Source organism: Nicotiana tomentosiformis, chromosome 5 (assembly GCF_000390325.3).
Source record: "Nicotiana tomentosiformis chromosome 5, ASM39032v3, whole genome shotgun sequence".
Classification (NCBI taxonomy): Eukaryota; Viridiplantae; Streptophyta; class Magnoliopsida; order Solanales; family Solanaceae; genus Nicotiana; species Nicotiana tomentosiformis.
In genome coordinates, this window is record NC_090816.1 from 119681603 (window position 1) to 119753691 (window position 72089).

The 72089-nt window shown below is 35.3% G+C and overlaps 6 protein-coding genes across 7 annotated transcripts; 3 read left to right on the forward strand and 3 right to left on the reverse strand.

The window, feature by feature from the left end:
* Positions 1 to 7023: 7023 nt before the first annotated feature.
* Positions 7024 to 7476, reverse strand: LOC104105516 (ferredoxin, root R-B2-like). Its single transcript, XM_009613842.4, has one exon. The coding sequence runs from the start codon at positions 7474 to 7476 to the stop codon at positions 7024 to 7026; it is 453 nt and encodes a 150-aa protein (XP_009612137.1).
* Positions 7477 to 16713: 9237 nt separating this feature from the next.
* Positions 16714 to 19912, forward strand: LOC104105515 (iron-sulfur assembly protein IscA-like 3, mitochondrial). Its single transcript, XM_009613840.4, has 3 exons — positions 16714 to 16930; positions 17975 to 18092; positions 19585 to 19912. Exons 1-3 carry the CDS (start codon positions 16789 to 16791, stop codon positions 19694 to 19696), a joined length of 372 nt encoding a protein of 123 aa, XP_009612135.1. The 5' UTR covers positions 16714 to 16788; the 3' UTR covers positions 19697 to 19912.
* Positions 19913 to 30185: 10273 nt separating this feature from the next.
* Positions 30186 to 36613, forward strand: LOC104120944 (uncharacterized). 2 transcript variants are annotated; one of them, XM_009632823.4, is made up of 5 exons: positions 30186 to 30457; positions 31287 to 31419; positions 32130 to 32374; positions 35364 to 35535; positions 35943 to 36613. In XM_009632823.4, exons 1-5 carry the CDS (start codon positions 30336 to 30338, stop codon positions 36153 to 36155), a joined length of 885 nt encoding a protein of 294 aa, XP_009631118.1. In that variant the 5' UTR covers positions 30186 to 30335; the 3' UTR covers positions 36156 to 36613. The 2 variants fall into 2 exon arrangements, with proteins under 2 accessions (XP_009631118.1, XP_009631119.1); XM_009632824.4 differs by having other exon boundaries at positions 30187 to 30457; positions 31304 to 31419.
* Positions 36614 to 44994: 8381 nt separating this feature from the next.
* LOC104120943 (ACT domain-containing protein ACR12) lies at positions 44995 to 51965 on the reverse strand. The gene is made up of 10 exons (XM_009632822.4): positions 51748 to 51965; positions 51142 to 51199; positions 49942 to 50064; positions 49158 to 49252; positions 48354 to 48438; positions 48133 to 48192; positions 46066 to 46121; positions 45832 to 45937; positions 45622 to 45690; positions 44995 to 45202 (listed from the first exon to the last, which is right to left on the reverse strand). The coding sequence occupies exons 1-10, from the start codon at positions 51879 to 51881 to the stop codon at positions 45140 to 45142; spliced, it is 849 nt and encodes a 282-aa protein (XP_009631117.1). The 5' UTR covers positions 51882 to 51965; the 3' UTR covers positions 44995 to 45139.
* A 3067-nt stretch (positions 51966 to 55032) lies between these two features.
* LOC138893064 (uncharacterized) lies at positions 55033 to 56583 on the reverse strand. Its single transcript, XM_070176833.1, has 3 exons — positions 56233 to 56583; positions 55784 to 56148; positions 55033 to 55588 (listed from the first exon to the last, which is right to left on the reverse strand). The coding sequence occupies exons 1-3, from the start codon at positions 56581 to 56583 to the stop codon at positions 55033 to 55035; spliced, it is 1272 nt and encodes a 423-aa protein (XP_070032934.1).
* A 6888-nt stretch (positions 56584 to 63471) lies between these two features.
* Positions 63472 to 64569, forward strand: LOC138893065 (uncharacterized). The gene is made up of 2 exons (XM_070176834.1): positions 63472 to 64089; positions 64210 to 64569. Exons 1-2 carry the CDS (start codon positions 63472 to 63474, stop codon positions 64567 to 64569), a joined length of 978 nt encoding a protein of 325 aa, XP_070032935.1.
* The last annotated feature ends 7520 nt before the right edge of the window (positions 64570 to 72089 follow it).

The following is a 72089-nucleotide window of genomic DNA, read 5'->3' on the forward strand; positions in this document are numbered from 1 at the left end:
GGAGGCTCACAGTTCACGGTACTCCATTCATCCGGGTGCTGCAAAAATGTATCAGGACTTAAGGCAACATTACTGGTGGAGGAGGACGAAGAAAGACATAGTGGAATATGTAGCTCGGTGCCTAAATTATCAGCAGGTGAAGTATGAGCCTCAACGGCCAGGTGGGTTGCTTCAGAAGTTAGAGATTCCGGAGTGGAAATGTGAGCGAATCACTATGGACTTCATTATTGGACTTTCACGGACTCGGCGGAAGTTTGATGCAGTTTGGCTGATTGTGGATAGGCTGACCAAGTCAGCTCATTTCGTTCCTATGATGACTACCTACTCTTCCGAAGAGTTGGCTCGAATCTATATTCGTGAGATTGTCAGACTTCACGGCGTACCAGTATCTATCATCTCTGACCGGGGTACGCAATTTACATCGCGGTTCTAGAGGGCAGTTCTGCGTGAGTTGGGTACTCGGGTAGAGTTGAGTATAGCATTTCACCCTCACACGGACGGGCAGACCAAACGCACTATTCAGATACTGGAGGATATGTTTTGTGCGTGTGTGATAGATTTTGGGGTACTTGGGATCAGTTCTTACCACTTGCGGAGTTTTCTTACAATAACAGTTATCAGTCAAGTATTCAGATGGCTCTGTATGAGGCGTTGTACGGTAGGCGGTGCCGATCTCCAGTGGGTTGGTTCGAACCGGGCGAGTCTAGACTATTGGGTACAGACTTGGTTCAGGATGTCTTGGAAAAGGTTAAGTTGATTCAGGATCGACTTCGTACAACCCAATATAGACAGAAGAGTTATGCAGATCGGAAGGTTCGTGATGTTTCATTCATGGTTGGTGAGCGGGTCCTGCTCCGGGTTTCGCCTAAGAAGGGGGTGATGAGGTTCAGGAATAAAGGAAAGTTGAGCCCTAGGTATATTGGACCTTTTGAGATTCTTGAGAGAGTTGGAGAGGTGGCTTACAGACTTGCACTATACCACCTAGTCTCTCTGCAGTTCATCCAGTATTCCATGTTTCTATGCTTCGGAAATATCACGGCGATCCATCTCATGTGTTAGATTTCGATTCAATTGGACAAGAATCTATCTTATGTTGAGGAACCAGTGGCTATTGTAGATAGGCAGGTTCGAAAGCTGAGGTCAAAGAACATTGCTTTCGTGAAGGTTCAGTGGAGGGGCCAACCGGTAGAGGCAACTTGGGAGACCGAGCATGATATGCGCAGCTGTTATCCACACTTATTCACCAACTCAGGTACTTTTTCTAACTCCGTTCGAGAAAGAACGTTTGTTTTAGAGGTGGAGAATGTGATGACCCAAAATGTCATCTTTAAATTCAATAATTAATTCTATGTTCTAAGAACTCGAAAAACACTATTTATCATTCCTCGACTTGCGTGTGCAGTCCCTAAAATTTTCCGGAAAGTTTTTATGTGAAAAATGGATTAAAATGTGAATTAGAGTTTTAAAACTCAATTGAGTTGACTTTGGTCAACATTTTGAGCAAACGGACTCGGATCAGTATTTTGACAGTTTCGGTAGGTCCGTATCGTGATTTGAGACTTGGGAGTATGCCCGAAATCAAATTCCGAGGTTCCTAGTCCGAGATATGGAATTTTGATGAAAAATTAAAAATTTAAGTTTAAATAGTGACCGGATGTCGAATTATGTACAAACAACCCCGGAATAGAATTTTGATGATTCTAACAACTCCGTATGATGATTTTGGACTTAGGAGCGTGATCAAAATTTTATTTGGAAGTCCGTAGTGAAATTAGGCTTGAAATGGCTAAAATAGGAATCTAAGCTTGGAAGTTTGACCGGGGAGTTGACTTTTTGATATCGGGGTCGGAATCCAGTTCTGAAACTTTTTATAGCTCTGTTACGTCATTTATGACTTGTGTGCAAAATTTGAGGTCAATCGGACTTGATTTGATAGGTTTCGACATCGAATGTAGAAGTTGGAAATTCTAAGTTTCATTAAGCTTGAATTGGAGCATGATTCGTGATTTTAACGTCGTTTTATGTGATTTGAGGTTTCAAATAAATACGTATGATATTTTAGGACTTATTGGTATATTTAGTTGAAGTCCCGAGGGCCTCGGGTGAGTTTCGGATAGTTAACGGATCAGAAATTAGACTTAAAAAGCTGCTGCAATTTTTCTCTTATGCTGGATATTCTGGGTTGTGATCGAGCCCAGATATCGAGCCCAGGGTCGACGGCCAGGGTCGAAGCTAGAGACGAGGCTCAGAATCGATGCCATGATCGAAGGCCCAGCCTCAATGCCATGATCGAGGCCATGATCGAAGGACCATGCTCGAGGCCATGATCGAAGGACCATGCTCGATGCCATAATCGAGGCCATGACCGAGGTCCAGGCTCGAGCCTGTGATCGAAGCCACGATAGAGGCCTAGGCTCGAGGGCCATGATCGAAGTCACGATCGAGGCCCAGTTCCGAAGGCTGCCTGGCAAATTTATAAAAGAGGGCATTCGTCTTATTCGCCATTTTTTACGAACTTGAGCTTTAGCAGAAGCGATTTTTGACAGATTTTCAAGGAAAGTCATTGGGGTAAGTGATTCTAACTCGGATTTGGTCTATATACACGAATATATCATTATTTTTACCATTTATTTAGTGTATTGAAATGGAAATTTGGAAAAAAATTAGAAATCTCATAAAAATAAATTTTTGAGATTTCGGTATCGATTTAGAGTCGGATTTGAGTGAAACTAGCATGGTTGAACTCGTAATTGAATGGGTTGTCGGATTTTGTAAGTTTCGTCAGATTCCGGGACGTGGGTCCCACGGGTGATTTTTGAGCTAATTTCGGATTTTATTGAAAAATGTAGTATTTTCTTATGAAATTGATTCATTTAATTTTTGTTGACTGTATCGAATTAATTATGACTAGATACGAGTCGATCGGAGTCAGAAAATCGAGAAAAATCATAATACTTGGTTAAATTGGAGCAAATCGATGTAAGTGACTTGTCTAACCTTGTGTGGGGGAAATCTCCCCTAGGATTGGTATTGAAGTGATAAATTGTAATGTGTTGAAAGTCGTGTACACGAGGTGACAAGTGTGTACACGAGCTAAATGTGAAAGATTATATTTTTAAATTGTGTAGATCACTATTGTGCATTAATTAAACTATTTTATTCTCATATATTCTTCATCATTGATTTAATGTTTATATTTTAAAGTTGCTTGACCTTTTTCCTGCTAATTGTTTTACCTGTTTAGTTAAAACTTGGTTTCCTTTATTCTGTGCATTATTTGAAGTTGATTTTCTTTAAATTAAATATTATTAATATGAAGTATTTGACATTTTAAAATTTAATATTGAAGCAACGTATTAAAGATTTTAAATATTATTTTCCTGAATTATTTATTCCTGAAAATTTTTGTAAAATTTCCGTACTCATTGTGATGGAGTCGTGAGCTCTTTATTGTGAAAAAATATTATTGATGATTTATTTTGGCATGAGCCGTGAACTCTTTATTGTGGAAAAAATATTGTTGTTGAATTATTTTGGCAAGTTAAATTATTTGAGCACTTGAAGTGCAAATTGTGATATTGATACGCATGCGGTGGTATAAGGTCTGGGTATTAAAACGCATGCGGTGAGATAAGGATGTCTTGATACGCGTGGCTAGTAGGGGGAACTACTAGAAGTCATGTGGTGTGATAAGGATGGCTAAAATGCGGGATACTATTTCGGAAAAAATATTTTCATTAAAATAAATTGTGAATCTTCCCGCGGTGAGATAAGAAAATGAGATATTGTGAATTTATTTATGATTTGGGACTACGAGGCGGTACCTCGTGAGTGCCCTTGTTGATATTGATTTATGGCCACAGTTGCCTTTGATTATTTGTTGTGATTTTCTTAAAGTTGAAAGGAAATTCTGTTTTGATTCCACAAAATATTATTTGCTATTATTTGTGTAATTAAATGGTAACATGCTACTTGATTCATTTTCATTGTCATTTTATTTTATTATATTGTTAAACATTTTGTCATGCAATTATTATTTTCCAGTAGGGCCTGACCTGACCTCGTCACTACTCTACCGAGGTTAGGCTTGGCACTTACTGGGTACCGTTGTGGTGTACTCATAATACGCTTCTGCACATCCAGGTACTCCTTACCAGCCTCGACATCAGTGAGTTACCTGTACACGGAGACTTCGAGGTATATCTGTCAGCGTCCGCAGACTCCGGAGTCCCCTTCTATCATTATTATGTTATTTTCTTATTTTCTTTAGACCTTGATATATATAGAGACATTGAGGATAAAGTTCTTAGAAACTTGTGACTTATTTCTACCAGGTTTTGGGAGTTGTAATTATGTAAAGTTTCAGATTTCTATTTTTATTCCGCATTGATAGGCTTACCTAGTCTTAGAGATTAGGTGCCATCACGACATCCTACGGAGGGAATTTGGGGTCGTGACACACCTTCCTTTCTTTTTACTATTATTTTACTTTTCATTCAAATAGTGATGTAGTAGATACTTTAGCTTACTCTGCAGAGTTTATGACTCATTTCCACCGGTCTTACGGAGTGTATTGTTGTTGATTCTGTTTTCGGAAGTTTACATCAGTTATTCAGCTTGTTTTAGTATTTTGTTAATTATTTCTGTCAAATTATTATTAACTGTTAGGCTTACCTAGTTGTAGCGACTATGTGCCAACATGACATTCTACGGAGGAAAAATTGGGGTTGTGACATTAAAAAAGAATTTTTTTTCTTCTAAAGAATGGGGGAAAAGGAGTCTACATTAGTTAAAATGACGGATCGTCAAATCTTGTATTGTTACATCAAAGTTCAATTTATCTGAATCTTCGTGGAAGAAGGAGAAGAAGAATCAATTCACCAGTCATTACATTTGTAAATTTTACCAAATCATTAAATCAATAAGGGTACTTAGTCTTTGATTTTTGATTTATCGGCTACTAAGTCAATAAAGAATTTTGTTCAAAATTTGCTCTTTATTTAATAATTCACCGGTCACTAAATTCAGAGATCTCGCATTATTCTCAAACGGAGTAAATATATAACAATATGTTTTTTTCACTAAAATCGCACAACTTTGAGTCGTAACACTTTGTGACCATCTGGTTATTAATGTGATAGTGTTGTGATTTTTAAGTTAGAAAATAAAGTTGTGTGGCTTTGATGGAAAAACTTTAAAGTTATGGGAACATTTGTAAAATTTACGTGGCTCGACAGATAGGCAGCCAGCTGGATTAATTATAAATAGTAATTGCGCCCTTGTTCTTGATTTTTTGGTAGATTGAAAATGTGATTGTCAATAGCATGCATCCTCAAGTCAAGAGATTTGAGAAACAAGCTACCAACATTATTAAAAGCAGCACATCCCATTTTCAACTTTCAACTTTCAACTCCGTTTTGAATGCATAACGACTAATAGCGTGTTTGGCCAAATTGGAAAAATCAGCTTATTTTGAGAAGTGTTTTTTTTTAAAAGTGTTTTTCAAAAAAGTATTTTTGGAGAAAAACAGTTTGTGTTTGGCTAATCAATTTGAAAAACACTTTTGAACAATAATTTATATTTAGCCAAGCTTTTCAAAAAGTGCTTTTATGTGTCAAATTACAAATAAGGACATGAAGAGATTTGCATAATAGTTAATATTATATAAGTAGATAAATAATTATAAACTTTTATTATTAAAGATGATAATTAAGTTTTTTATTTTATTTAAGTAAAATATAAAAATAAAATTAAAAAGTACTTTATTCTTTCAAGATAATTTAAATATATCAAAAATCATCCAATAAATATGAAAGTCCATCCCAAAAGTCATTTTATATTAATTAATAGTTTAAACTAAGTAAGGTTATTTTGGTATATATAATATTTTGCAAAGGGTATTTTTGGTAGGAAAAAAAGTCAAAACTACTTCTGCTTCTGGAGAGAAGTTGTTTTTTTCTGTTTCTTCAAAATTGCTTCTGCTTCTAGCCAAAAATACTTTTTTTTCAAAAAAAATTTGGTCAAGCACCTCAAATTGAGAAAAAAAATACTTTTTTGAAAGAAAAAAAAAAGTATTTTTGACGTACCGAGAATCTTGGCCAAACACGCTATAACTCACCCTTTGATTAGAGAATGTGCCTTGACAGCCAAAAGGGTCAGAACTAAGACTGATCCAATGTTAACTTAAAAGCAAGGACAAAATTTCTTAATATTATCGTGAGAAATCAAGCTCAAAATCCTGACTTTTCTTCTCTTTTTCCAGCTTGCTTTTTATAGAGCAAAATGTTATCCCATATAGAGCCCAAAAATTCTTCTTTGGTTTCACATCTCCATTTCTTGAAGTTTATGTCACATTATAACATTTGGATTTTTGGTAATGTTGAACAGTAATTTGGGCATTAACTTTTCAACCACCATTTTGACAAGTTATAAATTAATTTTGAGTTGGAATATCCCACAAATAAAGTTGCAATCAAGTGGTGAATTTTCAATTTAATCGACACATTTTCAAGAATCTTAGCAGGCGTTTGTACATAAAAATTGTAATTTTCAAAAAAAATAGTATTTGGAATAAAGTTGAAAATGATATTTAAATTTGAAATTATATTTGGACATGCATAGAAAAAATATTACAGTTTTCTGAATGAAAAAAAAAAACCTCTGAAAAAATGGTCAAAATCAGTTTTTGGTTTTTGAAAAATTTCCAAGAACTTACAAAATTTTATGGACAAATACGGTTTTTTTTAAAAATTCGAAAAAAAAAAATGTATGGACAAACGGGTCCTTAATTCACGATCAAAATGGTGTTCAATTAAGAAAGCAATACAAGTGGAAGTACCACATATCAACATACAAACATAACTACATAAATTATGCCATAAACCAGACACAAACATTACTATCTGGATACAGAATACCTCTATTTCTTTATGGTTTCTTATTTTCCTATTTTCCTTTTCCAGAACAAGCTTTCTACTAAAACTCTGCAATTGCCTTAAAACAGAATGAGCACATTAACAATATTCAATGAACTTCTTCCTCCTTGTTTGTGTAAATAACACAGTCAGATCTCGGGTATGAAATGCAAGTCAACAAATAACCCTTCTCCATTTGATCATCGTCGAGAAATGCACCTTCGGATTGGTCTACTGATCCCGAAACCAACTGTCCTGCACAAGTACAACAAGAACCAGCCCTGCATGAGTAAGGCAGCTCCAAACCAGCATCCTCTGCTGCATCAAGGATGTATTGATCGTCGGACACTTCAATTTCACTCTCGTTACCATCAGGGCCTATTAGTTTCACTTTGTATGCTGCCATTGCAGAGACTTTGAACGAGGACGAAGACTTTAAGCCAAATGCCTTTGAAATACTCTTTATAGAACCTAAAGAGTATTGAGGTTTAGTAAAGACGGAGGATCTTATCGATGGTGCAACTTTGAGCAAGGAAGACGAAGGGATGCTTATACTCGACATATTACACCTGGGAGACACACAACTTGATCAATTTAGCTAACTCGCGCTAAAAATCACAACCAGATGAAATATATTTCCAGCAAATAAAGAAAGACGCTGTCTTGTATGCAAGAAAAGAAAGCCAAAATGATGGACTCTAACCTCCTGTTTCCTAAGCGACTAGCAGAAAATGTCCAATTAAAAGAGAAAGTAAACCATGAAGCTGCTATTTAATTTCCAGTATTACTATTAATTATAAGTTTATTAGTAGTCATTAGCATCCAGTAATTTAATGGATACGTTAACCAATTAACAAACTCAATCAGCAATTCTATATCCTCAAATGGTTAGTGATATCCCATTACAAAACCAGTCAAATGTGCTATCAGGTTTCTAAAACAATTGCTCTCCCTACAGAAATGTATCAGTATCATATACATACAGTTAAATGCATAAGAGAAGAAACTAGTCTCTCGTCTTCAGTTTAAGGAAAGCCGGAAATTATTCCTATACTGTGTCTTATTCTATTTTCAGGATTCATAAACTTCAAATCAAGGACCTAAGTTTTAGAGTCGTAAAATCATGCCATCAACTTGTGCATTGGAAAGTATAATAGACTATTATGCAAAAGTAAATTTGCTGTACATACTCACATCGACACACAATGAAACATTCCACTGTGCCATTGTTCTTTTCACCTTTGTTGCGTGGACACTCCAAAATGTTGCCGCACCCGTGTAGCATCCTCCAAAAATACACTACTTTTGCAGGATCCAATACACATCCAGCGACATTTTTGGAGAGTCCGAGCCATTTTTTGCTTGGTTCTTTTTCCGAGAGTCTGGCACACATGCCAATTGATTTGAACTCTTGATTTTATCAAAAATTACAAAATCATAATGCCATGACGAGAGAGTTGCATATGTTTTTCTAGACTCACCAAACTCGTGCTGTAATAACTTGTACTGAACAGAAATACTACTTAGAGCTACTTTTGCAAAGGTGGACTCTGGCTCCTAACTTATCAGTCCACACACTTGACAAAAGGCTAATAAGTTTTGTCAAACTTTCCCAAATGACCACTAATGCCAGAATTCACTACAAAAACTTCTGAATTCTTCAATGACAATTAACAAACAAGGGACAAGAAGACATCAAAGAAAGATAAAGGGAACGTAAAGAAGAACAATCACAACCCATAAATGTTCAAAGAACAAAACTTTGCTAGCAGGAATCCGACCACTTTCAATTGAATGAGTATTCTATTAATTACAATAAATGATCCAATTTCCAAATGAGTTTAACTTCTTTGAACCGACAAAAGTTTTTTCACACTATCAAGTTAAGGCTGTTGTAATAAGTAAAAATGTGCTGCTAATACAAAAATAATTTATATAGTTGGTGTATATAAGTTAATGGTAGTGTTTGTTACTTTATTTTCATTGTTACTTGAACCGATGGTCTATCGGAAATAGCATTACTACCTTCGCAATTGGTGTATATAAGTTAAATTCAGAGTTTAATTTCTGCTCATTTATAGTAAACTTTTTGAACACAGCCAAGTTAAAATAACATGCAACTCTGTACAAAAAAACCAAATTTGATAATCTGGAAAATAAACGAATCTATCACTTGTCAGAGGTTTCAATAGTTCAAACTCACAGCCAGTTAACCAGAACTTAAAAGATCAATCTATTACCAGATCAAACAATAACTCAAAATAATCATTTAGCATCTCTTAAACAAATAACTCCAAATCCAGTAATCAAGAAAAACACATAATGATTCCACAAACAAAACTCTTAAGTAATCAGAAGATAACAGTATAGAGAAGGGAACTTACTGAAGCAGAAGAATCTGAGCTTGTAAAAAATCACAATAATCAATAATCAAAGAAATACGTAGCTGTACACTGTGCCCCAAATATTTCCCTTTGTATTGCTTTATATAAGAGAATTTCGAGAGAGCTTAACCGACTATTGAAGTGAGCTAAGAAACAGATGAAAAAACAAATAAGGGTACGTGCCCTTGACTTTACTTGTCCTTTCGATCCTTGATAAGGACGTAATTAGTTGTTTACTACCCTTTAACCAGTAGCAATTCTGACGAAGTGCTACACCTTAGATTTGAATCTGCAGTACTCTTATAGGGATTAAAATATAATTTATTTTTATTTTATTTACACGGTATAATTTTCCAATCATTTATGTGTGGGACCGCCGGGTGCGATCCAGAAGTATAGCTATAGGTTCAGCTGAGCCGATAACTTTTAGCCTAGAGCTAAACATAGTACTTATCTATTGAAATTATTGAAAATGTTGAATTTTGAACCCCGAATTCAAATAAGTTGATCGATTCAATAGTTTAAATCTAAATCATTATTTCCTTCAGTTCACAATAAGTAACTATTTTATTTTTGGCACATCCATTAAGGAAATACAAACTCTTAAAGAGAAAAAAATGTATTCACTAAATTAACCTTAATTAATTGTTATATTGACATATTGGAATATGTAAATAAGGGGAAATTTTGAAAAAATAAAATTAATTTCTTCTTGATTATGTAAATTGACACTTATTTTGAATCAAAATAAAAGGTAAAATAGTCACTTATCGTGGACAGGACATACTAACTCATAGAATTAAACTCATGAATCCGCCACTACCTATAAACTAAGTTGCCTTTGCATTTTCTTTTTCTTAGGTGGTGGGGATCAAGCAATAATTCATTGAGAATTAAATGTAGTAACCAACCAACTACTATTCAGTTTTAAAATATAATTTTGTATGTTTTTAGTATAAAAAATTGTACTTTATAGTAGTACTTTTTTACTAACTTTTGAAATATAAACATTTAAACTTAAGTAAAATTTTATTTTGTTATACCTTTTGTGATGGTGAAAGCATTACTAAAATATTGAGATACTTATTAAAGAAGCAGAAATCATTTTGGGCAGATCAGGGGACGTAACTATACTATAATAATTTGGAATATAATAATTAATAAGAGGTGGAAGGAGCCAAGTTGGTAACTCCATGTTGAAGAGAGTCAACTGGTAGTGATACATTGTATGCAGACAGAGACTGGAGCCAGATGTTGTGGAATATGATATAGTGATAGTTTCCACACTAAGCATCACGAATGTTCTTTATCTTTCTTTATAAAGAAATTAACTTTGTATTTCGTTCATAAAGAAACAATTTGATTAATACCAAAAATACATAATATTGTCCCGTTTCCTACACCCTTCCAGATACAATTAAAGGTCAAATTATACCATTTGACCATAGATTTTGGCTCAAGGATTCGAAATAACATTTGAAGATTATTTTAATAAGTGTTTGCTTATCAAATTGTGTGAAATTAAGCCATACATATGAGAATCAAACCTAATTTCTTACGGAAGAAGGAAGAAGAGAAAAGGGAAATTTTGTTATTCAGCTTCTAAGAAATGAGATGATGCAGCTATAGAAGTGTTTAGTGTCTCACTTCTCACACGTGCACCTCACGTGTTCCTAACTGATTTGTAACTAATTTTCTAACAGCTCACTAATTGTGCTTAACAGCTAATTGCTTTTAATAGCTTCACTCCAGCTGCTATGTTGCTTCTTCCATTACTCCCCCTCAAGCCAGAGGGTAAAAGACATCGAGCACTCCTAGCTTGGACAGAAGGAGATGATGCTGACTGACTCCCAAACCTTTAGTTAGGAGGTCTTCAATCTGAGATTGTGTAGCAACATACTTGGTTTCAATAAGCCCTCCTTTCACTTTTTCTAGGACAAAATGACAATCAATGTCTATATGCTTGGTGCGCTCATGAAACATGGTATTTGCTGCAATTTGGATAGCTGCTTTGCTATCACAATGAAGTTGGATTGGTCTGGAGATAGGTACACCTAAGTCTTGTAGCAATCCAACTAACCACACAATTTCTGCCACACTAGCTGACATGCTGCGATATTCAGCTTCTGCTGAGCTTCGACTGGATGTGTGTTGTTTCTTCGACTTCCATGAGATCAGAGAATCACCAAGCTTAATGCCATATCCTATGACTGAGCGCCTAGTGTTAGGACAAGCAGCCTAATCAGAGTCGCAATATGCTGTTAATTGAGTGGTTGAGGTCTGACTTAGAAAAAACCCTAAACCAGGACTACTCTTGATGTATCTCACCACCCTCAATGTTGCTTCCCAGTGTGACCTCTTTGGATGCTGCATGAATTGACTGAGTACCTGAACTGTGAAGCAAATATCTGGGCGTGTGATGATAAGATAGATCAGCTTCCCAACCAATTTTTGATAACTGCATATGTCTTCAAGCAAAGGATCATCAGTTGTGTAAGGTCTGTTTAGCTTCTTCAATGGGGTCCTTATCACTCCCAGTAATAAGCAGATCATCAACATAGATTACAATGATCACAATACACCCTTCTCTCTGTTTAGTGAACAGAGAATGATCATGAGGACTATGTCAATATCCTGCTTCTAACAGAACAATAGTTAGCTTGATATTCCATTGCCTCGACGCTTGTTTGAGTCCATACAAAGATTTCAAGAGTTTGCATACCCTATACTCCCCATGTCTATGAAAACCTTGAGGTAAGTCCATATAGACTTTTTCATATAAATCTCCTTGAAAAAAGCATTGTTGACATCCATTTGGTATAAAAACCAGTTCTTTGAAGCTGCCACACTGATGACTGTTCTAATTGTGACTATTTTTGTGACTGGAGAGAAGGTTTCATGATAGTCTAGTCCTTCCCTTTGTGTGTACCCCTTTTGCCACCAAGCGAGCTTTGTACTTATCTATCTCCCAATTGTCCTTGTACTTGATTTTATATACCCACTTTGAGCTTATTGCCCTCTTGCCAGCAGGTAGTGGAACTAACTCCCAGGTTTTGTTCCCTTCTAATGCATCAATCTCCTGCTGCATTGCTTGAATCCAATTATGATTTTTAGAAGCCTCATTGAATGATCTAGGTTCTGTTGGCACAGAGAAAGAACCCAAATAGGCTTGGTAGGTGGGAGTGAGATGAGTGTAGGTCACATATTGGGATATAGGATAGGAGCAATGTGCATTTGGCTTGATAGTAATGATGCAGTCACTAAGCCAAATTGGAGGCCTGATTGTTCTGCTTGGTCTCCCTTGTGTGTGTGCTTGAACAGAATCATGTTGCTCATGGTGTTGATCTGCTTCTGTTGTCAACTCAACTGGTTGTGTCTCAGCTTGATCAAATACTGCAGCTATAGGGGTTTCATGTGTCTGTGGTTGATCCACTGCATCTTCTATTTCAGGTACTGCATCAGAGAGATTAGGTGAATCAATTGCTGAACTTTCCACTCCTGGCATTGCTTCTCCTTGTTCAGGTATTAGTTCTGCACTTGTAGGATGTTGAGCATGAGAATCTCTTGCATGTGTCTGGCTTATACCTGTATTTATTGTCTCTTTAAACAGAAACATGTCACATGGTTCCTCTTGAGTTTCAGTTTTAAAAGGAAATAGTGATTTCTTGAACTGAACATCCCTACTAACAAAAAATTGATGATCTTCAAGATCATACAACTTGTAACCTTTCTGTGTTTCTGAATATCCCACAAATACAGTCTCCATAGCTCTTGATGTGAATTTGTCACCTCTAGGCAATCTGCTCACATAGCAAAGACAACCAAACACTTTTAGATGAGATAGTTGAGGTAGCTTACCATGCAGTAACTCAAATGGTGTTTTCTCTTGCAGCACTGTTGATGGCAATCTGTTGATCAAGTACACAACAGTTCTAACACAATCTCCTCAAAATTTTATAAGCATTGAGCTTTGAAATATTAATCCTCGTGCCACTTCTAGTATCTGTCTATGCTTTCTCTCCACAACTCCATTTTGTTATGGAGTGTATGGACAACTTCTTTGATGAATCACACCATAGGAAGCTAGGAGTTCATTACATTTTGAGTTAAAAAAACTCACAACCATTGTCAGATCTAAGAATTTTGATATTCTTGTCAAACTGATTCTTTATTAGAGCAAAGAAATTCTTTAGTACTACAAATACTTCACATTTGGATTGAATTAGACATATTCAAGTACACCTACTGTAATCATCCACTATTGTAACAAAGTAGTGAATTTTATCATACGTAGGTTTGCTGTATGGACCTCATACATCTAGGTGCATCAACTGAAAAAGACTACTCGATCTACTGTTGCTAGTAGAAAACTTTAGTCTGCTCTGTTTTGCCAAAAGACAAATTTCACAACATTTTAATAGTTCAACATCTACTTTATTCGTGACATCTGCAATGTGTTGCATTGCTCCAATAGAAGGATGCCCCGATCTCCAATGCCATAGCTATCCACCATTGTCCTTCTTATGAACTGTTGCTCCTACTGCAGATTTTATTGCTTCTTGTAGTATATACAATCCTTCATTTTCCTTACCAATCCCCAGAACCTTCCCATTGAAGAGTCCCTAGAACACACAAAAATCAGGAAAAAATAAAGCCACACAAGAAAATTGTTTGGTTATCTTGGACACTGAAAGAAGATTAAACTTGAAATTTGGGACATGCAGAATATTCTCAAGCTTATAGCTTCCTACAATCACTGCATCTCCTATACTTGTGATCTCTGCTCTACCACCAGTAGGTACTTGAACTCTACTGCTATTTTGATCTCTCAATGTTCTAAAAGTAGTCAGTAACTTTTTATATGGTGTGATATGATGTGATGCCCCTGTATCTATTATCCATTCACAAGCAAAATTATTGGATAACAATGAGGTAATACCTGCCATGTTACCTGTTATGTTGTCTGAACTGTCACTTGATGTTGGCTTATTCAGCATATTCAGAATCTGCTTGTATTGTTGTTCAGTGAAGAAATGACCTTGTCCCTCTGATGAATTCACATTTTCTCCTGCTACTTTAGAATTGGCAAAAGGTTTGAATCCACCAGATTGTGTGCTCTTCTTCTTGCTCTTAAAATCTTGTGGGTAGCCAACAATTTTATAACAATTTTCCTTCAAGTGTCCTTTGTATCCACAATGCTCACAGATTACACGAGGCTTCTTAGGCTTAAAACCTTGGTGTGTTCTTCCTGCTAACTTTGTTAGTGGATCCTTGTTCATTTCTACCACACCTAGGGATCTTTGCCTTTCCTCCTGAGATATTATTGCATAAGCTTCATTTACTGACACTATAGGTCTCTTTGCTAGCAGATTACTTCTTAGATTACTGTAGGACTTATTAAGTCCCATAAAAAACTGCAGCAACTTCTGTGATCTTAAATGCACAACATAAGGTAAAGACTCCTCACAATCACAAGAAGGCATGATAGCTAAAACATCTAATTCATCCCAAAAATCCTTCATCTTAGAGTAATATGAAGTGACAGTAGCAATTTCAATCCACAAATGAAATATCCTAGTCAATTTTGATCTATCAAAACGCTCCTCAAACTCACTCCATACCTTCTTAGCATTAGACGCATATACGATACTGGCCATCAATTCAGTCGTGACTGTGCTTCCTATCCATGACAGAACAATAGTGTTACACTTCTCCCATTGTTCTGCTAATTCTCCTCTATATATGCTTTTGACATAAGTTCCATCCACAAAACCTAATTTGCCTTTGCCTCGAAGAGCCAATTTCATCGCTCTACTCCACAACGCGTAATTATCTCGCCCTATGAGTTTGAGCGGAACTATGACTAGTCCAGGCGCATCTCCAGCTTGAAGATACATTGGATGATTGTGGTCAAGTGAAGTAACCTCATTTCCTGCCATTTTTACATAAATTTGAGCTTCGTGTTCTTCTGCGACTCACAAAATTACACAGATATGTGCTTCGTGTCCTTCTGTGAATCTCGAAATGACGGGCATGAATCGTCGTCAAGCAACCCGCTCTGATACCATGTGAAATTAAGCCATGCAGATGAGAATCGAACCTAATTTCTTAGGGAAGAAGGAAGAAGAGAAAGGGAAATTCTGTTATTCATCTTCTAAGAAATGAACTGATGCTCAGCTATATACAAGTGTTTAGTGTCTCACTTCTCACACATGCACCTCACGTGTTCCTAACTGATTTGTAACTAATTTTCTAGCAACTCACTAATTGTGCTTAGCAGCTAATTGATCTTAATAGCTTCACTCCAGCTGCTCTGTTGCTTCTTCCATTAAATTGACCCATTTTTTCAATTTCAAACTTGAAATATATGATCAGCAGTGGCGGAGCCTCATTTAGCCAAGGGGTGTTAATCGACACTCATTCGTCAGAAAATTATATTGTATTGCTACATAAATTTTTCTGTTTAATGTATATTTACTATATGTTGACTCCCCTAAATTTTTCTATGTATCTATTTTTTATATTTTGACACCATTTGGTGAAGATTCTGGCTCGCCACTGATGATAAGTTTAAACAACAAATTTTAAGAGTTTTTTTTAAGTTTTCGCTCACAAGACTTTAACTTCGTAAACCCCTTTTCAACTTCAACTTCAAATCTGCTACTTTTTTTCGAATCTCAACCAACTCATGTCCATCAGCCTAGTAATGTCTCATTTGTTTCTCCGTGACTTTTGGAATACTAAGTACAAACTTGAGTGGTATTTTGCTATAAAAAATAATTTACTGAATTTCTTACTATTTAGAAAAAGTTGAGTGAACTTTTTAGTTATAAAAAATAGTTAGTATTATAATAAGTGTAATATAAATGACTATCCATTGAAATTAACATGTTATTTGATAAGGACCTGTTTTTTTTAAGCCGGGAAAAACTAAAAATAACCTGATTTATAACTGATAACTGAAAATTGGCAACGGTTTCAAAAGTAATCAAAATTAGCCATTTTTTCAAGTAAAATTAAAATCTAAACAAAAATACTCTTAAAATACAGAAAATTCCAGCATAATATGCTAGAGTGCAAATTTTTTACGTATGAAATTCCATCATAATGTGCTGGAATTTGATAATGTGCTAGAGTTTCAACATAATATGGTAGAGTTTATAAGCAGGAATTCCACAACCTAGCATATTATGCTAGAACTCTCCGTATTTCAGCTTGTGTATTTTTGTCCAGATTTTATCTTTGCATAAAATAGTGGCTAAATTTTAATTATCAATCCGAAAACTGACTAACCCATATTAGCTTTACGTTTAAACCCAATTCAACCAAGCCCAAAAGGCCGAACCAATGATTATGAAGGCCCAGCGATCCATTTCATAACAACCCATGGACTCCCAGTCGGGTCAAACCGAATCAATTACAGTAAATTGCAAATGAAGGCCACCTTCTCTTCTTATACTGTAAGCCGGTGGAGCTGAGAAATAGCAAAAATGAGAAAGCAAGTGTTAACTTTGACAGAAGCTGCGGCGTTGAGAATACGGCAGCTGTTAGAGCAGCGTCAGCGTTCTTTCCTTAAGCTTGGCGTCAAATCTCGCGGCTGTAACGGCTTATCTTATACCCTCAATTATGCAGGTTTCCCCCCTCTATCAAATTGGTTAACGATCTTCTTTTTAAGCTAATGTCAATTATAATTTCCTGTTTGAGGTTTGAAGAGTATAATTGATCTTAAACCCAGATTAATGGAGGACATTTGCAATAGATTATATATTACATCCAGGTTAAAAATAATTTAATTATAATGACCCGTGATCAGTTTAAATATAGGAAAGATTTGTATGCTGTTACTTATATTGGAAAAAAATTGCTTACTGTCACCAATTTTCTGTGTATATCCTCACTGCTGCTCATTTGTATAATCTAAGACTTCTGCCCCAAACTTGCCTAACATTTTTGAACTGATGATTTTGGTTTTGGAAAATGAATTTCGATGCCAAAAAAAAATAGGTTTTGAAAAATGAATACCATATTTCTAACTCTTTTGCCATCCTCAGAGGCGTTCTTTTGCAGTGTACTCACTGTTAATTATCTGAATCTGCTGAATAAGAAATGTCTCGCATCACTTTCCGTCTTAATTTGAGCTGCGTTTAGTGTATAATTGGTCTACTGATACTTTAAAGTTTGTCAAACTGAGTTAAATCAGTAGAATATATCACTCATCAAATTTGTGCGTGCAACAACAACAACATACCCACTGTAACCCTACAAGTGGGGTCTAGGAAGAGTAGAGAGTGCGCAGCCTTACCCCTACCTTGTGCAGGTAGAGAAGTTGTTTCCGATAGACCCTCGGCTCAATGCAAGCAAATCAAATGTGTGTGTGCAAGCACACAGAAAGTTTGCTGGAGTTCATAACAGTAGTCTTCATTTATTTTGCGCTTGAAGTTTCAATGTTATGCTAGCAACATTTGTGTAGAGCTAGTTCCAGCTATTTGTGCAAGCATGTACCTACAGATTATTCTGCCGTTTTGACTAATCATAATTAATTTTCTTTAGAGCTTGCCTATTATAAAGATTAATAACTGATGTACCATATGTAAATTTGTTAAAGAAAAAAAAAAATCTATGAAATTTCTTCTCTCACGTTTTTATTGATTTCTAAAATGACCTCTGATTGTACAGATGACAAAGGAAAATTTGATGAGTTAGTTGAGGACAAGGGCGTGAAGATACTGATTGATCCCAAGGCTCTTATGCACGTCCTAGGTACAGAGATGGATTTTGTTGATGATAAGCTCAGGTATGAGATGGTATTTCATTTTATATCCTACTAGTATTGCCATATTATGCCTTCTATCATGGCTACTACCATTGCATTTGTAACCTCTTTCTTATGATCGATCTTTTAAGCTTAATTATTCTCCGAGCTGTCAAGTCATAGCATTAAGTATCACTATAAGACAACAAGCTAAGATTAAAGCAAGTTTAATTTTCCATTTTTTCTTGTACCGTCTCACATCACGACATTAAGTATCTATATGAGCCAAGATTAAAGCAAGTTAATTTTGTTAGTTTTCCAGTACAGTTGTGACATAACTGTGATGTTTAAAAGGCTGAAGTCAACTGCTGCCTTTTTTCTTTTCCCCTGCAGAGACAACCCTCCTTTAGTTTTTCTTCAGAAGCTTTCAGATGCTTTTTTTATTGAAGTTGACTTAGTTTTTTTAGGGACTTTGCTTCAAGGAATAAGAAGGTGTAATGAAATAGCAATTACGTGATTTGATCTCTTTCGTTTGTGGTTTCTAGCTTTTGTTCAATCTTTTCTTTGCCATTTGAAGCCTCATTCTCTTAATACAGATATAATCTTTACATTCTCTTATCTATCTTAATACCTGTGATTCCCATGGAGGAAGATAAGAAAATACGCTTCAAATGATAAAGACTTCACTCTCGACCTTTTCATTCAAAAAAATGATTGAGACTTCACTAGAACTCATTCCTTTCCTTTTTACCCAGTAAAGTAATGCCCTTGTTTCCCTCAAATAAACTTCGGTGATGGTTTGCTTAGTGGATGGACACATTTTGGCCTCCATGTGTCTATCCCATCTTGAAACCCCTAGCCTAACAACATATGTTTTCTCTCTTATTGCCATGCCAGATCAAACACCCTCAATCCAATTGCTTCTTTTCCATGCAATTTAGAACTCTAGGAATATGACATTTATATTTTGATTAGGAAAATTGAACATATAACAAGCTTCTAATACTGTTCCGAGTTCTGACAGTGATGAACTGGCTAATCTGAAGGTCGACTTTGAAATATGGTTAATCTTAGGTTGGCTGTTGTCCTGTTGTGATGGTCAGTTCATATCTTGGTCATATGATTCAGTTTCTAGTTTGTTAAAGATGGCATTTTGGCTAATGATGAAGGTGGTTTTTGAGGTGGATTAGGATGAATTTCATAACTTTTACAAGGAGAACATTCTGTCTTTTGCAGTTCAAATATATCATCTGAGGCCCAGACCAAAAGATCTTATTTCTATTCTAAAGAAAAATCCCAAAATCAAACCTGGGATAAGCACAAAACATTCATTTAGTTCTTGTTCGATTCCTACTAGTATTTTTGCCCTTTCGAAACCTTTCCACTGTACTTTACTGCTTAAATTCTAGTGGCACTAAGTTGCAGCACCCATTTACATTCCAATGTTGCTGTTCCCGAACCTGGTTAATCCTTATATGTGTCTCATAAACATTATTAAATCCTATAATCTGACATCTTTTTTTATCATAAGCAGATCTGAGTTTATATTTATCAATCCAAATGCAACTGGACAATGCGGTTGTGGAGAATCTTTCATGACAACAACTAGCTCAGAAGCTGCTAAGTTGCGTGGCAAATCAAGCTGATAGCTTGTTTTATAATCAGTATGATGTACGTTATATATACACTTAGAAGTGTGAGTATATAGCCTGGAATGACAAATAAACGAGTTAATGGTCTGAAACAAAGGGTTTTGTTATTTTTTATTCCACCTTTTTTAAAATCTTCTTTTCTTCTGTACATATTGTAACGCTATTTCTTCACCCCAATAATATGAGTTGATGAATGTATTAGTTGCTGCAGTAGATGTTGTAAATAATCAAATTTTCTTTTTTCATTAGTTATTATTTGGGAATTAAAATTGGTTCCTCTTTGCAATCATTGTGAAGGATTTCGGTTCGAACAATTGTTGCATGTAAGAGTCATTAGACCAAACAAAAAGAACAAATCAACGACAAACAATAACTCGATGTTTGTTTGAAGCTTTATGGACGCATCAATTTTGAATTAGTAATCTTTTTCATAATTTTTAAATTCTACTACGTACAAGAGAGGATGGAAGAAAGAAAACGGTGAGAATCAAATCAACTTCGACCTGTTGCGTTGAAAACTCTCACTGCTTAGACTATAAATTTTGGTATTTGAATGAGTAACTTAAAAGTTTCAACTCTTTTATATGCACAACTGAATATGGATAAAGCATACATTACACTGTAATAAAGTATGCGGCCAATATAAATAAATATATATCAAATCACAGATTAAATTTTTAGATGAAACGATCACATGATTCAACATTTATTAACTAGAGTTATCCGCTCTCCGTGGATTTTCACCTTGAGATTTCTTCGACTCGAATTTTAAAATCACCTTTTGCATGGCTGCTTTGAATCTTTTCACCTTCTGCTTATCATCTGCTAACTCATTCTTGTCAATACTTGACGACGACTCGTCTTCTTGGCTTCCATGGAACTTGTAAAGCTTCACGTACTTCATTATGTTTTCCACAAAGTTTTAATGAATTTACAATCGAAAAGGGGGTTATTTATGGTATGCGAAGATTCAAAATTAAGCTATTAAAGACATAAGAAACGACAAGAGTTTCTGCTAAAAGAAAAGATCGATAGATTTTGTTGGTAGTTATTAGTTGTACCTTTCGTAACTATTGATAGATGGATCCAAACTAAGATGTCATTTTGCCGTGTTGGAAAAAATGCTGGTTTGTTCAACAATATAAAAAGTCACGACAGAATTGTTAGCTACCTAGCTACTTCTACATTCTCGTGGCCTATGGGGCAAAATACAAAATTGAATGGCTGGTTGATCGAAATTAATTATATTCATTACTCAAAATATGTATAAAATATATATATATGGCTATTAATTTTGAAAGCGGCTAAAAATATAACCATCTCTTATTTGTTTTGTTCATTCTTTTATGCGCTTCTCTTATTTGTTTTGTTCATGCTTTTGCATATCCGTTTTGGCCACCTAATTCTTGTGTCCAAGACTGTTAAACCAGAGGCAATATATTAGTTTTGTTATGAAAATAATTATAAGGTGAATGTCTATTTACTAATCCGCTTGAAGAAGATTATCCGTTTGGTACTCTATTAAAGTTTATCTGCAAGCAGCTGATGCAGACATGTTGCAAACAACTCAATAAAATGATTTGCAGCAGATTCTTATTAAACATGCAGGTTGCAAGCAGCTCATGCAGACAGCTTACAAGTAGCTCAAGAAAAGTCTCGCAGCTACCTCTTGAAAAGCCTCTCAGTTGCTTCCTTTCTTCTATAAATAGTGGAGTTTTCAGTTCATTATGTACATGAGTTTGAAGTTGAATAAAAATATCAATCTCCCTCTATACTTTTCTTCGATTTATTTACTTTACTGTTTTTATTTTATAACACGTCATCAGCACGAGACTCTGCCATCTCGAACAAATACTTTAAAACTATCAGAGTTGCAGTGACAAGCTACCGGAAAAATGCATTCCACGAACTTGCTTCTAGAAGAACCTATTCGGATGGCTTCAATTCTCGAGCCATCGAAGCCTATTTTTTTTTCCAGCAATGACGAAATCACGTTCGGTGGAGATTATCTCTAGTTGCCTCAAAGCGGGAATGTTTGTGGCACGATTCGACTTGATGCCGAATTTCACCAAGAGACACTGGAAAATCTAAAGGCAGCTATCAAAAGCTCAAAGAAGCTCTGTGCAGTTACGCTAGACACTGGTGGTCCTGAACTACAAGTTGTCAATAAGAGCGAAAATCCAATTTCACTCTAGGCAGATTCCTTAGTTGTCCTGACACCCGATCAAGATAAAGAGGCTACCTCAAATCTACTGCCTATAAATTTTAGTGGCCTATCAAAGGTGAATTTCACAGAGGCGAAAGAGACTAAATATGTCCTTTTTTGGAAGTTTATTGGAACTGCACCTCCCAGTCAGCAAAGAATGGAGATACTATTTTCATTGTTCAGTACTTGTTTACAGGAAGTGAGACTACCTCAGTATGGCTAGATCTATGATGTAAGGCTATACTTTTACCTCCGTGGTTAGATCTTGTTCATTCCGAACATCATAAGGCAGATTATATTTTTAAAGAGATAATTTTTTTTTTTTGGTAGTAGTGATGTAAATATCGCTTATATCTGGAGTGGCCAAATTTGTGTAATTTAATTTGAGCATTTTGCTTATATTTTAATATCATTATCATCGCTTGTTTGGTTATATGTTACGTATATAATACCTGTCACACCTCCTTTTTCCCGAGGGGTAGGGGTAGGAGTTTTTCCAATTTAAGTGACATTATTCGAAATAAGATTATTTATTTAATTCATAGTCGCCACTTGGAATAAGTTATGGTGTCTCAAGTCACCGATTTATTTTAAAATCCCAAATCAAGGAAATTGACTCTATTTATGGTCCGCGAACACAGAAGACCGGGTAAGAAATCTGTTAAGCCGGGAGAAGGTGTGAGGCACTCCCGAGTTCCGTGGTTTTAGCACGGTCGCTCAACTATTAATGATTGGCCTAATTATCTGATTTAATACATGCTTAAAACATATTGTGTATTTTTAAATTTTAACTGCTTTTAATTATTTATGGAACTTATTTGAACAAGTCGCGATGTCGCACACTCATTTTGTTTTTATACATATTGCGAATCGCGTCACGTGAAACGCACCTGCGATTTACAACATGCTTATTTTTATTATTATTCGAAATTGAATTCAAGTCGCGTGAAACGCGCACTTGAATTGGGGTTTACGTATCATGACTATGCCACGGGAATCGTACTCATAGTCACGATAATTTATTATTAATCGCACATAAATCAAGCTACGATGTTCGAATATTATTCAATTACTAATTATTATTTTTTGACATTATTGTAAGGTCATGAGGTATGTATATTGTTATGGAGGAAATGAAATAAATTAATTACGGAAAAAAGTTGGCTAGCTTGTGAATGTTTATTTATTTTTTGTCATGTGCAACAATTAGCCCATAAATACGTTAGGGAAGTTCAATTAAAGTCTTACACCAATCATGGCATAACCTAATCTCTTATAATTTTACTGCTAACAAATATCTGAAACTAGACTAAATTTATGGCTTGAATAGATAGATACATTCAGGATCAATTTAGTCACTAAGATAGGAGATCAAAATGAAACTAAAAGCATACTAAAATAGAAAGCCATTACTTCATTGAATAAACAAGAAAAGTAACGAATTAATACATATTCATCAATAAAATTAACCATATGAACTACTAAAAAGGACAATAAATTAATCTTAATAAATACTCAACATGAGAACAAATTAATCTTAGCACACTCAGATGTGAACTCGATCATATCATACTCAAAGTTAAATTAAAATAGAGTGACCCAAAACATTAATGAGAGAAAAAATAGAAAGAGAAATGAACCTTTGTATTGATGATTGTGGATTTAAATTACAACCACTCAATGATCGGATAACTCTTAACTGGACCCTTCAAACCACGGAAAACTCGAGCGCCAGATCTCAACTTGCAACCTCAATCGACCTTGCAAAACTGACGATTTAGTGGCTATTTTTTGTGCTTTTTTTGTGGAGGGAGAGGGGGGTTAATGATGGCTAAAAAGTGTTCAAGGGATGATGGTTTTGGGGTGGTGAAGCTGGTGAATTTTTCGAAAGAAAGCCGAAAAAAGAATGACACGAGTAGAAATTTTCTTATCCTAGAAGAAGAAAATATTTTTTTTCTCAATTCCTTCCTCCCTATTCTTTCCTTTCTCTCTCTCTATCTCTCTCTCTCTCTCTCTCTCTCTTTTTCATCACATTTCTCTTCTATTTATAGGGGGGAATCGAAATTTTCAGTTTTTTATTTTTTATTTTTTTTATTTTTAATTAAAAAGAATTTTCACTTCCATTTTTCTTATTTTTAAAAAAAAATAATTTCCCACTTTCCTTTACTTTTATTTTTTAATTTCTCACTTTTTTTTACTTTTAATATATTTAAAATCCCACTTTTTTACTTTTCTTTTTTATTTCCCACTTACTTTTACTTTTTTTTTTAAAAAAATCAGATACCCTTACTTTTATTTTTTAATTCCAACTTTATTTTACTTTTTATTTTTTAAATTTCCACATTCTTTTACTTTTATTTTTTTAATTTTCCACTTTCTTTTACTTATTTTATTAAATAATTTCTACCTACTTTTACTTTTACTTTTTAATTTTATATTCTACTTTTCCTATTTTTTAATTCCCATCCGAAATTTGTTTTTTTTTAAAATAATTTTTATTTATTCGGTTTTTAATTTATTTTATTTAAAAATAAAGATAAAAATAATACTAATAGTAATAATGTACCTTTTAAATTATTAATAATTTATATATATATATATATATATATATATATATATATATATATATATGTGTGTGTGTGTGTGTGTGTGTGTGTGTGTGTATAAGTGTAACAAAGCTAAAAATATATATATTAAATTCTGAAAATATTTACATAGTAGAGGGTGATAAAAATTTAAATATAGTCAAATATTAGGTGCTCACAATACCTATTTTGGTATTTGTTTTCATCCTAATTATCTTAATAAAGGATTACAAAATGGATAACATTGTTAGATCCACTTAAACTCTAGCAGAGTTTGCAAGAAATATATAACCACCAAAAGTGGTTATGTTTCGTATATCTCATTGTAACTAAATTTTGTTAACTACCAGAAGTGGTATATGCATATGATCACCAAAAGTGATAATTTAGGCTTTCTATGGTTACAATTAAAGATAAGGTAGAGAAATATTCTCCATATTACATGCACGCCTCGATTTGCTCCTGAAGTAGTAAATATTTTAAAAGAGGTTGAAGCATCACAATTGACGTGATTAATGCATGTTCAGATAATTATATTCGATTTTCTGAATAATGAATTTTTTTGATAAATATTAATCCATTCCCTGAAGTGAATGTGATAATATTAATAAAGTCGTAAATATGAACGTGCTCTTGATGTAAATATATTACAATTCACCTCCATAAGAGTTAATATGATTGAGATAATATATACTCGATATTTCGTATTTTAAATTTGCTCCTAAAGAAGTAACACAATTGAAATTTCCTCCTGAAATAGGAAAATATTATGAAGATGTGTTTTCTTGTGCTTAAACAATTAATTTATATAGTTTATTTGATTATAATTTTCTCTCATGATACCATAAGTGTATGAGCAATATTTGATAGTACAAAATATATCAACAAGTCCTATGAGCTAATTGTTTGTCTAGAAGACACATGGCACCAGTAGTGTATGATAAATATTAGATTGTGGATAATAAAGGAAGGCTCTCGAATAGCGTATATACAAATATGTCATTCATATTATATAATTATGGCCAAAACATATGTTGTAGCAAACATGAAGTTTACTAATACAAATGACTGGAAGATTAAAAATCTCCATGCTTCCACAATCATAGGGGGTAAAATAATATGTATGTGAGAAGTGACCCGCCTTATTCTTCAATTTGTACTATATCATGTATCACAGTAAACCAGAAGTTTACTAATGCAAAAACAGTCACAGTAAATCAGAAGTTTTACTGAGGCAAAAATAGCTACTGTAAACTAGAAATTTACTGATGCAAAAGTAGTCACAGTAAATCAGAAGTTTACTGATGCAAAAATTTATGTCATAGTAAACCAGAAGCTTACTAAGAGATATCACATGCCGTGATAAACTTGAAGTTTTTATTTGCCATTTTTAAATGAGCTATTTGAGAATTTAGATAAGCATATACTAAAGAACTAGAAGATTCTTCAAGAATTCTCTTGTGTTGCTTGTTCTCATAATAAATTGATTATACCAGCTAAAGTTGGGACTAAAATCTCTGAATTCTGAAATATATAAAAGGTGAATATGGGCTCATTCACCTATCATGTGAACCACTTATAGATGCATATATGAGATAGTTACATGTGTGTTTATTGTCAACCTGCAGTTTGACATTTGAAATTCCCTTTCTCAATTAAGAGCATAATTTTGAGATTATGAAATCAAGATAGTTCATCTTGATGATGCTAGTTTATATCCAAACTAGTTTAACATTGAATACCTCCTTTTAATGGCTAAACTATTGTTTATGAGAACAAAGCCTCATGTGTTGGTCTAAGATTTTCTAAATTGCATACAACAACACTTGTATGCATCAGACCAACAAAATATGATAAGCCCTCCCCTCACAATTGGTTTAGGATCAGAAACCAAATATTTTTACTATCTAATAACTTTTGATGTGTGGTATATGATTAATTTCTCTACCACAATGCTCAAAGATAGGTTTCCCAAAGAAGATTGGGGATATGCCTTAGTTTTTCTAACATTTGGGGGATGAAATAAACAGCTGAAAAATATGCTATATGAATCGAATTATCATTAATATGATCCTCACTTAGAAGATAATTCAAGTCAATTGCCAGAAGCATTTGTTGATCCAAAATAAAATATCATATTTCAGCTCCAAATGCTCCTATTAAAAGTAAAGTTTCTGAAGGATAAAGTTTACTACACGCATGAAGCGTAGTAAACCGATCGGTTCCAAAGGTAACAATCCTTGAAAAGAATAGGAGCAAATGATCAAAATGAACATAATAAAGAGGAAATAAGCTCTGAAAGAGCCACGATATAACATTTCATGAAACTCCAGGAAAAGTTCAGGTACCTGAAAATAAAGAAAGTGATGAGATCCCAACAAATTATGTCGCTTGCGAACTGATACGAAATGATCGTCGACGATATATTTGATATAATATAGTGCACAATATTATAAAAGATTGTGAGGATCAGACCTGTAGTCCAGACACCTGAAGATGTCATGCCATTTAAATGTAAGTCATAACCTGTATGACTCATTTGATTAATTCTATATGAAGATCCTGAAAGATTTAAAATGCCTGAAGCAAATTCAAAATCTCGGGAAATGTACTCAATCAGATTACAAAGATCGTTTTACGGTTTAAAGCAATCTGGGCGTATATGGTATAATCGCCTTAGTGAATATTTGTTGAAAGAAGGTTACATAAATGATGTTATTTGTTCATGTATTTTTATAAAGAAAATGGCATCAGAATTTGTTATACTTGTTGTTTATGTTGATGACATAAATCTTGTTGGAACTCAAGAAGAGCTCCAAAAGGCAATTGAATATCTTAAGAAAGAATTTGAGATGAAAGATCTTGGAAAGACAAAACTTTGTCTTGGTCTGCAAATTCAATATTTAACAAACAGGATTTTTATCCATCAATCTACATATACATAAAAGGTTTTAAAACACTTTTACATGGACAAAGCGCACTCATTGAGTACACCAATGATTATTCGATCACTTGAAGTGAATAAGGACTTGTTTCGACCTCCAGAAGAGGATGAGGAACTCCTTGGTCCTGAAACACCCTATCTCAGTGTAATTTGTGCACTTATGTATCTTGCTAATGCTACAAGGCATGATATAGCATTTTCTATTAATTTACTAGCAAGATATAGCACTTCTACTACACGAAGATATTGGGAATGGGATTAAACATATATTGCGATATTTAAAGGAAACTCTTGATATAAGTTTGTTTTATACTAACAAAGGTAGTACAGATCTTGTTGGTTATGGAGATGCAGGTTATTTATCTGATCCCCATAAAGCTCGATCTCAAACCGGGTACGTGTTTACATGTGGAGGTACTATCATATCATGGTGCTCCACAAAGCAATCTATTATTGCTACTTCTTCAAATCATGCTGAGATAATAGCTTATCATGAAATAAGTAGGAAATGTGTATGGTTGAGATCAGTGATTCATTTTATTCAAGAAAAATATAGTTTGGAATGTGATAAAAGATCCACAATTTATACAAAGACAACGTTGCATGCATAGCCCAATCAAAGGGAGGATTTATAAAAGGAGATAGAACGAAGCACATTTCACCAAAATTATTCTACACACATGATCTTCAGAAAAATGATGACATCGATGTGCAACAAATTCGTTCAAGTGAGAATCCAACAGATTTGTCCACTAAATCTTTGCCAGCTTCAAATTTTGAGAAGATGGTATACAAGATTGGAATGCAGAGACTCAAATATTAGGAACAATGTTTTCATTAGGGGGAGTGAAATACGCGTTGTACTCTTTTTCCTTTACCAAGGTTTTTCCCATGAGGTTTTTCCTATAAGGTTTTTAATGAGGCAGCTAGAAATGCTAATTACTAAATATGTGCTCTTTTTTCTTCACTAGAATTTTTTCCACTGGGTTTTTCCTAGTAAGGTTTTGACGAGGCACAATATCTTTTAATGAACATCCAAGGGGGAGTGTTATGAAAATAATTATAATGTGGATGTCCATTTATTACTCAGCTACAGATAATCTTCCTGAAAAAGATTATTCGTTTGTTATTCTATTAAAGTTTATCTACAAGCAGCTGATGCATGCAGTTTGCAAGCAACTCAATGAAATGATTTGCAGCAGTTTCTTATTAAATGGGCAAGTTGCAAGCAGTTCATGCAGACGGCTTACAAACAGCTCAAGAAAAGCCTCCCAATTGCTTCCTTTCTTCTATAAATAGAGAAATTTTCAGTTCATTATGTACATGGGTTTGAAGTTGAATAAAAATATCAATCTCCCTCTATACGTGTATTCGATTTATTTACTTTACTGTTTTTATTTTATAACAAGTTTTAGATTACGTGAAAGTGACCCTTATACATTCCGATCAAGAAAGTACTTTTGCTTTCACTATTTCTTTCTTATTCCCCACACCATCACCAGAGACAATCCTAGAATCTAGTGTAAATATATTTGAAATATTTAAAGACGAGTCTGATCTTATTAAATGTATATATACATATTTTAGGACCCCGGCTACAAGGCAAACCATAACGCACAGACTATTTGTTGGGTACATGAAAAGTACACTTTGAATACAACGACTTAGCCTCATTAAAAGATTAATAAAGTTTCAGATTCTTACGATTACTTTTTAAGAAATCCAAATTTATCTAAGATCCGAAAAAAATATTCTCGAAAAGGATATATTATTCCATTTTGGAATTCAGTAATAATTCATTGAAAGATATGATCTTGTTCTTAAGAACCTCCCCCAAAATAAATAAATAATATTGCCAAAAATATTTGACACCATTGAATAGCCTGATAGATACTTGTACTTGTACCGTTTTAACATTCCGGTCCCTCTATTTGTGAAGTTTCATTTAAGCACGTGTACGTGTCCAAACAGAGTTTAAACACCTTCTTGTAATGACTATAATATGTGTTTCTCACCTGATTGACGGGAATGACTGAGCTTATGTGGCGTTATTGAACTTTACGAACTAGTATAAGTGTCTATCAGGCTATTCTGTCAATACTATTTTATACAACTTTTACTAGTTTGCAAAGTTCAATAACTAATCAAAGTTAAGTTTGATGTGTTATTCTTTTACAAATTACTTTTAATTATTATTTTAATATCTTCTTCCTCCACTACCTCAATAATAAACAATTCAAACTAATATTTTAAACTTCATACTTAATATGACATCAAATGATAGGAAGGACTATCGATTTTAGAAAAGGGTTAAATTTGACCCTTACTATCTGAAATCGAGTAATTTTTCCCTTTCATTAGACTTTTATCTAATATTACTCTTGTCGTTAGAAAAAAGTTTCATATTTTCTATTAATCTTTAGCTGAGCACACATGAGAGTAATTTTAAACTATAATAGAAAAAAATTAGGAATAAATTTAAACCTTTTCTCTAGAAGAATTTTGATACACGAATTTTACTCATTTTATGCTGAAGCTCCTTAGTGATAAAGGAAAATACGAGTTGATTTGCAATCTAAAAAGCATGAATGAATCGAAAGTTTAACAGAGCAAAATTGAGCAATTTCAATTCAAATTTGCACCCATTACCAACAAATGATAATCCTCTACAAATCTACATAATGATGGCCCATAAACAAAGCCCAATTAACTATGGATTGGTTTCGTAGAAATGACACCACATGCCCATTTCTAGGAAGAGAAGAAACTGGAACTGGCCGGCAACAATTATTTTTAGGAAGAGAAGAAACAAGTTACAGTTCTAATTCCCATTTCTGAGACTTGAAAGTCTACAGTTTTTTTTATTTTTTATTTTTAAAATCTCTGAAAAGTTTGGAAATGGAATTGGAGAAGGGAGTGCAGAGATGGGCAGTTGATATTTCTGAATGGAACCCTTCTCCCCATTACTTCTCTTTTGCTATGTCTTTTCTTCCCCAGCATGAGCACTCCTCCATTACCAGGTTTCTTTCAATCTCCTCCTATGTGCTTTACTTTTTATATGTGAAATGTTAAAACTTTATGTATGTCATGTAAAGTTTTCATCTTTAAGTTCATTCCATACTCCTTTGATTCTTGATTTCATGAATTGTCCATGGATTTTGTATTAATTCTCATTTTATGTGATGCACTTTGACGTGGACACAGAGTTTAAGAAAGAAAATATTTTTAAAATCTAGGGCATAAAATAAGCTCTAGATATTTGTATAGCTGTGAATGATCTCATCAAGTCCAAAATGAGAAGTTTAAACATAAATTATTTCTAAATATAAAAAGTTATCATTCTTTTTGGGATAAACTAAAATGGAAAGTGCATCACATAAATTGGGATAGAGGGAGTAAAAGTTTATGTATATCATTTGAAGATTTCATCTTTAAGTTTATCCTATGCTAATTTAGTTCTTGATTGCATAAAGTGTCAATGGATTTTACGTTTTATTTGAAGTGCTAAATTGATCATCTTTAAGTTAATTCTGTACTACTTTTATTCTTGATTGCATGAAACTGTATGTGGAAGCAAATAGTGAATATGCAAGCACTTTGTTATACTTGAATTAATTGTATATAATGAATATGCACTTTGTATTTCAAGTAAAGTTTTTTATCTTCAAGTTTATTCTGTAATTCTTTGATTCTTGATTGCTATAAAGTGTCTACCGTAGCAAAATTTTGAATATGCACTTTGGTATAATTGCTTAATTCTATATGGGTGTCTGAAAAGCTTAGTGAGGCATTTGGTTATCACGATTGCCTTTGTGAAAAACTTGAGTGGATGTGTCATTCACTGATTAGGTTTTTTAAAATAGAAGATCGAAAACGGGCGCTTGTAAGCAGATTGTTGCAGTATGCACTGGTACATCAAGTCTTGGGAATCCCTTACAATGAAATTGTCATCAGGCGAACTGCTGAGGGAAAACCATACCTGGTATATATAGAATGTGATCGCGGACAATGCTGAAAATTCACTTGCTTTTGGTCTTATTTGTTGTTGAAATTATGTTTTTGATGTTTATTTAAGTATTTTAGGAGTGTGTGCTTTATCATTAACTAGCTGGATTCTCGCATTCTTCCAAATGCTCCGGAAGAGTCAAAGACTGGAGAGTTGGAAAAATGACTCATTATTCTTGGCTTGAATTTCAATATAAAGATAGGAATTATTTTCAGTGGTCTTATACTGAAAAACCTGTTCTATATAGATTTGTTATCCGCTAGACAGCTTGCACAAGACAAATACTTGGAATATGACAAGAAGAACTTGATGTTAAACCTTTTCTGGGTAGTAAAATACGAAATCTCCTTTTTCGACAAAAGGTAATTGTTTTAAAATAGCAGCATCAAGGAAGTGCTGAAGTATGCACAAGTGGGCGAAAAACCAAAAGAATCTGATTCTTACTCTTGTAGGGAGTAAATACGAAATCTCCTGCTGTGCTTAATTGATAAATCAGTTTCTCAACATTCAGCTGAAAAGGTTTCTCCTTGTATATGTCTAAAATTATATTTTTGATGCCAGATTAACATTTTGTTTGAATTCATATGCCACAAGGATTTGAGGATATTCTTCAAGCTACCTGCTATGCTTTTGCTTGCAGTATATATCTTCACATTTGCAATGTTGTTAATCCTATCTTCTTCTAGGAATGTGACAAACCGAACTTGGAGTTGCCAAATTTTAACTTCAATGCATCACATCATGGTGATTTTGTGGCTATTGCTTCTGAACCAATATGCCTTGTGGGATTGGATGTTGTTGCTCAAACTATTCCTGAGAAAGAATCAGTTGAAGATTTCATTGAGAGCTTCTCATCATACTTCTCAGGACTGGAATGGTTTAACATAATCAATGCTGGATCTTCTCATCAGATTTTAAGTGAGTTTTATAGGTACCTATCTATTTTTAGGCCTTACTTAATGCAAATGCCACTACTGAAAATATTTTTATTGTTTCTTAACCTCAAACTCCTACTGTTATGTGCATTTCAAAGCTTTCTTCCATGTTTGAGTCAGAGATCGCAAAGAGTTTGCTCCAGTAAAAATGTTGAAGGTAATCCCCAAGCAAAAGAAATATGTATGAACCTGTTCTCGTCCATTACTCTTTAGAGTTTTGTGTCTCATTTTGGATAAGCCTTAGTTGACTGTGCGGGACATTTATTTTTCAAAAAGTTACATAATATAGGTATCTTTTGTTAAAACTTTATTGACAAGGTACATAAAGAGAACTTTTCTGAAAAATCTGCTCTTTTATCCAAGAACTTAGTAGGCGTTTGGACATGAATTCCAAATTTTTTTTTTCAAATTTGGAATTTCACTAAAATTTGAATTGAAGATGAAGTTGTGTTTGGTTATAATTTTTGCAACATATTTGGATGTCTTTTTTTCAATATATTTTGCAACTAAACACTAGCAACCTTCCCAACCAGTTTTTCAAATTTGAAAATGCTTTTTCAAGTGAGATTGGAAAAATTGTAAGATTTTGATAACCAAATATTGTTTTAAAAAAAAAATTGAAAATAAGGAAAATTTTCTTATGTCCAAACGGGCTCTTAGTCTCTTTGGTTGGAAAAAGTTACTTGGGATCAAATTGAGCTCAGAATTCAGATGGCTAATGATTAGGTTAAATTATCCTCCATGCCTCCTTCGGGGGGAAAGAATACCAACCTTTGTACTGTGAGAGCGACCGTATGTACGAGTGACGAGCGCAAAACACAACACAAAATTGATGTTCGCTAATCAAAGATAGTATAGTAAAATATCGTCTCCACAGGGATTGGTTTTAAACAATGTTCGAATAATTTCTGGTTTAATTGCTATCAGGAGGATCAACACTTGAGTTAAATGATTATGAACTATGTTTAACTACTAAAATAAAGCAATTGACAATTGACTGCAAAGAACTAGAGATTAGTAGAGTTGGTTTCTTATAAATGTGAGGAATAAGGGTTTTGACATGATAGGTGCAAGATAGCTATTTGAGATTTAACTCTAGTTTTATTCACTCTAATGTTCTAATGATTCTCACGAATTCACTCGATGATTAGTTCAAACGTGTAGTTAAGACTCCTCTCTTGATTAAACCAACTCTACGAGGTGAACTAATATAAGCACTGTGAAAGCATGCAAGCATGCGCTAATGGATTAGTCTTTAGGAAAACGTCTTTCGAATATTCTCTTTACTTGATTTAATCAACAATTCAACAAGCTCTTTCGATTATTTAAGAGAATCAATGAATTAAATCAAACAAAATAATGCAAAGATAATCATCAAAATATTCCTCTCTCGATTAAATAGACTGGTGAATAAAGTTGCAACAATTCAAAACTTCATAAACGAATTCAAGCAAGAACTAGAGTTAAAAATCCATAAATATTTATCAAAACACCATATTCGTCAAACCCTAAGGTAAACTACTCCATAATCATGGAGGAAGTCATCACAAATATAATTAAAGAATAAGGAAGCATCAATCTAACGTTACAATCCAAACTTCCGTATTGAATTGATGGAAAGATGATGAAATCCTGAGTCTCGTAGCCTTCAATGCTCTCCCAAAGCTTTCAAGGTCAAAAGTTCTCTAAAATTCGTGTTTTTGGTGTATTTATACCATGTAGGAACGGGCCCGGACGAAACTACCTTTTCCAAGCCGAATTGGGACAATAGGACCGTGAAAATACACTGGCGCGGCGCGCCATGCGCCACATTAGTGAGGATTTTCAGAGAGTTGATTTTTTCACTATGCAGGAATTTTTGACATCCAGACTTGGTACTCGACCCCCGAACGTGATCCCGACTTAATTTCTTGGGCTTTTACTCAGATTTCAAAGCTTCAACTTGTTCAAATTAGCTCCAAATTATCTTAATAGCTCGGAATCACTTCATGCAAGGTATAAAACACATAATAAGTGCAATACACTAACATTTAAGCTCAAACACAAGTAAAATACAGTAATTGGAGTGCAAACTATGACTAAAACACGGGATTATAGTCTACCATCAACAAGTCATTCAAACTGCTCAACAATCATTTACTTTGAGAATGTGACAAGTTGGTTTATAGTTTCTACCATTTTACAATAGGTGGCATAGTGCAATAATATCTCTGCTGTGACCAGCTCTTCCCCTGCTTATTTTATAGTTAAGTATGTTTTGCGGGAAAAGCAGGGTCGTACTGAGATTTGGCCTAGCTACTAGCAACAATTTCCTTCACCAACAACCTTTCGTCTACTGTGATAGTGTCACAATTTGGCCCCCAGGACCTAGCTCAAGTGGCAAAGGGTGGTGGATTTGTGTCTTAGGTCACAGGTTCAAGCCCCCGCACCATGCAAAGCAAAGCCTGATATTTAAGTGGAGAAGGGTAGAAGGGCGGGCCCATTATCCACATAATTTCGAAGGCTGCGGTTGGTCCAAAGGATCGGCCCCAGACGGATTTCTCGGTCATCAAAAAAAAAAAAACTAAAAAAAAAATAGTGTCACAATTTGCTCTGGTTGAGTAATAGTTGCTGCCTCCTAGCTTCAGCGTAGTAGTTTCAAATTGACTGTTATAGTTTCTACTTTTAGCCTTGCCAAATTAATGTCTACTTTCTTGAAATGGGCATATCACGTTTTCCACTTTCTTGACGGGTCCCACTTTTACACTTCCAGCATCGACATGGATGAAAGAGTAATCTATCGTATCACTTGTCAGAAAATGATTCATACTTCACGACCATCTTAACAAACTAGTAGAGTATGAATTTGATGTAGAGGGAGTAGAAAATAAGATATTGGGAAACATCTACTTTTGTGACAATGAGGAACAGGTTTTGTCACCGGAGAAACAAATTCATGCCAAATGGTAGAAAAGATTATACTGACAGATCTGAAATCTTATGCAGATATTGGAGTTTGAAGGAAGCATTTGTCAAAGCCATTGGTGAAGGCGTGGGTTACAAATTGGACACTGTTGAATTTCATCACAAAAACTGGGAAAACATATTTGTGAAAGTTGATGGTAAAGAACTGAAAGATTGGAAATTTTGGCTTCTTGAATTGGGGAAAGATCACGTGGTTAGTTCTTCAATAGTGCTAATTCCTATCTTGTTTTCCCTTTTGACTGCTCAATAATGCATGTTGCTAGAGGACAGTAAAAAAGAAGGTAACATACAAGTACTAGTTCTGGATCTCTGATGCTAGATTAAATAGAACCATTCACATAATCAACAGCCCCTCTTTCAAAAACTAGGAATTTAGCTGTTTAAAGTTGTGAATTCTCTTTTAATGATTTACATTCTATCATTGTTAAACCGCAATGCAACTTTTAAGAGTTCATAAGTACTGATACCAGCAACATTCAGCCAAAAAGCAGAGTCTCCGTTAGTTGCATGCATAGTATAGTAGTAACAATTTTTCAATTTGATGGTTAGCGTTGCAATCTGCTTTTTTGCATTAAGTATGACTTTTCTGTGATGTTGCAGGCATCGATTGCTAGGGTTCACCCAATGTTTGCTACTAGCAGTTACAAGAGAACGTTGAAGCGGACACAATTTAATGATGAGGAATACAATATGGGGCTTAATCTTCCAAATGCAAGCTTCATTTTCCGAAAGGTTGAAGACCTTTTGCCCTCCAATGAAGAAGGTAGAGTAGCACCATGTTTATCGCAAAATTGTGCTTTGGTGAAGGATTGAGAAGAGCTTAAAGATAGCCATTGATCGATACATTGGGTGGTTAATCAATGGCAGACGGAGCTTTGGCTTAGTCACTAAACATAAGTATATATGAAAAAGGCCCATAAAATACAACAATAACCCAGTGTAATCCGACTAGTGGGGTCTAGGGAGGGTAAAATGTACGCAGACCTTACCGCTACCCGAAGAAGGTAGAGAGGTTGTTTCCGAAAGGCCCTCGTCCCAAAAAGTATTTCACTAAATACTCTCTCGTCCCAATTTATGTGGCACTATTTACTTTTTAGTCAGTCCCATAAAGAATGTTATTTTTCATTATTTAGAAATAATTTATCTTTAGAATTCCTATTTAGATTCCGCCATGACAAGTGGGGCTTGGGTTTTCTGATGATTTTGGACTAGAGTTTGATTCTGTGGCGGAGAATTGCTAAATTCGTTATGCAAAATTCGAATTTAAATGATTTTTTTCTGTTTGACTATTGTATACTATTGCACAAAAGAGGCGCTTGACATCTTATCAGAGACATGAATCATATTAGACAAGAACTAGGACTCGATCCATGTTGAAAGGTACATGCTTTTACAAGCTGAACTTCAAGTAGCAAGACTTGTACCTTTTCAGTTGTGGGATGTGTCTTTTAACGAGAATGCTGACACGAGTAACGAAAAATTTAGTCAATATATCATTTTTGCAGCTGTTTCTGTATTCTCTCTTTCCTAATCTGCTTATTGATAAATCTAGCATTTCTTTTTTTATTTAAAGTTAGTTCCTTTGTATCTCTAAGGGATCACCCATACTAGTGAAAGGAGTTTTGGTGTTTAATTCTCTATTAATATAATTGGCTTGCTAGTTATTCTTGTTATCTCAATATTAATGATGCATGCGATTGTTGTACATTAATTCTTGTACCATTTACATCGAATTTGGTGTTAAACAATCATACACGCATACAAACTCGCAAATGACAAAAAAAAAAAAAAATGTAATCCTACACGTGGGATCTGGGGAAGGTAATGTATACGCAAACCTTATCACTATCTTGTGGAGGTAGAGAGGTTGTTCCGATAAACCTTCGGCTCAAGGAACAGTGAAAATAAAGTAACAAACAGTGGCAACAACAATATAATATGAACAAATGGCACAACATCTATATTTATTTATATATTATTAAAAGGAGAGGAAAAAGTCCTCTCCTTGAGCCAAGTGGCAGCTTAGAAAAAAGTCACTTGGTTAATAATTAGTTATTGGTTATTGTTTTTGAATTTCAATATCTATAAAATAATAAAATAAAATATTTTATAATAAAAACGAAAATTAAAAATTGTCCGTTCAAATTGGAGAGTAGTTTCAAGTTGGAGTTTTTAAATTATTTTAAAATAAAAAACTAAAATAAAAAAAATAAAAAAACTGCCAATTCAAATTTTTTTTGTTTTTTTAAATAATTTTTGTTTTACTTTTAAAAATATTATTGAGAATAATAGAATAAAATATAAAATATAAATATATATATATATATATATATATATATTATAAAAAGAAAGTAGCATACAAAAATTTAAATAAAGTAATATGCTAATAAAAGTTTCTATTAAAAATGTAATAATACTAAATATCTATATCTATATATTATTAAAAGCCAAAGAAAAAGGCACCACATTAATCCAAGTAATAGCCTAGAAAAAAGTCACATAGCATAATTAGTTGATAATTAGAGTTAATAATTAATTATTAAATATTAACAAAGAAATTAACCACCTAAAATTAACTATTTAAACATGGATGAGGGTTGGTTTAGGTTAGTTAATTTTTTTGTTTCTTTTGTTTTTATAAATCATTTTCGTTTTTGTTTTTAAAAATAAAAAATATATTTATTCATTAAAATTCAGACAGTATTATTAAAAACAATAGAGCAAAATATTTAAAAAAATATTATAAGAATAATACAACATATATCTTCTATTATATTACACAAAAAAAAAGTAGCAGACAAAAATACTAAACAAGTAATATGCTAATAATTTCTATTTAAAATATAATTATACTAAACATTGGATAATATAATAAAGAAAAATACAGAACAAAAAAGTTATTCGATGACTATATAAGTTCCATTAATTTAATAGAGATTTTTTTCATTAAAATTCAGATAATATCTATTTTATCTATATAGAATAGGAAAAGCAAATCAATATGATGATGCCAAGTGTAACGACAAAAATTTAACAAATGCCAAATTTTAGGATAAAGCTCCAACAAATTTGGAGATTTAAAAATTATTTTTAAAAAGAAAAAATCAAAATAATAATAAAAATACAAAGAAATTAACTACTTAAACATGGGTGAGGGTTGGTTTAGGTTAGTTAATTTCTTTGTTTTTTTTATATAAATAATTTTCGTTTTTCTTTTTTAAAACAAAAAGTGTATTTATTCACTAAAATTCAAACAATATTATTGAGAACGATAGAATAAAATATAAAATAAACAAATATTTCAAGAGTGATAAAATATATATCTTCATTATATTACAAAAAGAAAGTAGCAAACAAAAATATTAAATAAAGTAATATGCTAATAAATTTTTTTATTAACAATACAATTATACTAAACATTGGATAATATATGGAAAAAAGTTATTCGATGACTATATAAGTTCCTTTAATTTAATAGAGATTTTATTCATTCAAAATTCTGACAATATTATGAAAAATAATAGAATAAAATTTAAAATAGAAAAATAATTCAAGAGTAATAAATATATATCTTCTATTATATTACCCAAAAAAGTAGCAGACAAATATTAAACAAAGTAATATGCTAATAAAAATTTCTATTAACATTGAAATAATAGTAAATATTTGATAATATAATAAAATAAATTTATAATTGTGATAACCCAAAATGTCATCTTTTATTTAAACATTCATTTATGTGTTCTAAGACCTCAAAAGCACTATTCATCATTCATCGACTTGCGTGCGCATTCCGTATAAATTTTCGAAAAGTTTTTATGTGAAAAATGAATTAAAATGTGAAATAGAACTTTAAAACTCAACTGAGTTGACTTCGATCAAGATTTTGATCAAACGGACCCGGATCAGTATTTTGACAGTTCTAGTAGGTCCGTATCGTGATTTGAGATTTTTGGAGTATGCCCGGAATCGAATTCGGAGGTCCCTAACTCAAATTATCGCTATTTAACGGAAACTAGAAATCTAAAGGCTTTTCCACAGTTTGACCATGGATTTGACTTTATTGATATAAGATTCGGATTGAGATTCCAAAAATTGGAATAGCTCTGTTATGTCATTTATGACTTGTGTGCCAAATTTGAAGTCATTCCGGATTCGTTTAATATGTTTTGACACGAGTTTTGCAAAGTGAAAAGTTTGAAAAAAATTAAAAGTTCGAATCGAGGTGTGAATTATAATGTCGATGTTGTTTGACGTGATTTGAAATCCCGAGTAAGTCCGCCTTATGTTAAGGGACTTGTTGGAATATCCGGACGAGGTCCCGAGTGGCTCGGATGAGTTTTGGACGAGCCACAGATCAATTAGAACATGTTGCCCTGTTCTGTTCTAGTGTGTCGCACCTGCGCCATTTTGGCCGCAGGTGCGTGATCGCTTATGCGGAGGAAGTGTTGCTTCTGCGACCCCAAGGTCAGGCAAGAAGCTTCGCTTCTGCGAAGCATGGAGCGTAGGTGCGATGCCCGCTTCTGCGGTGCCATGATCGCTGGTGTGATCCTCCTCGCTTTCTGTGGCTTCCTACGCGCTTCTGCGACGTGAAGGTCCGAAGATGCGGTCCTCTGCTGGGCATCCCTGTTCCGTAAATGCGAGCGTGTTCTCGCAAATGCGAGTTCGCAGGTGCGAAAATATAGTCCGCAAGTGCGAAAATGTTGGACAGAATACATAAAATCGGGTGTTAGCCATTTTTACTCATTTTTTGAGTTTTGAGTATTGGATTTGGGCGATTCCAAAGGAATTTTTCACGACTTCGACTTGGGTAAGTGTTCTATACCCGAAAGTGATTATATTTCATAAATCCATGCTTGTATTCATTGTTTATTTCGGATTTAGATGGAAGAAAATTGATTTGTTTTATAAAATCTTCCAAAAAATATAAAATGAAGATTTGAAGGTCAATCCGATGTCGGAATTCGATAAATTTTGTATGGTTGAACTCGTATCAAAACGGGTGTTCGGATTTTGTGAGTTTTTCGGGATTCGAGATGTGGGTCCCACTGTCAATTTTTAAAATGAATTTCAAAATTTAATCCGGAAAATTAGTAAATTTATATGGAATTAATTCCTATGATTCGTGTTGAGTATATCGAATTGTTTGTGACTAGATTTGAAGCATTCGGACACGAATTCACGATGCGAAGATTTATTGAAATCTTGAAATTGGTTGTGAAGCGAGGTAAGTGTCGTGGTTAACCTTGACTTGAGAGAATAGAACCCTTGAATTATTTGTTATGTGAAATTCATGTGAACGACGTATAGGTGAGATGACGAGTGTCTATACGTCATCAAATTAATTATTTGCATAATTATTTGAAAATCATAAATTATTTTAAATCATGAATTAATTATTATATTAATTATTTCTCTCATATTCCTTGCTCAATATTATGCCTTGAATCTATTCTATAATTGCTACATGCTTATTTGATTTATGTGACTTAATTGCTACTTGACATTTAGCATACTAATTATTAAAATTCTCATTTCCTCCTTAATTTTCACAATTAATTACTACTTGTCATCACTTATTTCTAAATAAATCATAATTATTGTATGCTTGTTGTCTTATAATTTCATATTAATTGTTGCATTTATTGGAGTAATATCTTTTATAAGAATTGATAAATTATAATATTTGAGGAGCGGGTTGCACGTCGCAATAGAATAGAAATAAAAGTGAATATATTGGAGGAGCGGGTTGCACGCCGCAACATAATTGATTGAAAAGATATATATTGAGGATCGAGTTGCATGCCGCAACAGGATTAAATAAAAATGAATATATTGTGGGATCAGATTACACGCCGCAACGGAAGCTGATTGAAATAATAATTGTTTATGACTGCCGAGTTAGCTTCAACTGTTGAAATGAGTTACCTGTTTTATTTCTAGTATTGTTGTTGTTATTATTATTCGTATTCTTATTATTGTTATTATTATTATTATTATTATTATTATTATTATTATTATTATTATTGTTGTTATTATTTTTATTGTTGTTGTTGTTATTGCGTACAGGTTAATGTAAGTGACCTGCCTTAACCTCGTCACTACTTCGTCGAGGTTTGGCTCGGCACTTACTGGGTACATGAGGTCGGTTGTACTCATACTACACTCTACACTTCTTGTGCAAATGCCAGAATTGGTCCCAATGACGTACAATAGATTTGCTCGGATTTAGCTATTCGCAAGAGACTTAAGGTATAACTGCATGGCGTTCGCAATTTTGAAGTCCCCTTCCACTTTATTGTAGTTGTGTATTTCTTTCAGACAATTTCATTTTCATTTAGACCTTTATTTGTATTATTCTAGTAGCTCGTGCACTTGTGACACCAGTTCTGGGATGGTATTTAGACATTGTTATTATTATGGATTATTCACTTTATTTCAGACTTTATTTCCGTATTTATTTTTTTGTTATTAATTAATTTAAAATTATTTAAAAATAGCTAATATTATTCTAATGTTGGCTTGCCTAGTAAGTGAAATGTTATGCACCATCACGGTCCCGAAGGTGGGAATTTCGGGTCGTGACACTAATATATAGAACAAAAAAGTGATTCGATGTCTATATTAGTCCTTTTAATTTAATAGAGATTTTATTCATTAAAATTCAGATAATATTATTGAGAACAATAGAATAAATTTTAAAATAAAATAAAAATTTCAAGAGTAATAAAATATATATCTTCTATTATATTACGAAAAGAAAGCGAGCAGACAAAAATATTAAACACCTAATAAAAATTTCTATTAACAATGTAATAATACTAAATATTGGATAATATAATATAAAAAAATACAGAATAAAAAAGTTATTCAATGACTATATAAGTCACTTTAATTTAATAGAGATTTTATTATTGGGTATATCGTATTGACAAATATGATGACAATTAAAATTTATTAAAGCGATACGATCTAATATGTTCAAACAAGCCTGATCGCAATTTAATTTAATTAATATTTTTTAATATTGATCGCACATCGCACGGGTACGACTACTAGTGTAATATAAATAACTGGGTGCAAAGAAAAGACACAAAAATAGTACTAGTACTACTGATAAGACTAAGGGACTAATGACTACTATACACATTTCACTCTAATTCTCGACCTTCACCCTACCCTATCGAGGGTCATGTTCTCGGTAAGCTGGAGTAATGACATATCCTGCCTAATTACCTCACCCAAATACTTCTTAGGCCTACCCCTACCCTTTCTTAGACCCGCCATGGTTGTTTATGAGAAAATGTTCAAAATAAACATTCTATTATGCGGATGTTTACTTATTCATTTGTAATGTATTCCAAAAACACGCCCTTTCAAATTAAAAGTTTTCTTAATATTGTTCTTTATCAAGGAGAATTATATATATATATATATATATATATATATATATATATATTCATAAATTTTTGTCTTTTTGAGAATATAAATTTTGTTCTCATTTAAATTATATTATACACTATCTTTAAAATTAGAAATGATATATAATTAAGCATGGAGTTAATTTAAATAATGTAATTCATAACAGTGAACACCAATAAATACCAATTATTAACACCACAACCCAAATATCGGACTAAATGAAATCAGCACATTACGATTTCTACATGGCAATCCCTACAACCGAAAATGGTTAGCGCTATGAAGGTAGAGATTAAATAGGAAATAAAACCTGTCTCAACAAATCATGGTTAAGTGTTAAAAGGTAAGGATGTGAAAGACATATGTGTTACATTTATTTCCTAAACTGTATACAACCAATCCAAATTAATTAACCAAAGGTCCACCCCGAATTGCTGTCAAAAACAGACCCTTCATAACACAACCGCTCGTGCACGAGGCTAGTGAGACTAGACGTCACGACAAAGTGTCGATCTAATAAACAAGTACTCCGATTCCAGTATTGATAACAACCGCGCGCGCCAATGTCATTTTATCTGCCGAAAGGGGCTTATAATCGTAGGCCTTAACCCTTACTGAAACTGATCAAATTGCTCTTTCTAATTTGTTACTTCTTTCGGTTTCAAATTATATAATATACTTTCTTTTTAATTTGTTTTAAAATAAATGACATATTTTTAAATTTAAAAATAATTCAATTTTAACCTCTTCATTTTACCCTTAATAAGAAACTTTTATAATCACATAAATATCATGACCTCACAAAATTTTTACCCCTTAAACTTTTAAGACTACAAGTTTCAAAAGTCTTTTTTTATTTCTTAAACTCCGTGCCGAGTCAAACTACCTCATCTTAATTGAAACGGAGAGAGTATTTAAGGTAAAAATAGCACGGGCTAGCCAGTTTTCGGACTGGTAATTCAAAAATAGCCAGCATTTGCAAAGTCATTAAAAATAGCCACTATTTTGCTGTAACACGGACCGGTCCAAGCATAATATACTGGAGATTGGTGCACCTGTGTATGAACTTCCAGCATATTATGCTGGACCGGTATATTATACTGGAACTCCAGTATATTATGCTGAAATATTTTCCGAATTTTGAACAGTGTTTTCGTTCAAATTTATCTTTACATGAAAAATGACTAAATTTTAATTACTTTTGAAACTGTAGCTATTTTTTAATTATCACTTGTAAATCTAACTATTTTTGAGTTTGTCACGTATTTAAGTCATCCTCGCCAACAGCAATAAGAAAAGGTAAAGGGAGAAACACCATTCTAACAAGTAACAACATAGACCAAGTCTGCCCGCTGAGAAATTGGGCCCAGTGGCGGCTCAAGCTCAAGCTATATGGCTAAAGCCAAAATTTAATGAGACCTAAAAAAAATTTAAAAGATTAGAATATATATTTTTATTTAAAATCTATTATTCTAACTTTTTGAGATGCAATAATTTTTTTATAATCGATTTCTTCCAATAATTCCTTTTTAATAGATATTATAACCAACTCATTTAATCTTTCTTGAGACATTATTTATCTTAACTAAGATTTATCAATTTTAATTTTAAAAAACTTGTTATCACTTAGGAAACTGTTATAGGAACTAATAACATTATTCTATTAGCAATATAAATATTTGAAAAAGAATCAAGCCATTTATTTGATTGAGTGTATAGCATCTTCTATTTGTACTATTTTTTCTTGTCATATCAATCACATTAGAAAATATTTTCATTCTCATTTTAAGTAAGCCAAACGTTTGCTTTGTTTACATATCTAAAAAAAAATCTTTCTTTTTATATGAAAAAATCTAACTTTGTACTAAAAAATTAATTTTATTTTATTTAAATTATTATATACCAATTATTTCTAAAACATGGGGGCCCCAAAAGGCACACGACTTATTAGACAAGGCATTAGAGCCGCCCTGCTTGGGCCATCCCTCATTCTTATTAATATTTTTAATAATAGTGGTGTCCGAATGCCGCCTCCTACTAGGACAGGTGCCAAATAACTCATGGGAAGAAATCACTTAGCGTTTTACTATTCACTCTGAGATTTCCAACTAATAAGCAACTTCTGATTTTGCCATAATGCTTTTTACATCCAATAGGACAATTGTAAGAAATTGTGCGCATTTTATGTGTCATTAGTAGTCCTGTCAGTTTATTCCGTTTATTCATGATGAGAAGGGAGAATCACAGATCACATATATTACGACTTAATCAGAAAACGGACATAATTTTACATGACAATGGAGATGATTCAAGCCCTTGCATTGACTAGCAGACAAGGTTATATTATATAGTGTACATACGAGTATGCTCGCGAGCTAGTAACTTTCTTCATCTGTCTCAGGCCTCCTAAGGAAGTAGCGCAGGCAGTTTACAAGCACCTGCAGGTTCAACGTTGGACTTGAGATAGCGAAAAAAGGACAACACTATGATAAGGAAGAGATTCAGAGAAATTGTTAGTACAGCCAATGAAAAGGTTAAAGCCTTTTACTGCTCAGTATAATCTCCAGGTTTTACTTACTGCGATCCTAGTCCAACTCTAATTGCATCTTTTTAAGCTACAATGCTACATCATTTCACCATAGCGTTCCCCCATAGTTTACATTATTGACCACTTATCTTGACATATTCAGCAAGACATGTTAGCAACATGAAAAAATGAAGGGAGATGGATGATATTTAGTTTTAAGTAAAAATGCTATATGAAGATCCGAATATTGCTAACCATGAAAAGATACCTCAACCGAGAAACACGGCTATGATTGCCTGAACCACTTGAAAACTGTATACAGTAAGTTACCTGAGACAAAGAACTAGTTAATGCTGCCCCTCTGTAACTGACATAGAACTTGTCCTTCGCAACTAGACCCTATACATTTACAAAAGTGAAAGTTGAGGGCAAATTGAAGAGAAGGCAAATAACATGGAAGAATGTACAATACACTTCTTTTTTGGATATGTGAATGTAAGATACTCTTCTACGGGCATATGGAGAATGAAAGAAGCTTACTTCTGTATCAATCTCTGCTGATTCAACATCAATGCTAATGTCAGCCATTATTTTGACGACTTCCACCAGCAAACCAGATCGATCAGCAGTTTCAACATGCAGTATACTGAAACAACCACAAGAACATGGCAAGTTAGTATGTGTCCCATCACCAGTTTCAACTGATGCTCATCAACATTTAACTGCGAAGTGATAAATATAAACAATATACAAACAGTTGCCATAGAATGCTACCTCCTTTTAGGTCCATCATCCTTGACATGTATATGAGTCGCGATATCAACATCAGGCTGCCATCAAGCAAAAGTACAAGTTTAGTAGGCACACTTGAAAAGGTTGAGGAGAAATAGCCAATGACCATTAATTCACAAGTAGAGATGACAAAAAGGGCAACAAAGTGCAGTGGTATTGAAGCATAATCTTTTAAGCGTTCAAGGTCATTGATTTCCACCTAATGAATAAGAGGCATGGGTGAGGGAGCAGCAAGCATTCACCGACGGAAGAGGAGTTATAAATATGCCCGCTATTTAAGTATTCACAATGATAAAGAGATCACAAGGACAATAAAGCAAATCCTATGGAGGGTAGAGTACACTATTTAGTCAAGCTTTCTGTCAAAGAACATGCAAGCAGATTAAAAAAACTCTCAGTCAAATTGGAACTACTGGTACAGCAGGACATCCCAAGAAAGAACAATAAGAAAAATGTTTTAAGTACAACTCATGATACCGGAGCTTTATTCCAAGCTCAGGTTGCCCCTTGAGTTTCCATCAGAACCCACCTTCTATGATTTTTAAGTATAATGCCATGACATATATCCAATGTTGAGCATATACCAGATTCTATGGGACTCTTACCATTTTGAAAAAAATATACCAGATTTCTATGGGAAGTCAGCTAATAGCACCAGGACTAAAACCCACAGACGGATAAGAAAAACCTAAGGTGTTTCCAAGGCACCACAAGAATATTCTCACAACTTTCACATTACCATTGCTTTTCCACCCATTTCTCGCAATGTATACTTCTACTTAAACACGGACCTTATAAAAAAGTTACTTCTATTAACACATTGAAATTTGGCAACAGACCAAAGCTTATTGATATGCACAACCTTTTCAAGTGCAAAAATAGTTATTTGACTTCAAAATGGAAACAACAATTATCATGAACTCTAGACGACAATGGGAATGATTAGGGGTGGCAAATGGGCGGGTTGGGCTGAATTTGGGCGGGTCAAGATGGGTTACGTCAATAAATGGGTCATTGCCCAACCCAGCCCAAAGTTTACTTGGGCTAAGATGGGCTGGGTCAAGATGGGCTACATATTGGGTCATAGCCCAATCCGCCCAATTTGACCCATGTTTTAGAACCATGCTCATTTTGCATAAACAAAACATTTTACCTTATGTATAAAAGGTAAATAAATACTATTAGTATTTTGAGAATCAAAATATATTTTCTTATATAACAAATTAGTATTTAAAATGTATAAGTTAAAAAATATTTTGCGGGTGGGTTGGGGTGGGTGGTGCAGAAAATTGAAAATACAAAAAAAAAAGTAAAAAAATATTTTTTTGCGCGCGGAGGGTGTGTGTGTGTGTGTGCAGGAAAACGAAAAATTGAAAATACAAAAAAAAAAAGTAAATTTTTTTCGGGGGTGGGGGTGGGGTGGGTAGGTGGTAACTAAGTAAATTTCTGGATAAGTTGGGTTGAGATCCCTTTGTTTTGGGGTGAGCTTCATGGGTTGTATTTGGGCTACTTAATGGGTCAGAATGGGCTACAAAAAATAATGGGTTATCTTGGACTCGGCCCAAATTGACCCAATGAGCTAAAATATTGTAGCCCAACCCATTAATCTATGGGCGGGTTGAATGAGTTTGGGCTCAAATTGCCACCCCAGGAATGATGTAGTGTCCTTCATCCGAACCGTAGAGCCAAAAAGCAGTTAACATGCATTTGAAGGGGCAATGGAAAGTGAAAAAATTGTTTATTTCGATGGCTCCGGCCACCACATAAAAGGTAAATTGAAACAAAAAACAAGGTAACTCTCCCACCTAAAACTTGAAAATTCAGTTCATTGACAAACAATAGATAATATCATAAATATCTATGTCAAACAATAGCTGTAAAATACTTGAAATTTTGTAAGCAAGTTGATGTACAAACAGGTTCAAACAGAGTGAAATGGACAGTGAGGTTTCATATAGCCGACCCTAACTAGGTTGAGGCATAATTGTTGTACTGACGAGAGGCACTGGGATAAATAGAGGAAGCAGCTAATTTATCTGAATGTTTCACCTTCTTTTCTGGTGCTTTTATCCCAAAAGCCTCACCCATAGCAAGCTGCTCGCTAGACTCCTGATAAACATAAAAACATTCTACTTTAAGGGGTTGCAGTAGCAAGCTAAGGAATATGAAAACATGAACAATTATTCTATCAAAGGATAGATCAATCAGAATGGCGTGTATAGGTTCTAGATGTTATTAGAGATTGTATACGGGAAGTTCAGGAAACATACTGGATGATACTTGATAAGGTTGTTGATTATGGTCAAACGAATCCTCTCCAGTAAATCAGGATCTTCAACTTTGCGCCCGGTATCCCTGGAGAGCAAAAATGGAAGGCATTTGTCTAAAAAGATGATGGCATATGCCAAAAGACATACATGTAGGGATGTTATTAACTAGAGATTTAGGGGAGTTATGGAGTAACACCTGAGGTCTTTCTCATAAACATGAAGAATAATACAATAGGAGTAAAATAACAAGTAGTTATCCTCTCTAAAAGTTCAAAGCATGCTATTGGACATCCTCGATTTCTATGTCATTTCAATATTTCATAACGACACATATGTGCTACTGGTGAATCATTAGACAGGCGTACCAACCCCCTGATACATCACCATTAGGGTTTCAACCATGTGACCTTGAAAATATGCAACATATAATCCAACATCGTTGCTCTATTTCAGTTAATTTGACTTGCATTATCTTCAACAATTCCCATATATTTCTCAACATACTATAGAGAAGATTCAGCATCAATCAGTATCAGGGCTAGCAAAAAATCTGAATCATATGCAAAATGTGTTTAGTCACATAACATTCAGTGCAGATCATACTGATTAATGCTCAAAAATTGTGGACTTGTGAAGAAAAGAACAAGTGGCCAAAATGACTAGCAGTCATCTTTTCTTATAAGTAATATGAAAGAAAGTATATAAATCATATACTACTACAAAAATTCAGAAAATCCAATTCCATGTATTAGCATCCCAAGGCATATATTAAAATGAAGTATAATAGTTAATCCACACACTTACAATCGTGTAATAAGAAACTTTGTCTTTTTCACTGAATCCTCGGTGGTAACAATTCCTTTCACAACATCCAAGCCTAAGTCTCTGAGTGCCTTCATCTGCATGACATACAAGACCAACTAGTTGGTATGTATACTTGATGAGAAGTCAAGACAGCCAAAAAAAAACACTAGACCCTGGAAAAGGAGATAGTCCACGAAAATAACGTATGGGGTTACCAATACGAAAGGCAAGCAGACAAGTATCATATAAATAGCTAGCCACCAAATCTCTCCTCTGTGTATAAAATGCACAAGGCAAGTACCACTCATCGCAATAAACTTGTTTATCTGATAACAACAGTATGTGGCCAGCAAACAAATACACAAACCGGAAACCAAAAGGAGAGAGACAGAGAGTGACTAAAAACTCAGATCTCTTGGAAAAGGAAACATTAAACAAACTTTTTTTTTTAAAGATAGAGATGTAGGTCCATTCAAGTGCTTATCAGTGGGGGAAAGTATCTGAATGGAAAATGTTAAATTAAATATTTTCGAGCCTCTGTCAGAGCATCTTTAACAGGTTGGATATGGGATCCGACATACAACAAATCTCCAAGCGGAAATGGTATGACAAGGAATACCAGCTTCCGTGGGTTTTTATCTCTCCCCTCTTTCAAAATTTTGTATTTGATGGAGAAAATTTTCCACAAAATTCCATTTATATGGAAGCAAAAAGAGAAACATGCATGCGGCCATTGGCATGCACAGATATGCACAGGCTGGGAATGGTGGTTCAAAGAATTCACCGTGTCAATGAGAAGACCTAGCCGATCACCGAAGCTAATTTCCACAGTGGTTGCATCGCATTCAGGATCCTGAATTAAATGAACAATTGGCAAAGGAACATACCCAGACTCCTGCTCGGCTTTCTGAAAGGAAAATATATAATCACCATCATGATCTGACAAAATGATTTTGTCAGAAATGTACAAAAAAAATGCTAATGATTGGAGAGAAAAGGAGATTCTGCAAATCTCTGCATTTTTTTCCATTCCTCATTATGAGTATTCAGTTAAACAATATAGCATATAATGGTGTTGCTAAATTTTTATAGGAATTTATCCAATAATAAAAATGATGTTTCAATGATTTAAATCCGTAATATGATTATTTTTTCAACAAATGGTGATGTCACCAATATTTGCTGCAAGTTTACAGGAAATCGCTAAATTATGGTGCTGGTAGCCTGGTGCACAAACGAAAAACTCAAAGCCACAGTCAGCTTAATTTGTTTTTGTATCTTTATAGAAGAACAACTTGATTTTGTTCCTACACTTCTTCTATCCTCCATCAGCTATTACAATATTTAAGTGGCCATTTGATTTTTTCCACCCACCTTTCCCTGTTAAATTGCTGTTACTTATCTTCAGCTGCCAAGTTCCAACTTCGAATGGCAGTGCATTTTATCAAACGCAAGAAATGCCAAACAACTACCATCTAACAATGAAACTTCCTCTTTTCCTCTGAATAAGCATCGTCATTCTGGAAATGCATTGACCATGTTTTTGTTTTCATATTCACAAGTTTCTCAAAACTCGAAATTTGTTTTATGAGATGCAGAGAAGATTTGGAAATGTTTTATTTGATTTATTACTTGAAAGCCTCAACAACATGCAATAAAGTAAAGCACTAAAATATCTAAATTCATTAGCTCCTTGGGAACTGGGATAAATTCCAGACAATCCATGAGCCAGAAAGCACTTCAGCTATTTCAATACCAGTCTATGATAACCAGAAAGCCAAGAAGTCAAGTTCAAAAATAGATTAGTGAAATTACATCTGAGTGAGAAAAATGCACAAAACCTTATTCAAATGGGAAAATTTGCACAAAAATGGATTGACATACTTATTTATAACTGAGATTGAGCCGCTCAAGCAATCACTCCAAAACATCATAATATCCACCGTAAACTAGCTGCTATAAAAGAGATATAATCAAAACTCACTAATGCTGGTGACAAACTCATTGAATCAACTCCATCTACAGTACAATAAACAGTATACCTGCAAAGCAACTCAAACTTGTCAGATCACCATATTTAGATATGAGTTTAAGTTTAATGCAGCAACAACATATAAAATTATTTACACAATCAAGTCACTTATAAGGTAACTGCAAGTAAATCTCTATAATAACATTAATTGGTAACCTGATAAAAAAAACCTGCTATCACAAGTTAAAGAACACTGACTGTGTAAACTGCATAAATTAATCTTTTCAGATATATATATTTATTAACTTAAATAACTGAAAAGCATTCACTTCTATGGTTTCACTAATCAAATAGAAAACAATAAGATCATTCACGTGCTACTCTACATACCTAAAAACTAAACAGTGAAGATTCCGCAGAAACGAAATCAACCGGCATTTTCAGTACTTTCTCAATTAAATAGCATAGATAATCAGTAAATAGGTTTAATTTACTACTAAAACTTGTTTTTCAGCTAAATAAAAGTTGAAAATATAGCTCAAAACATAATACGAAATCATATGTCAGAAATTAGTAAACAAGGGTAATAAGGCGACAGGTTTAAGTAAAGAAGCTTACTTTTTCCGGCGAGAAGTGGTAACACCGGAACTGGAAAATGCGTGAAAAACGACGGAGGGAGAAGAGTTGACGCCATAATCGGGATCGGAGAACGCCGATCGAAGTGAAGCGAAGAAAGCTTTGGCGATAGCCATGAAGAAAATGGAGAGAGAGAGAGAGAGATTTTGTGATTCAACGGTGAAGTGATTGGACTTATGAGAGCAGTGAAAAGGTGGAATATAGTGGCGTTTGGACACAAGAATGGTAAAGTTTCGGAGAAAAAGTTAAGAAAAAAAAAAACGAAAATAATTTTTAAAAATATGAATATAATTTTATGTTATTTTTAATTTTTTGTAAATGATGTGAAGTGAAAATTTTAAAAAATAGCTTTTTAGAGTTTTTATTTCAAAATTAATTTTTTAAAATCCGAAATTTCATGGCCATTTCGAAAAGTAGTCAAAAAAGTCAACAACAAAAAAAAATTAGCCAAACGGGTCCATAGTATGTACTGTAAGATATTTTTCTTTTAAAACTTCGATTGCAACGTTGGTGCTAGTATGCGTCAGCTTTGTGGATCCACTTGCCGCATTGCAAAAGCCACGTCAGATGGGTCCCATTCCCGCTACTTTTTATTATGCTTTTTGTTTTTGTTTTTTTTTTAATATTTGGATTTTCAACTTGATCAATCATTACTTTAGAATTGTTTTTTTCCCCAGAATAGGATGGGTGTATATTGTATAATTGTTTTCTTCCAATAATGAGGGTAATATATTAGGAAAATTGAAAACAGCTTGCTAACTTGAATAAGCTTAGAGTTATGACTGAAAATATGAGAAGCCTCTGAGTTGAGATTTCCTACTCAAGAAAAACTAAATGAGTAAATTAATAAAACGAGCTTTCTTATTCATAAACTACACCAACAATGAGTTTCTTAATAATTTTCTTATTTATAAACTACACTCAAAATGAACTCTGTAATAGTATCCGTGACAAAAATATTTAAATAAATTTAATTTGTTACGTAGGGTATAAGATTATTTGTAACTAAAAAATATGAAAACCAGTGGAGGATAATTGTGAATAGAACAATCCTTATTGTTACCCGTAATGATAATTTCAGTTATAGTTTAATTTGCTCGTTAACTTTTTCTGATGTTTACTCGAACTTTTTACGAAAGAGGTGAAATTTGATTAGTAGCATGTAAAACAAAATTATCACGAGATTGTTAGAGCCTGTCGTATAAAGGAATCTTGGAGCTTAAACTAGCTGATGATTTATGTGAGGTAGAATTTCTTCTTTTATAGAGTAACCTAAATAAAATCAATATTATCATTTTGAAAAAATTATACTTTTTACTTTATTTATATTTTATAACCCAAACTTATTTTCAAATAATATTTATGTGACTTAAAAAAATTATACTCACTGATAAAAATACACATAGAACGCGTGTCTAGAGACTGGTATTATTCTGCAAGTAGGAAGCCCCGAATCAAATTAGTGAAAGAGCAAAACATGCTAAAATATTGATGGTTTAAACCTACCAAGACTAAATATAAATGTAAATAAAAAGTAAAAATATTTTGTAACAAATACAACAACAACAACAACAACGACCCAGTAAAATTCCACTAGTGGGATCTGGGGAGGATAGTGTGTACGCAGACCTTACTCCTACCCCGAAAGAGTAGAGAGTCTGTTTCCGAAAGACTCGGCTCAAGAATACAAAAAGACAAAAAGACTAAAAGAGACTATATTAGTATCACCCCATAAATCATAAGAAAAGTAGCAACACGGGAACAAGAAGAAAGATGCAAAGCAAAAGTGATAGCCAGTAAATAGACCCGGCACTATGAGAAATGAAAGAGTAGTAAGACACAACATTGCCACTCACGGTAAAAACCCTACCAGACTAGCCTCACAAAGGTACGAAGAAAGTAAAGACTCAACTACCTCATATCTTACAACCTTAATCCTTGACCTCCACAAATTCCTATCAAGGGTCATGTCTTCGGAGATCTGAAGTATCGCCATGTCCTGCCTAATCACCTCTCCCCTATACTTCTTAGGCCGCCCTCTACCTCTTCTCATGCCCTCCACAACCAGCCGCTCACACCTCCTTACCGGAGCATCTGGGATTCTCCTTTGTACATGCCCGAACCATCTGAGCCTCGATTCTCGCATCTTGTCATCAATTTGTGCAACACCCACCCTCGCCCGAATATCATCATTCCAAATCTTGTCCATCCTAGTGTGTCGTCACATCCACCTCAACATCCTCATTTCTGTTACTTTCATCTTCTGGATATGCGAGTTCTTAATAGGCCAACACTCAACCTCATACAACAAGGTCGGTCTAACCACCACTTTATAAAACCTACCTTTGAGTATCGGTAGCACTCTCTTGTCACACATGACTCTAGATGCTAACCTCCACTTCATCCACCCCACCCCAATACGGTTTGTGACATCCTCGTCGATCTCCCCTCCCCCGGGATAACCGACCCAAGGTACTTGAAACTGCCTATACTTAGGACGACCTGTGATCCAAGCTTCACATCCACGCCCACTTCCCTTAGCTCAGCGCTGAACTTACACTCTAGGTATTCCGTCTTCGCCCTACTCAGCTTGAAACCTTTATACTCAAGAGCCTGTGTCCAAACCTCCAGCTTCTCGTTAATGCTGGCTCGCGACTCATCAATCAGAACTATGTCATCAGAGAATAGCATACACCATGGCACCTCCTCTTGAATATGGTTTGTTAACGCGTCCATCACTAGGGGCAACAAGAATGGACTGAGCGCAGAACCTTGGTGTAACCCCATGACAACCGGAAAATCTTTAGAGTCGCCTCCTACTGTCCTAACTCGAGTCCTAGCCCCATCATACATATCCTTAATCGCCCTAATATAGGCAACCGGCACACCTTTTGCCTCCAAGCAACTCTAGAGAACTTCTCTAGGAACCTTGTCGTACGCTTCCTCTAGGTCAATAAACACCATGTGCAAATCCTTCTTCCTTTCCCTATACTGTTTCATCAACTGTCTAACAAGTTGTATAGCTTCCGTAGTAGAACAACATGGCATGAACCCGAACTGGTTGTCTGATATTGACACTGTCCTCCTCACCCTCGCTTCAACCACCCTCTCCCAAATTTTTATGGTATGACTCAGTAATTTGATACCCCTATAGTTGTTACAACTCTGGATATCGCCTTTGTTCTTATATAACGGTACCACTGTACTCTACCTCCACTCATTCGACATCTTCTTTGTCCTAAAAATAACATTAAATAACACAGTCAGTTACTTCAAGCCTGCTCTACCCACACACTTCCAAAATTCAACCGGAATTTCGTCTGGCCCTGACGCTCTGCCTCTACTCATCTTACGCATATCTCCCACAACCTCGATGGGCCTGCAGTCCCCAAAGTCACGGTGACTCCCGGAATGCTCTAGTTCACCTAGAACAATATCCTGATCCCCTCCTTCATTCAGAAGTTTATAAAAATAAGTATGCCATCTCATCTTAATTTGTGTATCCTCCATAAATACTCTACCATCGTCGTCCTTGATGCATCTCACTTGGTCCAAATCCCGAGCCTTCCTCTCTCTAGTCTTGCCCAGCCTGAATAACTTCTTCTCCCCGGCTTTTTCCCCTAGTTCCTCGTACATACGAGTATAAGCCGCAGTCTTAGCCTCTGAGACCGCCAACTTAGCTTCCTTCATAGCTACCTTATACCTCTCCAAGCACTCTCGCCTCTCCTCCTCACATGTGCTCCCTACTAACTCCAGGTACGCCACCTTCTTCGCTTCCACTTTACCTTGGACCACTTTATTCCACCACCAGTCTCCTTTGTGCCTGCCAAAGACTCACACCGAGATCCCTAACACCTCTCTTGCAACCTCTCTTATACAGCCTGTTGTCGTCAACCACATAATGCTTGCGTCGCCGCTGCTCCTCCAGGCTCCCACAGCTGACAACCTCCCCTCCAACTCTTGGGCTCTATCCTTGGTCAATGCTCCCTACCTAATTTTCGGTCTTCCTCGGTCATACATTTTCCTCCTCTTTAACATAATATCAACGGCCATCACCAAAAGCCTATGTTGCGTCATGAGTACCTCACTCGGAATAACCTTGCAATCCTTGCACAACCCTCTGTCACACCTCCTGAGGAGGAGATAGTCGATCTGAGTCTTTGCCACCGTATTTTGAAAAGTAACCAAATGCTCATCTCTCTTTGGAAAACTAGAGTTCGCAATCACCAACCCTAAAGCCTTAGCAAAGTCCAACAGCGAGGTACCTCCTCCGTTCCTCTCCCCAAAACCGAAGCCTCCATGCATCTCATCATAACCACCTGCAGTCGACCCAATACGACCATTGAAATCCCCTCTTATAAATAGCCTTTTCGCATGCGGAACCTGGCACACAATCTCATCTAACCCCTCCTAAAAGCGTCGTTTAATCTCCTCAGCTAGGCTCGCATGTGGCGCGTAAGCACTGACGATGTTTAAGGTGGACTCTCCAACTACTAACTTAATAGTCATCAATCTGTCATCCACCCATCTAACCTCAACCACAGGCTCTCGTAGTTCCCTATCCACCAAGATACTCACGCCATTCTTACCCTTCTGGACCCCGGAGTACCATAGTTTATACTCGTCCACGACCCTCACCCTCGACCCTACCCATCTAGTCTCCTGGACACACGCTATATTGACCCTCCTCTTCCGGAGGATCTTCGCCAACTCTACAGACTTACTCGTCAATGTACCTATATTCCATGACCCAATTCTCAACCTATAAGCGCCCTTGTTTCCCTTACCTCCATTGCCACCCGCCACACCCCCTAACATGATATAAATCCATAACTAATAATGTAAACTTTATAGTACATAAAGAGCCTACCATGAAATTCAAAAATAGCCAGATTTACAAGTGGTAATTGAAAGATAGCCACAGTTTCAAAAGTAATCGAAATTTAGCCACTTTTCAAGTAAAGATAAATTTGAACGAAAACATTGTTCAAAATTCGAAAAGTATTCTAGCATAATATACTGGACTTCCAGCATAATATACTGGAGTTTCAGCATAATATACTAGATTTCCAACATAATATACTGGTCCAGCATAATATGTTGGAAGTTCATACACAGGTGCTCCAATCTTCAGTATATTATGCTGGAACTTTCCGTGTGTTGGAGTTCCAGCATAATATGCTGGAAGTTCATACACAGGTGCTCCAATCTCCAGTATATTATGCTGGAACTTTTCGTGTTGCAGCAAAATAGTGGATATTTTTCAATGACTTTGCAAATACTGGCTATTTTTCAATTACCAGTCTGAAAAATGGCTAGCCCGTATTATTTTCACTTTAATTACATCATTTGTGTTGGTTCAATTAATCAACAGTAATTATAACTCTTTTTTTTTTAGGGTTCTTGAATTAGAAGCAATTATGAAGAGTCTGAATAAATTTCTTACACAATAATTGTAGACATATAAAATTTATTTGGTCTAATCCATACAAAATTTGGATTAAATTTAATTGGGTTAAATAATTAATTTAGACTTTACAAATTAAATTAGTTCATTTTATTATTTTTAAGCCCAAAGTTCATTTTATCTTAAGGCCCAGACTCATGCCATGTGTCAAGCGACATGACATATCCAGTCAAACTCAAAGCCAACAAGACGACTCCACGTGTGAAATTATGTGGCAATCCCAGTCTACAACAATGACCAATCAAGAGTTGCCAAGTGTCTAAAATGACATGTCTTGGCCAATCACAAGCAAGCTTATCACATAGTTTATGTGATAAGTTTGATGACTCACACGAGCCAATCAGAATCAAGCAAGAGAGTTCATATGTAGTTGAACTGTCCATCCTATACCACTATAAATAGAGGGGTTACATAACTCTCTAGGACATTCAGAGTTGGAGAAGAACATTCCGCAATTGGTGAAGGCATCCACAAATAGAGAGATCAATCATCAAGTGCATAGTTCTTCAATAAATGAGTGATCAACGGAGTTCTTCCCAGAGATCAACCCATAACAACAAAGTGCTGCTCGACATTCTTGGTGATTAAATACATCACAAGGAGGTCTGCATTGTCCTACATTCAAGAAAGACGTTTCTCAAGCCCTCGAATCACGAAGAATTTTAGAGAGGAGAATCAAGGGATACATAGAATTGTACTCATAAATATTTATCAATAAAATCTCTTTTTCTTCATATTATTTTTATTGCAGTTTATTTTCCGGACTACAAAAATTTGTTGCGAACAAATCTTGGCACGCCCAATGGGACGCATTCTGCCCTTCATCTATCCTTCTTGCAAGTTGAAAACTACAAACTTCAGATCTGCTGCTACAATGGCCTTCTGTAAGTGTGATGTTTCATGCAAAGATACTATTGCTGCCGCATCCGCTGAGCTCAGTCATGTTGGCCCAATCACTCGAAGCAAGTTCAAGGCTAGTGGCTTGGATGGATTCGAATACTCCGCCTCCTTGGAGATGGCAAAGAAGAGCAGATCTCATATGACGTCCGCAACCGTAATCTCTGGGGGCAACACCCCATTCTTGCTATTTGACGAACTTTCTCAAACAACCTTAAAACTTGGTGGATTTGATGATTAGGTGGATTCTCCAGTTTCAACAAAATTCAATGCCTTAATGACTGACGCAACTAACATGGACGAAAAGTTCGCCATGATGGAACAGACTATAGAGGTCTTGAAGAAATCTGTTGAAGACAAAGACCTTCAAATCGCTCAACTCATGAGCAAATTGGAGGCCTATGCACCTGGAGAGTCGAGCCATGTCCCTCCTCGTTCACCTGTCTTCACCTTCCAAAAAATGGTTGTTGAGGAATCATTTGCAAAGTTTAACATTCAAAAGGAAAAGCAATCCACTTCAGTTGCGGCGTTATCTGTCAAATAATTGCAAGACATGATAACAAACACCATCAAAGCTCAATATGGCGGACCATCGCAAAGTTCGGTGTACTACTTTAAGCCTTATACTAAGAGGATTGATTGTTTAACCATGCCAACCAATTATCAACCACCAAAGCTGCATCAATTTAATGGCAAAGGGAACCCAATGCAACATATTGACCACTTTGTCGAGACTTGTAGCAATGCTGGAACGCATGATGACCTTTTGGTAAAATAATTTGTTCGTTCTCTGAAAGGGAATGCATTTGACTGATATGTTGACTTGGAACCCGAGTCCATTGATAGCTGGGAGCAACTTGAGAAGGAATTTCTCAATCGTTTTTACAATACCCGAAGAACTGTAAGCATGATAGAGTTGCCATGCACCAAGAAAAGGAAGGACGAGCCCGTGGTGGATTACATTAATCGTTGGAGAGCATTAAGTTTGGACTGCAAAGATCGCCTTTCAGAAATATTTGTTGTGGAGATGTGCATTTAAAGAATGCACTGGGGCCTTTTGTACATCCTACAAGGGATCAAACTGCGAACTTTTGAAGAACTTGCAACATGAGCGCACGACATGGAGTTAAGCATCGCAAGTCATGAAAAGGCATCTCTATTTTCTGATCAGAAGAAGTTCAAGAAAAATGTTGCATCAAAGAACCAAACCAAAGAATCAATGGCGATGAAAGCAACTTCTGTGAAGGTCACTACTAAGCAAAAAGTGAAGGAGGATAAGACCCCGAGTCAATATCCCAAAGAGAAGAAGCGTCGTCCTACCTTGAAGGAATTAGAGGCGAAGGTTTATCCTTTTCCAGATTCAGACGTACCCACAATCCTCAATGGACTGCTGTACAAGAAAGTCATCGATCTCCCTGAATCAAAAAGGCCAGAGGAAATTGGCAATCTGAAATAATGCAAGTTTCATCGCGTCATTAGCCACCCTACCGAGAAATGTTTCGTCTTGAAGGAGAAAATCTTGGCTCTTGTAAGTGAAGGAAAAATCATCATAGACATGGATGAAATAGTAGAAGCAAATCATGCAAGTATCGCGCTCAAAGAAAAGAAGTGTTCAAGGTTGCAGAACGCATCAAGTACCGCCTTCTTACAATTTGGAAGTTTTGAGCCCGTTGAAATTGATCTTCCAAGGGAAAATCTTGAAGGTTCACTAGAGTTGGACACTCAGTTCAAAGACAAAGACAATGAGGATTGGACTTTAGTCACTCACAAGAAATGAAAATATCAAGTAGTGTTGAGGCTACAACTTCCCAATCCAAGAGCAAAAATAAGCGATGTGAATAAGCTACAACCACCAAGAATTGTCAAATCTTCTATTAACAAGAAGATTAACGGTGCCTTATCGCTGAAGTTCCGAAAACCCATCATATTGCATGAATTTTTTCCTGGAAAATTCCTTCATGGAGGTCACGTTGGTGCAACTTATGTATCTGATGAAACAAAGGAAAACAACAATGAGCTTGTTCCAATTAAAACACCAGAACATCATGATAACGGAAAAGTTGTCACATGTTGTGCAACAATTTCCTTCACAGATGGTGACTTGTTGCTGGGTTCTAAGCCATATAACAGACATTTGTTCGTTGTAGGGTCCATTCGGGAACAACATCTCAATCGCATACTTGTTGATGATTGTTTGGCTGTCAACATCATGCCAAAGATGGTGCTAAAAAAGCTTGGGATCTCTATAGATGAGCTATCCAAAAGTAACCTAACAATCCAAGGTTTCAACCAAGGAGGACAGCGAGCCATAAGTATGATCCGCGTGGGATTATCCATTGGTGAGATGAAGTCAAACATCCTGATTCACATCATAGATGCTAAAACATCATACAACTCGTTGCTTGGACGTCCTTGGATTCATGAGAATGTGGTGGTATCATCTACTTTGCGTCAATGTCTGAAGTACAAAAAAGATGGAGAGATAGTCAAAATTGATGCAGACATCAAGCCTTTCATTGAGTTGGAGTCATACTTTGCAAATGCAAAATTCTCTCTAGATTCTTGTGAACCGAGTGTCAAGAAACTATCATCAGATGACGAAGTTGATATCAAGTCAGAAGAAGAAAATGAGGCTCAATGGACTACCACCAAGCTGCCTAAGAAGAGAACTGAAGAAGTTTCCATTAAGCTATCATCATCTAAAGGTGACATACAGACAAAGACTGAGGATCATCTAGTTTTTTGCTATGTTCCACGTGAGCGTCGAAAGAAAGAGCAACCTTTGCTATAGGAATGTACTCCAAAGAAGCAAATGAGTCACAAAGATATCCAACATTTGAAGGAGCATATGACTATCCCAGTTGCACAAATCCCATACGTGACTTGTGAGTCTACTAAAGGCAATCTCCAAGCTGATAAAATAAAAGGGCACTATAATCCTAAGGCCTTCATACTGCTTGAAAAGTTTGGTTATGAGTTCTCTAATCCATCAAGACTAGGAGAACTCAAAGACTAAGTCACTGGTGAAAAGATACATGGGCTCAATGAGTCCCAAATGAAGTTGAGAAAGTAAGGGCACTACGTCACCACTCCAAAGTTTGGGTTGGGATTCAGTTTGGCAGAGCCTCCTCGAATTTCATATAAGAGAAGCAAAAAGATAGCTTCATCACAACACACCTCGGTAGAGGATATGGAGGAACTTAAGGGCAAGAAAATAAAACAACGGGCTTCAGTGTTTGATCACATTGGAGGCTCAACCTCTCAGGTCTCGGTATTTGAAAGGCTAAGTCACAAAGGTGAACATGTATCTTCCAAAAGTCTAAAGGAAGTTTCCACTACCTCAAAGACCTCTGCCTTTTGTCGTCTGGGAACCACAATGAAGTCACCATCTAGAAAGATACTGTCAAAACATAAGGGGCAAGGGCATGAGGAGTGGGGTCATTTTGAAGTTGTTACTGACAAAGAAATCTGTAGTGCTTTCCCATCACGTATGAAGAGGAAGTCTGTTTTGTCAATATCCACGAATGGTCCACTGAAGGTTCAAAGGAGAACCATTATTTACACTTGCCAGCCTCGTAAAAAAGCAGAGAAAGATAAAGAAGCCATGCCGACCATCTAAGGAAGTCGAAGAAAAAAGTCAGACTTTGTGGAAACATCCTATCACATCACCGTGGAAGATAGCACATGCCTTGACGTTGATGATGAAGTCCACGAGGCTCCCCCTCACTAGAAGATGGCGGTCAATCAACTATGTATGAGTTTAAAGAACTTAATTTAGGCACCCTGGAAGATCCACACCCAACCTTCATTAGTGCGCTTCTTATGCCTTAAGAGGAGGAGGAATACTTCAAGTTATTGACCGAGTACAAATATGTCTTCACTTGGTCGTATAAAGAAATGCCTGGTCTTAGTCCTAAGGTAGTCATTCATTATTTAGGGATCAAAAGTGGAGCACGCCCTGTGAAGCAGTCACAACGCATGTTTCGACCCGAGTTAGTACCACAAATTGAAGTCGAAGTCAATAAGCTCATCGAGGCGGGATTTGTTCGAGAGGTGAAGTACCCATCATGGATATCGAATATTGTACCTGTCAAGAAGAAGAATGGTCAAATACGTGTTTGTGTTGACTTTCGAGACCTAAACAAGGCATATCCGAAAGATGACTTTCCGCTACCAATTATTGAACTCATGGTTGATGCTACAATAGGGCATGAAGCTATGTAATTCATGGATGGGTCCTCCAGATACAATCAAATCAGAACGTCTCCAAAAGATGAAGAGTGTACTGCCTTTAGAACTCCAAAAGGGATATATTGCTACAAAGTGATGCCCTTCGGTCAGAAGAATGTTGGTGCCACCTACCAACGCGCGATACAAAACATATTTGACGACATACTTCATCAGAGGGTTGAATGTTGCGTTGATGATTTGGTGGTGAAGATGAAGATTAGGCGTTACCACCTTGAAGTCCTTCGAATTGTTTTTTAAAGGTTAAGAAAAATCGACCTAAAGATGAATCCACTCAAGTGTGAATTTGGAGTTACCTTAGGAAAGTTTCTTGGCTTCATTGTGCGTCATCGTGGAATTGAAGTTGATCCCGCAAAGATTGATGCCATTCAAAAAATGCCCGAGCCAAGGAATTTGAGGGAGCTTCGAAGTCTACAGGGAAACTTAGCATTCATCCGGAGGTTCATCTCTTATATAGTCGGACGATGTTAACCTTTCAATCATCTGTGTTAGGGGCAACAATACTTGGGAAGCCATTGATACTCTACATTGCGGCACAAGATCGCTCACTTGGGGCACTACTGCTCAAGAGAATGATGAAGGAAAGTAACAAGCCTTGTACTACCCTAATCGATCTCTAATAGGAGTTGAGTTGAACTACACGCCTGTTAAGAAAATATGCTTAACGTTACTTTATGCAATAAAGAAACTAAGGCATTATTTTGAAGCATACACCATCAAACTCATCTCTCGAGCAGATCCTGTGAAGTTCGTGATGACTCAACCTGTTCTTTCTGGACGCCTAGCAAGATGGTCCATATTGTTTAACCAATATGAGATCACATACACACCTCAAAAGGCTGTGAAGGACAAGCACTCACCATTTTTTGGCGGAATGGGAGCTTTCTGATGAGTTTCCAGATGAAGATGTTTCGTTCGTTGAAGAATTGCCACCATTGACAATGTTCTTTGATGGATCAGCATGACGGAACGGTGCAGGGGCAGGTATTGTGTTGATCTCTCCAGATAGACAAATCTTGCCATTCTTCTTTGTTTTAGGTAAAACATGCTCCAACAATGCTGCAGCGTACCAAGCTTTGATCATCGGTCTTGAAATGACATTAGACATGAAGATTCTACAGTTTGAGTTTTACAACGACTCTAAGCTGATCATCAACCAAATTTTGGGGATTTATGATGTAGAGAAGGAAGATCTTTTGCCATACCACCAATATGCTTCTTGTTTACTCGAAAGATTCGACCAAGTATTCTTAAACCACGTCCCAACAGAAGAAAATCTCATGGATGATGCTTTGTCTAACTTGGCAACGACGATGGCACTTGGAGAGAATGAGTCAACAAAGGTACATGTGTGTCATCGATGGGTCATTGCTAGACTTCTTGATCTTCAAATCAACAAAAGTCATCATACATCCATTCGGGTGATTAAAGAAGAGGATTGGAGGCAACCATTGATAGAGTACCTTGAACATGAAGAGTTACCCGAGGATCCGCGACAAAGAACAGACATCAAGCGAAGGGCACCACGATTCATCTTCTACAAGGGGACATTATTTCGCCGCTCTTTTGAAGGACTATTCTTGCAATGTCTTGACAAAGAAGAAGCCCGCCAAGCGATGGAGAAAGCACATTCTAGCTCATGTGGAGCACACCAATCTGGTCCAAAGCTTTATTCCCGCATCAAGAGTATGGGCTACTATTGGACGACCATGGTGAAGGATTGCATGGATCATGCCAAAAGATGTCAAGCGTGTCAATTTCATGCCAACTACATCCACCAACCTCCAGAGCCTCTTCATCCAACTATAGCTTCATTGCCTTTTGATGCATAGGGACTTGACGTTGTTGGACCGCTTCCAAAGTCATCAAAGGGACAGATTTACATATTGGCCGCTACAGACTACTTCTCTAGATGGGCTAAAGTTGTTCCACTCAAGGAGGTGAAAAAGGAGACCGTTGTCAATTTTATCAATTCATATATAATTTTTAGGTACGGCATACCAAGATACATAATCACTAATAATGGAACGCCATTTGACAACAGGCTCATGAAGAGTTTGTGCGAGAAGTTCGGTTTCAAGCAACATAAGTCTTCAATTTATAATGTACCCGCCAACGGCCTTGCTGAAACTTTTAACAAGACGCTTGGTAACCTTTTGAAGAAAGTGGTTGCAAAGAACAAGAGAGACTAGCATGAGAAAATTGGTGAAGCTTTGTGGGCATACCGGACAACCTTTAGAACTGCTACACAAGCAACTCCTTACTGGCATAACGGACAACCTTCAGAACTGCTACACAAGTAACTCCTTACTCTTTGGTATATGGCATAGAAGCAGTCCTTCCATTGGAGCAACAAATTCCATCATTGCGGATCACAATCCAAGAAGTACTCACGTCCGAAGAGAATGCTCAACTTCGCCTAGCGGAGTTAAAGGCATTGGATGAGAAAAGATTGGAAGCGCAACAAAAATTGGAGTGCTATCAAGCTCGACTAGCTAGAGCATTCAATAAGAAAGTGCGGTCGCGATCATTCCAAGTGGAATACTTAGTCCTAGTTGTTCGACGACCCATAATCCTCAACAAATGCATAGGCGACAAGTTTACCTCAAAATGGGATGGACCATATGTTGTGAAAGAAGCCTATTCAAGTGGCGCATATAAAATTATTGATAAGGATGGTCTCAGAGTTAATCCGATCAACGAAAAATTTCTGAAGCAGTACTTCCCATGAAAGTTATGATGCTCCTCGACGCACGAGCCTAAACTGCAAGTCATGACGCTCCTTGATGTATGAGCCTAAACTACACGTTGCTACACTCCTGGCCCGCATGAGTCTAAACTGTGTACGGCCAAAAAAAATGTCTGCTAGTTTGAAAACCTCGCAAGAGGTGGCCTAGGCAAAAATTAGGACATAAAAAAGAAAAAAAAGAACTCACCCCTCTGAACTACGTTATGACTTGATCCTCTTCATCGAGGTACGTAGGCAGCTTAGAGTTTCATTCTAAGTTCAGTCACATGAGTTTTAAAAAAAAAGTTTGGCATCATCGGATCATCATATAAATTCTCCAAGTGTAGAGGCACATATTTATGAGGAAAAGAAGACGATTTGTGTTGAAGTGTAAAAGATATTTTATTGCTTCAATGTTGCAATAGTTGATACATCCAGAAATTTGGAGATAAAAGAGATTAGACATTATCCTATACAAAGTACAAACCCTAAGTAATGAAAATAATCATATACTAGGCTTTGTTGTTGACGCGTCTTAAATGTTTTCCCAAGTCTGTATGACGTCTACACATTTAATGTCATTCTCGATATATGTCTCTAGCGTTTAATAGGTGTGATGATCTATTGATCATGCATCTTGTTGTTAGGCCTCGAGCATGATAGTTTTCTTCTCCTATGCAAGTGTTGGTTCAAGGTCCCATATATGAGAAGTCATATCTCTTGAAAAAAATCTCCAATCACCATGGTAGCCGCCATTGATGAACTTCAAGACTATCAACAAATCAAGTGCAAAAATTGGTGAAAGGGTGGCTCCGCATCTTGTATAACATCTCAATATGATATCTGGACCCTTTGAGCTTCTTTGCGAGTTTGCAAAATAAATAAATGAATAGATAAGATTTTTGAAGAATCATACTAAAGTTACTACACGCAAGGTTGTAGAGTCAATTTCAAAAGGAAAGCAAGCTTAATGGACGACAGGATCAACTTTGGAAAGCTATTGCGGTCCATCTGGAAGAAGTTCTGCCCCTAAAATTTACATGTTGTAGATTTTGATGTCTAATTTCCAACAACGCAAACCGTTTGCGATTTGGAGGCTCCTAGCTCAATATACGATTTTTTGCCGGAACTATACGAATTTGAAAGTTTACTGCAGCTCGGTCGCACTTTGGGAATTTTCTGTTTCCAGTCCAAATGGAGTTCTACGATGAAATTCATATGTGACGAAGTTCTATGAGTTTACTTTCTAACAACATAAACGGATCATAATTTATAGATTCCTAGCTTGAGATATGGTTTTTTTCCATTAGAGCGCGCAAAACTGAAAAGTAGTAAGGCAAATGTCTAGATCAATTTCAAGAAATTGTTGCGGCCAATCTGGAATGAATACTGCTGTGATATTTTGAGTTTTTTCTTATCTATGATTCTTCTTTTTAGTGGCATAAACGACTCATGATTTCGAAATTCCTAGCTCAAGATATGAGTTTTTTTATCTAGAGTGTGCAAATCTGGAAATCGAGTATGACAGATGTCTGTAGTAACTTCAAAATATTATGGCAGACGTTCTGAAAGGATTTTTGCCGTGATATTTACAGATATTGTGAGTTTCGGATTTTATTTCCAACAATCCAGATGGCTCATGATACCGATACCTGAAGCTCGAGATATGAATTTCTCAATGAGAGTGCACAAAGCTAAAACGCAGCAAGGCAGGCATCAGGAGCGACTTCAAAATAATATTGCAGCCAATCTAAAAGGAGTTGTGCCACGATATTTTCAGGTGTAGGTCTCGAAATTTTCTTTCTGATGGCACAAGTGGCTTGCGATTTGGACGTTCCTAGTTTGAGATATATACTTTTCAATGACAATATATAGTGTTGTGAAGTCGAAATGACAGACTTGTGCATCGCCTTCGAAAGTTCATTCCAACTTGTCATGATGGAATTTCGCGTGCAAGTTTTGATTTTATAGAACCAAGAGGATTGCAGTTGGGACACTTCTAGGTTGAGATACAATTTTTTCAATGAGAGCATGAAATGCTATGAAGTCAAAGCAGTAGAGATGTGCCAGGTGTTTGCTTGCCGAAGTTGGAAAGGCCTACTCCAATTGTCTTACTCACCAGCATGCAACGATGGGACGTGGTACATGTTGTGCTCCCCAATGATAAGATATGGTCTCTCCGAGCCTCCAAGAGTAGGGGTTTTATCGCCAAGGTTGAAAGTACACTTCATGTCTCTCTCTCGCCAAGCCGCAACAAAGAGACGAGTGGTCCTCTAGGAATGCATCTTCCTAGGGATATCAAGATCGCTGGAACTCTCTCAAAATCCTGCAAAGGAAAATATTTTGGGAGTCCTCGGTTCCAATAGCACGACGTTTCAGCAACACGACACTTCAACTCGGCTCATAAATATCGATGTAGACGACATGAAGATTTTGATTTCACATGATTGATTAGCGTCGAGATATTGCACTTGCCTCAACAGTAAGTTTCAATGTCAATGGCACATCGATTCACTGACTCCAATATTTAATAAAGAAGTGCTCCATTGCGTTAACGCCATAGGCAGCTTCGTCGTCAACGTTATCGATGGTTCATGTAATCATCATTGCAACTACTGCTGGTTGTAGTTGGGTGTTTTGTTGGTACAGAGGATGATAGAGATTCTTTTGGTCTTAAGAGATTCTTTGAACATAAGAAACAATCGCCTAAGCGGATATGTACCTGAAACGCACAAGAAAAGTAATAAGTGATTAGTTTAAAGAAAAAGGAAAAAAGAAGTAGTAGCTACTTAGAGTTCGAATCGGCATGATAGGTAGCGGCGCCTACGACACGAAGCTTTAAACTATGGCTAAGTTCAATGGCAAAGCAACAATCTCCATTGCTCAAAATTTGCAAATTTGAACTTCCTTTGATGGTGCTTAGGTGCCTAAAAAATGTGAACAAGAGCAAACAGAAAGAAAAGTGCAAGAGAAAGGGAATTCTTGGGATAGGTTTCGGTTGATGATAATGATGTTTGCTATGAGACGAGGCCAAAAAAGGTTAATTATTCTTGTTAACGAGGTTCTGCTATTTATAAGTTTGTTGAGGCGACAGAAGTATAAATCTTTTAGTGGGACTCCAATTAGACTTTTCTAGTATGACCTAAATTAAATTTTGGAGGATGTTAAGTTGTTGTTGACAATTCAGAATCCTTGGGTTCGTATGACTCCCTTTTTTTTTCTTTTTTTCTTTTTGACGTTTTTTGTGATATTGTTTCTATCATGGTTAATGAAATCACATTGGAGTCTTACATGGAGTAGATCTCTACAATATCATAGGGAGATTGAGTTCTCTATTGTTTTTTTTAAAAACCAAAATCTTATCTAAAGCAGTCATGGAATTGGTTAATTTTGTTGTCACACATTAGTTGCCATGCACTATGATTAATTTCAAATACATTGGATTAATGTATACTTCAAGTCAAGTCTTTAAAACTATAAATGTCGACAAGACTTGAAGTAGGGGGCATCTGTAGACATATAAAATTTATTGGGTCTAATCCATACAAAATTTGGATTAAATTCAATTGGGTTAAATAACTATTTTGGACTTTACAAATTAAATTAATCCATTTTATTATTTTTAAGCCCAATGTCCATTTTATCTTAAGGCCTAGACTCATGCCATGTGTCAAGTGACATGGCATATCCAGTCAAACTCAAAGCCAACAAGATGACGCCATGTGTGAAATGATGTGGCAATCCCAGTCTACAACAGTGACCAATCAAGAGTTGCCAAGTGTCTAAAATGACATGTCTTGGCCAATCACAAGCAAGCTTATCACATGTTGATACCCAATTTTTCCCTCATATTTTCAAATATATATATATATATATATATACTTTCAAAATAGTACGTATGCATCATCATTTAGTTTATAAGCATATACAAGTATTTTTCATATATTCTTTTTCTTTCATAATTTTTAAAGGCTTTAAATCAATTTATTTATGTATTTTTTATTATATAAATATCTAATAATTACTTCCAAATTATTTTTATGAATATTTAATCATCTAAACTTATCATTTATACCAATACAAGGTTTTAAATATTTTCAGGGGCATTTCGTATAATTACATTTGTATTTTTTAGGGCTAAATTGCATATTTTGCAATAATAGCCCATATGCATGTATAATTACATTATTTATGCAAAAAATAACTTTTTATATTTTTATAATGTTAAATAATTGTTTTTAATCATTTTCATGCGTAATTGATATTTTTGTTATTTATTTATTATGTTTTTATAAATTATTTATTTGTTAAAATTGGGTATTTAAAATCTAGCCCTCAATTCCTTCTAATTTCGGACCTAACTACCCAAACACAGCCCAATTACCCCTGGCCCAAGACCAATTAGCCCAACCCCATACCCGGTCGCGACCCGTTTAACCACCCGACCTAAAAACCTTTTAAATTGTGGTTGTTGATCTCTGAGATCAACGACCCACATTACACCCTCCTTTTTAATTATACCCAAACCCCCTAACCCTAAATCATTCCTCACCGCCCGCCACTCTTTAATCCTCTTATCTCTCATCTCTCATCTCTCATCTCTCAAACCCTAACCATATTTCTCCTAATTTTCTCTCCTAATTCCACCGGACATGGGATTACATAGCTGTTTCTCGCCATACTCTACTTTTCCCTGGTACTGGAACCTTTTTATATACCGCTTGCCTAATCATGGAAAGCGGATCTCATCAACTCCGAACCAAAGCTGGTTCCATTCCTTGACCTTTTCCGTCTATGTTCATTCTTGTTATTTTATGGTATGAATCTATGTGTATTTATGTGATTCCTACTCACCCTAAAATTAGGGTTTCAGATTCTTTCAAATCGAACCAAGTCTGGTTTGATTATTTGATTTTAAAAGGTATTTATGTCTATGTTCATCTTATTCTATGCAGTATGTGATTTTACCTTTTATTTATTTTAGATTTCTGACGATTTGTGTACTTTACCTAAAATTAGGGTTTTGAAATTTTCTCTTTTCCTTATTGATTTTGATTTCTTTCCTTTCTCGTGTTTGATTGATGATTTTTCTTGTTTGGATATTAATTTCTACTACTATATAAACCCCTCCCCATTCCCTTTTGAGAGGGACTGGAATCGTTAATATTTACTAAAAACTGAATTTATCGCTCTTTGTTCTCTAAATACTCTTGTTCTATATTCTGGTTTCTGGTCGGCTGAAAGCCAAGGCCAGAAATTCTGGTTTCTTGCTACTGTGGACTTTGTTCTTTCTTGGTTTTTCGCTTAACTCGTGAGTTGCTGAACTTTTGTCACTTCATTCCTGTTTACCCGTTATTTACATATATTTTCGCTTCTGAAGATTGTAGTTTAATGTGCTTTCTGGGTTATTCTTGTATGGAGTCTTGATTGCTTTACTTTAATTTTTGGTCTCTCTAATCTTCACTTCATTATGTTGGTAATCCGAAACATGCCTAAGCCTAATTCGAGTAATCAAGATTCTCTTAAATTCGTTTAGCCAACATGTTACTTCTTGACATCTCTTTGGTGTTTAATCCTGCATAAGGTTGTCCATTCTGTTATTCGAATATGCTCCATATGCATAATTTGAACTTCCTTTAGATTAACTGGTCTATTAGGTCAGATTTAAATAGTTACATTTACTGTATGGCATGAGTTTATCTTCCCTTTCTATTCTGAATCTCTATAATGGCAATCTTGCATAGGTAGTATGTTTTAATTTTGTGTCAAGATCATGTTCTATCAATCATGACTAGTTCTGAGTTAATATACCCCTTAGCATGTTTTGGCTCACTTGATCCACCAGTATATTGTCATAATTTATTCTTCCATACTATGTCTAAATGATGTTCTGCTACCTGATGTGAAGTTAACATGGCTATCTTGTGACACTAGCATATGTACTTAACATAATTTGGACCTTTTCCCTATTATGAGTATGGGTACTCCAATCCTGCAAACCTGTTTGTTAATGTGTAACTACTTATGCACTAGGTGTTGAACTTGTTCTTCTAAATCTTGCTAAAGAAGTTCTTAAAACTTAAAGCTTGTTTGATTATTTGCTTTATGTGCCCAACTTGACTATTTTTGTACCCTTCAGTTTTGTCCCTCGGCTATTGTCCACTCTCCCTCATTATCATTTATATTATTCTGAACTCCTTATTCCTAGCCGGCTGAAAGCCAAGGCTATCAAGGCTCTTGCCACTGACCTCCCTAGTGTGAACACTGCTCAAGGTTCATTTGAGACCCTTGTGAACTCTGACTCACTAGGATTTGGTCCCTAATCTTTCCTTTGAACTATCTCTGTTAACCTTCCTAGTGTGAGCACTACCCTGGGTTCTTGAATCCTTTGGGAACTCTAACACACTAGGGCCTTGGTTCTATATGCTCAATTATGTTTTGTGCCCACTGGGTGAATCACTCGATTCCTGGCTGCCTTATGTCCATAAAGATATAATTTTGGGCTGTTATGAACTATGAGAATGAAGTCCCGGCCTGACCAGGTGTATCTTTGGGCCTACTGTTGGCTCCCTATAGCTATTCTACTTTGTAATTTATTCTAGTCATTATGTAATAATTCTTGTAATGACATTTTGGGGTATTAGTAAAACTGGGAAATGGGTTTTATCTTACACTTGAATTAAAACGGGTAGAAGTCATACCTATAGGTTCGTTACTTAGCTAAAATATGTTATTATGCTCAAACATGTTCAGTTGTCATGTGTTAGAAATCATGCCTATAGGTATTCTATTTTTCTCAAAACGTGTCACTTTTCAGTTATTATAGAAATCTTGCCTATAGGTATCCTATTATGCTCAAACATATTCTATTATTATGTGTTAGCAATCTTGCATATAGGTTCTTCATTTGGTTCAAATGTGTTCTACTTCTGCTTGCTAGAAACCATGCCTATAGGATATTGAATGATGAATGTCTCAATGTGC

What these genes read in the sequence shown, in the direction of transcription:
- LOC104105516 (XM_009613842.4), bottom strand. Translation starts at nt 7,476, where the DNA reads ATGTCGAGTATAAGCATCCCTTCGTCTTCCTTGCTCAAAGTTGCACCA.
- LOC104105515 (XM_009613840.4), top strand. Translation starts at nt 16,789, where the DNA reads ATGAGAAAGCAAGTGTTAACTTTGACAGAAGCTGCGGCGTTGAGAATA. An exon ending in TTATACCCTCAATTATGCAG is followed by an intron (nt 16,931 to 17,974) that starts GTTTCCCCCCTC and finishes CTGATTGTACAG; the next exon opens with ATGACAAAGGAAAATTTGAT. An exon ending in TTTGTTGATGATAAGCTCAG is followed by an intron (nt 18,093 to 19,584) that starts GTATGAGATGGT and finishes TATCATAAGCAG; the next exon opens with ATCTGAGTTTATATTTATCA.
- LOC104120944 (XM_009632823.4), top strand. Translation starts at nt 30,336, where the DNA reads ATGGAATTGGAGAAGGGAGTGCAGAGATGGGCAGTTGATATTTCTGAA. An exon ending in GAGCACTCCTCCATTACCAG is followed by an intron (nt 30,458 to 31,286) that starts GTTTCTTTCAAT and finishes TTCACTGATTAG; the next exon opens with GTTTTTTAAAATAGAAGATC. An exon ending in CTGAGGGAAAACCATACCTG is followed by an intron (nt 31,420 to 32,129) that starts GTATATATAGAA and finishes ATCTTCTTCTAG; the next exon opens with GAATGTGACAAACCGAACTT.
- LOC104120943 (XM_009632822.4), bottom strand. Translation starts at nt 51,881, where the DNA reads ATGGCTATCGCCAAAGCTTTCTTCGCTTCACTTCGATCGGCGTTCTCC. An exon ending in GATGATGGACCTAAAAGGAG is followed by an intron (nt 45,938 to 46,065) that starts GTAGCATTCTAT and finishes TGGTTGTTTCAG; the next exon opens with TATACTGCATGTTGAAACTG. An exon ending in TAACTAGTTCTTTGTCTCAG is followed by an intron (nt 45,203 to 45,621) that starts GTAACTTACTGT and finishes TTGAACCTGCAG; the next exon opens with GTGCTTGTAAACTGCCTGCG.
- LOC138893064 (XM_070176833.1), bottom strand. Translation starts at nt 56,583, where the DNA reads ATGTTAGGGGGTGTGGCGGGTGGCAATGGAGGTAAGGGAAACAAGGGC. An exon ending in GAGAGTCCACCTTAAACATC is followed by an intron (nt 56,149 to 56,232) that starts GTCAGTGCTTAC and finishes ATTGTGTGCCAG; the next exon opens with GTTCCGCATGCGAAAAGGCT. An exon ending in ATGTTAAAGAGGAGGAAAAT is followed by an intron (nt 55,589 to 55,783) that starts GTATGACCGAGG and finishes AGTCTTTGGCAG; the next exon opens with GCACAAAGGAGACTGGTGGT.
- LOC138893065 (XM_070176834.1), top strand. Translation starts at nt 63,472, where the DNA reads ATGACATTAGACATGAAGATTCTACAGTTTGAGTTTTACAACGACTCT. An exon ending in GCTACTATTGGACGACCATG is followed by an intron (nt 64,090 to 64,209) that starts GTGAAGGATTGC and finishes TTTGATGCATAG; the next exon opens with GGACTTGACGTTGTTGGACC.